Source organism: Clavelina lepadiformis, chromosome 4 (genome assembly GCF_947623445.1).
Source record: "Clavelina lepadiformis chromosome 4, kaClaLepa1.1, whole genome shotgun sequence".
Classification (NCBI taxonomy): Eukaryota; Metazoa; Chordata; class Ascidiacea; order Aplousobranchia; family Clavelinidae; genus Clavelina; species Clavelina lepadiformis.
Window position 1 is genome coordinate 7,841,799 of NC_135243.1, and position 71,628 is coordinate 7,913,426.

The 71,628-nt window shown below is 34.9% G+C and overlaps 6 protein-coding genes across 10 annotated transcripts in view; 5 read left to right on the forward strand and 1 right to left on the reverse strand.

The window, feature by feature from the left end:
• Window positions 1–595: 595 nt before the first annotated feature.
• LOC143452803 (deoxynucleoside triphosphate triphosphohydrolase SAMHD1-like) lies at window positions 596–12,286 on the forward strand. 4 transcript variants are annotated; one of them, XM_076953917.1, is made up of 15 exons: window positions 596–725; window positions 5,775–5,894; window positions 6,273–6,433; window positions 6,655–6,767; window positions 6,984–7,054; window positions 7,353–7,499; window positions 8,590–8,649; window positions 8,891–9,055; window positions 9,466–9,557; window positions 9,932–10,052; window positions 10,120–10,272; window positions 10,371–10,445; window positions 10,560–10,694; window positions 10,785–10,890; window positions 11,037–12,286. In XM_076953917.1, coding segments are annotated over exons 2-15 (1,476 nt in total). In that variant the 5' UTR covers window positions 596–725; window positions 5,775–5,819; the 3' UTR covers window positions 11,039–12,286. The 4 variants fall into 4 exon arrangements, with proteins under 4 accessions (XP_076810032.1, XP_076810030.1, XP_076810031.1 ...); XM_076953915.1 differs by having other exon boundaries at window positions 10,785–10,883; XM_076953916.1 differs by having other exon boundaries at window positions 8,602–8,649; window positions 10,785–10,883.
• A 4,157-nt stretch (window positions 12,287–16,443) lies between these two features.
• LOC143452136 (uncharacterized) lies at window positions 16,444–18,502 on the forward strand. Its single transcript, XM_076952998.1, has 2 exons — window positions 16,444–17,253; window positions 17,427–18,502. Exons 1-2 carry the CDS (start codon window positions 16,520–16,522, stop codon window positions 17,548–17,550), a joined length of 858 nt encoding a protein of 285 aa, XP_076809113.1. The 5' UTR covers window positions 16,444–16,519; the 3' UTR covers window positions 17,551–18,502.
• A 5,202-nt stretch (window positions 18,503–23,704) lies between these two features.
• LOC143452146 (deoxynucleoside triphosphate triphosphohydrolase SAMHD1-like) lies at window positions 23,705–30,231 on the forward strand. The gene is made up of 14 exons (XM_076953006.1): window positions 23,705–23,811; window positions 25,385–25,545; window positions 26,259–26,371; window positions 26,495–26,562; window positions 26,817–26,966; window positions 27,187–27,234; window positions 27,402–27,566; window positions 28,015–28,106; window positions 28,617–28,737; window positions 28,804–28,950; window positions 29,035–29,109; window positions 29,198–29,332; window positions 29,430–29,522; window positions 29,659–30,231. Exons 1-14 carry the CDS (start codon window positions 23,749–23,751, stop codon window positions 29,689–29,691), a joined length of 1,464 nt encoding a protein of 487 aa, XP_076809121.1. The 5' UTR covers window positions 23,705–23,748; the 3' UTR covers window positions 29,692–30,231.
• A 13,818-nt stretch (window positions 30,232–44,049) lies between these two features.
• LOC143453378 (uncharacterized) lies at window positions 44,050–53,217 on the reverse strand. The gene is made up of 9 exons (XM_076954707.1): window positions 51,396–53,217; window positions 51,104–51,217; window positions 50,862–50,981; window positions 50,218–50,353; window positions 49,750–49,891; window positions 49,541–49,676; window positions 49,251–49,385; window positions 48,949–49,108; window positions 44,050–45,915 (listed from the first exon to the last, which is right to left on the reverse strand). The coding sequence occupies exons 2-9, from the start codon at window positions 51,213–51,215 to the stop codon at window positions 45,618–45,620; spliced, it is 1,239 nt and encodes a 412-aa protein (XP_076810822.1). The 5' UTR covers window positions 51,216–51,217; window positions 51,396–53,217; the 3' UTR covers window positions 44,050–45,617.
• Window positions 53,218–60,936: 7,719 nt separating this feature from the next.
• LOC143452653 (cytochrome P450 3A31-like) lies at window positions 60,937–66,405 on the forward strand. The gene is made up of 15 exons (XM_076953700.1): window positions 60,937–61,501; window positions 61,625–61,736; window positions 61,943–61,992; window positions 62,081–62,177; window positions 62,412–62,485; window positions 62,543–62,677; window positions 63,553–63,619; window positions 63,713–63,809; window positions 63,940–64,070; window positions 64,217–64,289; window positions 64,435–64,595; window positions 65,014–65,102; window positions 65,512–65,649; window positions 65,829–65,985; window positions 66,164–66,405. The coding sequence occupies exons 1-15, from the start codon at window positions 61,431–61,433 to the stop codon at window positions 66,260–66,262; spliced, it is 1,551 nt and encodes a 516-aa protein (XP_076809815.1). The 5' UTR covers window positions 60,937–61,430; the 3' UTR covers window positions 66,263–66,405.
• Window positions 66,406–71,153: 4,748 nt separating this feature from the next.
• The window catches only part of LOC143453114 (uncharacterized), a 3,737-nt gene continuing 3,262 nt past the window's right edge, over window positions 71,154–71,628 (forward strand). For both annotated transcript variants that reach the window (XM_076954266.1, XM_076954267.1), the window contains exon 1: window positions 71,154–71,398. In XM_076954266.1, the coding sequence (XP_076810381.1) occupies window positions 71,231–71,398 (168 nt within the window). In that variant the 5' untranslated portion in view covers window positions 71,154–71,230. The remainder of the gene's footprint in view (window positions 71,399–71,628) is intronic.

Sequence of the window (71,628 nt, forward strand, 5' to 3'; positions counted from 1 at the left end):
ATAAACTTTTTGGATGCCAAAGATTTTAGCCTTTATAAATGGTTATTAGTCGGGTAAACTTTTGCAGTCCTCTTATACTATCGCATTTTAGGAGTTTACATAACCTTTCCTATCTATGGACGTTTTGTTGACGACGCCAGTGATGGCAGTAGAACTAGTTAAAACTTTTATAAGTTTATAATATCTTTTACATCAATTATAATTGACTTTTGTTTTTGAAAATATGAATGTTCTTTTTTGTCACAGCAGGCCAAATTCCTTTCCAGAACCAAAATGAATTCTATTTAGCTTTGCTAAACTAAACTAAAAACGCAAACCTGAAAATCGGGTAATGCAAATTTGTGTACTTAAAAATTTGCTAACTCGCTACTATGTTCAAGTGCAAACTACTGCCACTTTTTTGTAATAACTTGTACTGTTCTTCAGAAATTTTTGCCCATGTTTACGTTACATGATACGGTTTAAATTGTTGTGATTTTAATCCTAACATACACGCTACAACCTTGCACTACGTACACTGCAGTTGATAAGACTTTTTATAGCAGTCCAATACAATCCAACTCAGTTATACCTAAATGAGAGCCTCATTTGTTGCAGACTTGAGATTCTAGTTTTATGTTAGGGTAATCACCGATCAAGAAAGATTGCTTTGCCGGGAAGGCTGAAAGGTGACAACATACGAATCACGAGTGGTGCTGGACACGTCACCCGATAGTTTCTTTTTGGTAAAATTAACTTCGTTAAGATAAGTTGTTCTTTATGGTAGCTGTCTTCATATGGAAGGGATTTGTGTACTACTGCTATATTTCTGTGATCTGTCCGTATCAAGCGAAACTAAACTGACTGATTTATAAACTTAGTATATAGCCTACAATATCATCTGTTCGAAGTAACCTATTTACACTCACGATCAATAGATATTTATAAATGAAGTATTCATTATTTTCAAGTTGACTTGATTGTATTGTGCAGCAAAGTTTGTAGGTAGCTAATTTAATTCTTTTTGGTTTTGGATGGATAATTGCGAGCTTGACATGGTTTTGTCATTCACATGAAGATGGAAAAAGTATATCCACACATCCCGTTGTTTTAATAGAGCGGAATCCCACTTTATCATAAATTATATCGTAACATATCCTTGTAACATCCAAGAATGACCACCACAAAAACTAAAATAAAAAACAAAACACGTACACTTTCGCAACCGGTCATGTTTAACAGAAATACCCTAATGCAAAACTAACGTTGCTATTAGGGGAAATTCCCTAATATAGCGATACTGTAGTTTTGAAAACCTTTATTCAATGCGTCAAGTGAATATAAAATGACTTGTTTATTGCTTTGTAATTTATTATATCTAAAGTTTCAAAAGAAACCATACAAAATGTTATTGCGGTTCATGTTTGAGAGAAAACGACAAGCTACAACTAAACCATACAATTTGCATGGGGAGAAAAATTTGTATTTGCTATTAAGGTTTGTTTGTCGTTTTACAAATGAGTTCAGCCAATGGTTAAACAACAGCCAACTGTAAACAACTTGCCAACTTGTAAACACAATGACTACCTCAATCCCAATGAGTCGAAGAACCATTTCGCCCACTGATTCCGCTCATCTGTGACGTAAAACGCGAGTACGCACTCGCGAGCAACATGCATGTGAAAGCTTTTACAACCGACGACAGCTTGTAAAATAAAAGAAGAAGTCAGTCAAAGACACTCTTTTTAAGCATCAAGCATCAAACAGTACACAATGTAAACTATTTGTCGGTCAATTTAATCAATCAAAAATGCTTGTGCTTGCTGCTCAATAAAAGTCCATCCATTAAAGTACGTGAATCAAAATGAGAGCTTAACAAATACACTCCAGTTGTTGGCACATCAACTTCAAAAACAAGAGAGTTTTAATTGGTTTAAATGTCCGCCAAAATGCATTGTTCAAAACAAAGGTTGATGTGTTTTAAAAGCAGTGTATAAAAATATGAAATTTAGATTTCGAAGCGTTATACATATATACTGCAATATACAAGCGTCTTTTATCGGTTTGCCTTAAACGTAACAAGACAAAAAGCCTGTCTCATACTCACCCACGCGGTTTAAAAGGAAGCTATTATAACGTCATTATGTATGCGTATAGTGTGTAATAGCATTTCATAACGGAAATGATGTTTTACATGACGTACTGAATAATAACCTGTCAATAGTAATTTACCTAAACTCGATTTAGACTAAATTTTACATTGGTTTATGTCCAAAATCGATTTTCATTCCAACTTAGTTAAATTAAGAGCAGTTCAAACAGCCATGGCACATGCACCCACTGCAACACCAACTGCACCCCACTTGGCATGTCGATCAAGCAACTGCAACAAAAGCAAAAAAACGTCATCTTGAAAAGAATGTAGTTTTTACTACAGTATATTTTTACTACAGTTTTTACTATTTTTCTTAATTTCGAATTTTATACGTTGCACCAGTATGTTGCTGAGGCATCTTAACAACTTATAACTTCCGTATTCGAAAGCGTGCATAGCTCAGTATTAAGTATTAATTGCAGTATTAAGTGCAGACATCACATCACAATGGACCGGAATTGCGTAAAATTACCACCAACCCGGAAGTAAAGTTCAATTAAGCGAGAAAATATAAGCTATAATAAACCAAGCTGCAACAAGTCATTAATATATAAGATAAGACGTTAACTTCAATCGAGTAAGCATTATTTACAGTGGATAAAGTATACCGTTCCACGATAGATAAGTGCAAATCCGAACGTGAAATATAGATTAAAAAAAAAGTTTTTGTAACATCAGCATTATAAAGATGTAGAACTTTGAAAAACTGTTTTATGCAAATCTGTGATATTGCTAAATACTTGCGTAGGTACCATAGTTTTCATAATTCTTGCTTGTTGGCCTTACGCTGTTTAAGTAAGTTTGGAAGTGGTGTCATTGGGACTTTACTGTCTCTGGTAAATTTTATCCTGGTCGTCTTATTGCGTGACAGCCTATAGGTGTAATATAGGCTTGAGAGCTCTTTGATAAGGATACACCCTTTGTTGCTTGTTCTTCTGAAATGGAAACTTATTTATTTTCCATCACTATATTCTAGTATCGATACGACTGGAAAGCCATTAATATAGTATAATGTATGTCTTGGTGGTATTTAATGTTTTGGCCGAAATCTCAGTTCTGAAACGTGTATGTTTAACGATGTGTTTTTGTTTATTAAACGTTCTTAAAACAGTGTTAAGGCACGCTTAATAAGAAATAAATAAAAAAAAATGATCGTATAAGTTTCGGGGAAAACACAGAGTACTTCAAAATTCGGAATAAACACAAAGTATAACGACGAAATGCATTTCGTAATTTTGGCCTGGGCCACGTTACAAATCAGGAAGGAACATAGAGGTTACATTCTTAGTCTACAGTCGAATTAAGATCGTCGGGGTTTGGTTCGTATATACATTCGCATGTTCCGCACTGGAAAGGCTTAAGTCTGTTTTTAATATGTAGGACCGAAAATTTTGTACAATTACATCGTAAAATAACTGCTGTACAACCTGCACAGTAAATCGGATGTTTAAAGTCTGGGAGTGAATTTCCTGGGTCCTTGCTTTTTTTGATTCGGAGGAAGTTTCCGCAGGGGCACGCGAGGTCGCCCGATGTCTCGAGTGCCCAACTGGAAAAGTCGAATTTGCGGTTTCCGTTCCTATGTCGTCGTGCTTCAGTTTTTTCTTGGTCTTCGTTTGAGTCTCCGCTAATGTTCTTTCGTTTGTTTCCTCGGCTCTCGCTCTCCTCCCGTTCCGAGGGTCGTCCATCAGAGTCGGGCTCCGGGCTCTCTGATGGGGGCTCCATTTTTGCTCGGCTCCTCTCCACGCGCCATCCGCTCCTTTCTTTTGCTCGTCGAGGCTCATCTGTTTCTGCATGAGCAGAAACCTCTTTGTGATTTTCGCTGGGGGATGGTGATGATCCCTCCTCGTCCGATTCCAAATTTCGAGCAGTCGTCATCGGAAGATCTTGTCCAACCGGATTGTTGGTATTTTCCTGGAATCTCTTTGGGAATTCTTTAAATTTGTGTCCCTGTTCGGTGCAGTAAGAACATGTTGAGATTTGCCCGTTGTAGCTTACCGCACATCTTATTTTTCCTAGGTATAGATACGATGGGAGTTGGTGTCGTTCCATCGTCTTCTTGTTGACTTTGTATACCCTTCTACCGTCTTTTATGCCATATTTGTCGACACCAAGCTGGGCGGGGCCTTTGATGTCGAACTTCGCAAGGATTTCATCGAGGTGTCTCTGTGGGTAGTCGATCGGTACCCATCTGATCGTGAGGTCTATTCTCTCGTCTTTGTGAGCTATGGCCGACTTTACTTCCGGCCTCTTGCGGAGTAAGTCTGCAAGTCTTATAGCATTGTTTTTCCTGTCTACAGCAATATTTACCATGTTTCCAGGTTTCTGTATGATTCCTTCGATGTACTCTATCGGTGTCTTTTAGCAGCCTGTAAATGTCTTCCCTCTTGTTGTCATTGGTCAATTGGATGGTTACTTCGCGATGGTTGCTGTATTCTGCAGCCACGTCATTATTCCATTGTCTTTTGACTCTGTCTGCGTATGTGAAGGTCTCGGCCATCCTTCACCTATGCATTCCAGAGATCTAATCTTTGCTTTTTTTTGCACCTTTCTTCACTTTTCAGCAGTCATCAATCTACGCCTTTCCAAGACCTTTTCCTCCTTTACCACGTCCGGACGTGATCGATCGATGCTGAGTTTGTTTTTTTAAATATACGAAATGGCGTTAGATTTTAAAAGTGACAGAAGTGGCGGCTCGTTAGATTTTAAAATAAGAGTTACACTTTAGGGAGACACTCTCAAATTATATTATTGGTCCAGTTTCAACAAACGGTTTAAAAGTACTGACTAGATTTCACTGTTAGATCTTCAACAAAATTTTATATTGTGTTTGATGAATTTAACTGCAACGTACGGCAAAATTTAAGTACATACTCTACTATTCATGCTCTCACATGAAAAATGAGCGTATCGGCCTATCGCCTTTTCAAACAAGAGTTTGAGTGTAAGACTCCCACGAATATGTGTCATAATGATTGTTGTGACGTGTAAAAGTGTGGCAGCTTTGTGCTTTCAACACTGGCTGTAGTGGCGCTGTTGCTGCAGCGCACAACAAAAGGAAGGGATGAGTGCGTAAGCTTCTTCTTGCTGAGACATGGGCATAGCCCCTATTTAGTACCTCTTCGTGGTGAAACATAAAAAATGATCACCTAACGGCCAACAATGGTAAAATAATGCTATAATATGTTTGCCACCAGGTTTAATATCAATAACAAAAGGTGTTCAGCTGGTAAATTAATTCTTCTATGAACCAACGCTTCGCAAACACATGCGAGTGGGTTTTTTCAGGACAGATTACAATAAGTGAATAAAATATATTTTTGAAAACTACAAACATATAAAATTACCCAGATACGAGCAATAACTAAGAAACGATTATGACTATAGTTACTACAAACATATAAAATTACTTAGATACGAGCAATAACTAAGAAACGATTATGACTATAATTATAATTGAGCACTGGTTTATTTCGCTACTCCATCGAGCCGACACAATTGAGTTAAAAACGCAGCAGATACATAAAAACGTCATATAACAATTTAAAAAATAAATTACAGTACAACTTTTAGAACAGTAGGTTCGCAGCAATAAAATCTTAAGTGGAAATACTAAGAGAAATAACCAAATAATACTTTTCAGAAAGCAACTTTTGACCTTGTAGGGCAAGTTATAAATCTTTTAACAATGATGTCGGAAGAAAACGCTGCAATTAGTAGGTCTAGTTCTGGTGGCAGTGGAAGAACTGTTCTACCGAAAAAGGTAAGATATTTCGGTTATAAGTTTGTTGGGGACAATGAAAGCCACAGTATATATACTGTTTAATAAATAAATAATTTTTATAAATATTACTTGGTTTCAATTTATAACGTTATAGTGCTCCACAAAAATTTGTGACAATATAATCTTATGGCAATATAACCCTTAACTTTCAAACTAAACCCTTTCAAAAAATGTTTAATTATATCATTTTAATAAATTGCTGATATTCGATTACACTAGTCGGTGAGCGTATAGTCAATAATCACTCTAAACATTATCATATATCATATTTATCACGTATGATTTTATGCTTAAATCTGCCATCTCTGTGTTATTTAAGACATTAATTGTTTCTTATAAAACGTTTCTATTCATTAGTGTTTCCAAGATCCCGTCCATGGTCCCATAGAACTCCATCTTCTGTTGGTGAAGATAATCGACACACCACAGTTTCAAAGGCTCAGAAATATCAAACAACTTGGAACAACGTATTTAATTTACCCAGGAGCATCTCATAACAGATTCGAGCATTGCATAGGGTAACGAAGTTAATAAATGCAGAAATGTAGTGTAATTCATGTGTATAAGGTTACTCTTAAATTTTCATATTTCAGTTTGAAAAGTTAAACGTACTGTACATCTTGTGAATTCAACCTTTTAATTTTTCATTTCAACAATTCATTGAACATGGTGTTTCAAACAAACTTAATTATTAAATTATTACCATATAACCACTTTCATGTCTTAGTTGTATTGATAGAACGTCACATTTGGCTGGTGAACTTGCTCGTACCTTGCAAGACAAGCATCCTGACTTGGTTGATGATAATGATGTGCTTTGTGTCGAAATAGCAGGCTTATGTCATGATCTTGGTTAGTCTACCATACTAATTTATAGGGAAAATGTTATCATTACAGAGTACAGTAACTTAATAGCTGGCCAGTTTTACAACGAGATCTTAAAAAGCAGTTTAAAGTTTCACAAATAATTTCCCGGATTGACTTTCTGCATCCGGATTTTCATAATGCGAACATGCAAAAGAGTTTTAGAAAGTCGGCCTAAGAATAGTTTTCTACGTTTCCGTTTAGGTCACGGTCCATATTCACATGTCTTTGATGACAAATTTCTTCCCCAAGTCTGTCCCGATACTAATTGGAAAGTAAGCTGTGCATAATTGCTTTTAAGTTATAATTTCTGTTATTGCTTGTGATATAAAAAGAATGGAAAAAAAGTAGCTTATATTACGAATAATGTGACGTATGTTTCAAATATGGAACTATGAAGTTATAAGCAAGTAGTTACCAAGAAAATATAAAAAGCTCTACAATATTAAAATCTAACTTCTAATTTGCTTAAAGGTTACCATTATATTTTTATGCATTTCAAAAGCTCCAGGAAGAAAAAAACATATAGCATTGTTTGAATAACGCATAACGTTATGAAGTTTTTCACTTTAGCATGAAAAAGGATCGTGCGCAATGCTTGACCATTTGATGGAGCAGAATAACTTAAAAGATGCGTTGGAAGCTGCCGGATTGACAATGCCCAGAGATTTTCAATTTATAAAAGAAATGATTGCGGGACCTTTGAATCCGGAAAATCAGGTACTCAAAAAACTTTTGAGTTGGAATTTCTAAAAGTTTAGGCTTTTGGTTGTTTATTTTGTGCACAAAACTCAATGAAAGGGTGTTTTCACTTTTTAAACGCTGAACCCAAATGACGTTATTGTATTAAACGTGTTGAATATAGCTGCGTAATTATATGCTTATCATATTTAAAACTGTACAGAATTACAGAATATCTAAGTAAAACCAAAGAGAAAGCGTTTGACTTTTGATAGGCCAGATGCTATAGTGTCTGAACTTTTCCAAAAAGAAGGCAACAAGATCTTATCACGTGTTGTCTTGAAAAAAAAATTGAGTGAAACTTTTATCAAAATTAATAATAAATTAATACAAAATTACTACAAAAAAAAAAGCACGAAAAAGCTTTATCAATAATAAAGGATGCTTTTGAAATACGACCCTTTCACTTTAACCAACCTTTCTTTGACACATAAGGATGAGCCTCATCTATAAAGACTTTATTTTAAAAGAATTGTTATATTTACCGAATTCCTGGCACGTTTAGGATAGCTAAACGTTGACTCACTTTAAACGAAAAAACCCCTAATCATTGGTTGATTGATTTTCTACCGTACATCGGCATCTTCAAAGCGCAAAAATGCAAAAGAGTTTTTGAAAATTGGCTGACGAATAACCGCAACTATGTATGTTTCCGTTTAGCTCACGGTCCATATTCATATGTTTTTGATGACAAATTTCTTCCTAAAGTCCGTCCCAATATCAATTGAAATGTAAGCTGTAATGCAATGCATGTATGTATGCATAATTGCATAATTGCGTACTCTGTCTGGTGGCAAAAACCGTAGTTTTAAAGAGACGTTATACCGTTAAACATTTTTCAAACTTACAATTCCGGCATCAGTTTATAATATTAATAACTTCAATACTAGATTACTTACGGAGAGATATATTTCAATCAGATGTTTGTTGAAAATGAAAACAGAAATACATTTCTTAAATACAAAACAGCAACATATATCTCGTTGAATTGTACAATATGTTTCATAAATAAATTCCAAACATTAATGAAAATAAATGGACATTAAACAATTTGAATGTTTAACTCCAGTTGTCATTTAAGGATTGGCCGTATGAAGGAAGAACAAAAGCAAAAGGGTTCTTATACGAGGTAAATAAGCATAGATTGTCATAAACGAGTATCTTATATCATACATAATATTCGTATTTCAGTATTTTCAGTATTTTCAGTTCAGTATTTTCAGGATTTGTAATTTCCAGAGATCATTGCAATCTCTGGAATTATTTTGAAAATTAGAAGCATATAATCACAAAATTATGCAGCTTAAGAAACATACATGCTACGGAAATTGAACAAATCTCAAAACTTCAGTGTTTATTCTTATTTCCAGATTGTTTCAAATGATGTAAACAAAGTTGATGTTGACAAATGGGATTACTTTGCACGTGATTATTATCACCTGGGTATAAAGAACAGCTTCGATCATAAGCGCTTCATGCACTTCCTGAAGGTGCTGCAAGTTGGAGAGGATACTCACATATGCCAGCGTGACAAAGTAATGTTTCATGACAAAGGAAATAAAATTGGACTTTGCAATCATAAACAACGATATACAATTAAATTTTAACCTACCTTTACGTAATTAGTTTCACTGTAATTAGTTGACACTTATTATACATTTAACCTTTGTATTAACACTTACTGAAGTTATATCTTCAAAAATCAATATATTTATCGCTGACCTATAATTAAGTTGTTTACTATTTGTGACTCAACATTGTTTTGATCAGAAATACTTCAGCCTTTACGATATATTCAATGTCCTTATATAACATAATAGATATACATATATTATCATATAAGTATATACAACACTAAAGTATAACAAATGTTAAACTATTTATATATTTAAAATTGACCCAATTAAGTCATTTATTACTTGAGACTCAATATTGCTTTGTGCAGGAGTACTGGAATCTTTTAGAAATGTTCCATGTCCGTAGTTCGTTACATAGACGCGCTTGTAAGCATAGAGTGCGTTCAACCATAGATGCTATGTAAGTAAAAGTTATTTTATAAGTTATACATTTCAAAACGTTTATGGATTTATCACTGACAGAAAAGCAATAATAACACCCGTAACATAATTACCGAAATATTTTGGCTCACGTTAAAATAGGCAAGTATGTGTGTACTTTTTTCCACGCATCATTCGAAAAATATTTATTTAAGTCAAAAAGAAGTGTCATAAAACAAATGCCCACACTGGAATAATGTGACACAACTCCAAACCTGTAACTATATGACCATTTTCTGACTATCACAAACTTGACCTTCATCAAACATGAACATGAAGGTCAAAAACATGAAGGGCGTAATATTTTTTGCTGTTTACAGCAACTTTGTCTTAGCAATTACCTCTTTTGCGCAGGATTTGTGATGCCTTGGTTCTTGCAGATCAACATATCAAAATATCCGGTAAAGATGGAATCATGCGTTCAATTTCCAAGAGCATAGATGATATGGTTGCCTATGAAAAACTCACTGATAACGTAAGAACACTTCCTGTGAACAAAGTTTATAATATCTTTTCTCGTCATCAAGATGTGACATTTTTAGATTTTCTACCAAATATTGTATTCAACTGACCAACATGCTGACATGAATAAAGCTCGTGAAATCTTGAATCGCATACTTTGTCGTAACTTGTACAAGCATGTTGGCACCAAAAAGTTACCGTCAAGCAAGGAGAGGAGTAAAAACTCCTCCATGGTATTACATGCAATCGTTTGCTATGCTTTTGTTCGATAATGTTTTATTAAGCCATTTTAGAGTTAGTAAATTTGTTAAGTTATATTGCTTTTTTATAGCACTCCAAAATACCAGGTGAAATTGCAGAACTGGATGTGGATAAAGAATTACGCAAGGAAGATATAGTGGTCAACGTACGTATAATGTCGTTCATATAAATATTTTGTACTTGTGCAGTACTCACGCAGTGGCAATGCATATGTATAAAAATGTTTTATGTATAAAAATAACTGTCCAACATATTACAGGATTTCTACATCGATTATTGCATGGGAGCTAAAAACCCATGTGACCATTACTGGTTTTATTCTAAAGATGAGCCCAATACTCCACGCCGTATTAATAAAGACGAAATTTCTGACATGTTCCCAAAAACGTTTCAGGTAAAGTGAAATGTTTGAAATCACAGACATGGTTATGTTTTGGTCCTAGGTTCTGACGTTTGTTACACTGTATTTGGCATGGTTATCCAGGATTGGGGGATACAAGTTTTCTGCAAAGAACCTACAAAATTTAAAAAAGTCAAGCAATGCTTTCAGAAATGGTGTCAAAGCGAGGGTAATGCTAATCAGGTACACTGTAAGAAATAACATACTTCTACATCAGTACATTGAAGATTTGAAAATTTCAGATTAATTTTTATCGTTGAACAGATGTACATATGCCGTTTTATTCCGATGTTTTTGATTTTTAAAAGCATCTGACAAAACTTATTTTTTTCTTAGGAATCTGGTTCTGATCTGGATGAAGCATAATTCAGATTTTAATAAAACAATAATTGAAGTTTACTGAATAATACCCTACTGTGGTCTTTCTGGCATTGACTCCTTCAGCTACTATACTTACTTTCTTCCACGGTTAATGTTATTGAATGTAGATGACTAAAATTTATTGTATAGAAATTGGTGATTAACTTTTATTTCAAAGTCTGCTTGACTTTTATAAAATCAGCAAACCGATTGACAAGATTTGCGGTTTTATTTCACGCAGCATACATAAATAACACTTTCTGTTGCTCAGATAATAATCAATGAATATTTTTATATTCCCAACCGCCTAATTATTTACCGGCGTGAAATTGATTACTGGTCTCTTGGATAACCTACTCATTTAAATACTTATTCCAAAGGTGAACTTGTTTTTTTCGTTTAGTTTGTGGTATTAATTTTGTACTGTATCTGGTAAACAGTGTTACTATAAACTGCACTGTGCTCTTTGCTTGTATGGAGATATAAATATTTAGCTTACTTAACTGTGTTTTTACTAAACTATACTTCAGATTTTGGGTTATTTAGGGTTTACGTACCGTGCACTCATACACCTGCACTTTAATTTCACAAACTATAGGCTACTTATATATCAGTATTTGATTACTTTTTAACCAATAGAGTATTACTTTGTCATTGACATTTAAAAAGTAAGTGATTGCATTCACCAATGCTTGTTTCATTGCATGATGACACATTAGTAGCCTACTGTATTGTAAATTTTGTTTTCAATTTGCAACCGAACCCATATAGAGCGCTCAATATATTTGTTTAGTGTTGTAGCACCAATTTTATTCAATGCGAAGCATTGGTCATTTAATTTCGAAAACTTTTTGTTGAAAAATGTTTACTACACTAACCAATACAAAAGACTATATCGAATGACTGTCTTGCAGCAATTACGGAAAATTTACTTTTAAAAACATAAAAAAACAATTTGAAAAAGTATTGTTTGCTGTTTTGCTCTCTTTCCATTTACGTAGTTTTTCTTTTAAATCCATTTATTTTAACATTTTAGTTCAATACTTTATTAAGTAAATTTTTGTCTTTGTTAATATATGATGATAAAGTTTGAGCACTAAAAATTCACTTTCGTATCAATTGTGTGGTAAACTGTGGTAGAAACCAGGATGTTTAAGAAAAATATTGATTGTTAACAAAAATAAATTGTGCAAGTTTAAATAAACTTACCTATCATCTTCTGGTCATCAATGGCTTGCATTTAAGTTAGCTGTGCTGGAGTCTGCATTTTTAATCTGTTTGAAAAATATTCTCCGACAAATGTTGAAAATAAAGCACTTTAGAAATGCCTGCAAATGGCTAGATGTTAGATTTGTCAATGCTTTGTACACAAGAGCAGAAGAAATTTACTCACCAATATGCAAATACGTCTCATTTAAGTCATGCTGAATATTCTGCACACTTCCTGTTTCTTGAACACCGACAAACCATTGATTGTCAGTAATACACTTAAAGTTGACCAACATTAAAAAAATAACACAAGCAATCAGGAGAAGATTTTTATCGCAGCAATTGCATGCGCTGCAGTTCTATATTGTAACAGTGTAACGCTTGTTATATACAATGCTATTTTAACATAAACATTGTGGAAGCCTCACGAAGAAGTGCAGTTTTTCTGCGAATGGGCAGCGTCAGAAAGATCTTTTACCTTCATTAATTGTCGGCTCTCCGTTTATGATAACACTTATATTTTGATCATATCTATAGTTATATTAAGTAATTAGGCTTTATTTTATCATTTAATTTATCAACAATACAAACATTGGAATGCATCATACTCACCGTTGGATGACATTCGCATGTAAACTTTAGATACTGATACAATTTTTTTAGTTTATTAACGAATCGGTTGGTAAAGATATCTGCAAAGTCACAAGCTGCAACATCCATCGAATTGTATGCAGTAACCTTCGAAAAAGCTTGTGTATTCGGTCACAAGTGAACTGAAGTAACCCGACCTGGAGCAGCTCGAGGTTGATGCGTGCATTGTCTGTTACACACTCACAGTCACAACTTGTGTAAAATCAAGAAAAGGAAAGATAAATTGAACTGTACTAGAGACGCTTGGTATTCTATAACCATTTGTACAGTTTGAACGAAAGTCAGTCAAACACATAATAGCTACGGGTTTCAAAAAGAGCCCACATGTCACGTCACTCAATGCTACTTTATTAGCGATTCATAACTAGACGAAGAAACATTGAAATCTGGCAGTAAGGTTTCGACAAATATGAACTCCTAAATCATGTTGAGTTGATAAACATATTTCTTAGAGGCTGCCACTATTTCATAGGAATAATCGTACGGTGGAAGCTACTGTATATACCAGAAAACACTATTTTCTTGTTAATTTGACTTTTATGTTATAAAATAGTAACCAAAACCCAACCTAGATCTAAATTTTAATCTGAATCTAATTTCAATTACACCTGAAGTAATTAGAATCAACAATTTGCATACCTGTTCTCTAAACTTAATAGCATATCTTTAACACGTGATCTGCTTTTGGTGAAGTAATCGCTTTCTTTCTCAAAGCTATTCGAAGGCTACTTTAAGCACAGGCTACAGGCGGAATAAAGTCCACGGAATTTTTGAGTGAGTGTAATGCAAACGATATTTTGGAAAGATGAAAAAAATGGAACGAGTTTTTTACACGAGGTTACAAGTGCAACTAGTAGGAATATGAGCAGTGAGGTCGTAATGTAAAGTGTGTTAAAGAGCTTCCCAAATTTGGAGTCGCTGTCGCTACCCTGTAGAGTGTAGAGAGTCGCCCAACCAGTTTTTGGGGTCGCAAAGCGTACACTTACTTCATACAGATTACAGCAATCATTAAAGCTAAAGCAAGACATAAATCTACGTCAACACCACTATACAGTGCAATTTATCACGTGGTGTGTCCCTTTCCTACAGTGTGTCATCACTTCCTGCATAGTGTCACATATAGTTAAACGCGTTTTAGTGGTCTTGTACAAACGAAATTCATGACAAAGCAGACATCCGGAATTGAATTGAATCCTTGTGACGCAACTCGATGTGTTTCTTTGCGCTACAAAACTGAATGACTACATCGAGTCGGTCAATATATTACTTAAAGCACAGCTGAACTTAAAGTGAGGGTAGGCCCAAAATATGTTGACCTTAAAGAATAGTTGTCAGCAAGCATAGCGGGAAAAGAATGTTTCAATAGTATTTAGTGGTTAAGTTAAGCAGTTACGCTTGACTTAAATTACGCAAGACATTCTTATTACGCATGCTCAAGAAGGCTTTAACGAGTTTAACCATATACCTATTTCTTGTCGTCCACGCGAAACATTCTATCAAACATGATTCAAACAAAAGACTTCAGGTCGATTTAACTCAGGTGTACTAAACTCTGTGCGATATAATCAACACCTACGAGTTATATAATCTTGGGGTCTAATCGTACGTTAGTTGAGTTATTCTGGTTTTACTCGTCCTGGGTTGGATCGTCTCTGCCTCTATGGCTTGAATTGACCGACCACTCAACCAAAGCGTCAGGCACATAGTGACGTTTTACTTGCCGACCCTCATATCATAATTATATTGCAGATGTACGTTTTTTACGGTACGGTACAGTACGTTTTTTGGGTATTATTTTATAAAAAGATGTTAAATGTTTGTTATTAAACTACTAACTGTCATTGAAAAATATTTATCCGGTATACTGACGGGACTTACTTACGGTGTACTCGTACAACCAACTATTCTTTGATATAGAGTCAACTTATTTTTGGCCCTCATTTATTATGTTATTTTGTGTATTTGGTCCTCATTTTAAGCAGTGCGCAAGCTCAATATTGAGCTACTTATCACTTCCAAACACGAAGGGTTGCGAAAACTTTTAATAAATGTAAAGAAGACGTCAGCAAAAAAGTTTGGTAAGCCCTATTCAAAGGGTTGATTAAAACGAAATACTTCCGTGTGATGGAAGTAAGTTGTGACTTACAAAGCAAAGAGAGCAGTTTCCACCTTTGGCTATTTAAAATTGAAAAAAACATAGGTTGAGCCATTTTAAAAGAAAAAAATGGCTCAGAAAGTGCTGTAATAAATAAGATAAGAAATGTTGTAAAATATCAGAAGAGAATTTGATGCAAAATACATGCATTGAAGTCAACTTTAGATGACATTTGTTCATTTGCTCAATAATGTGTCATTCGTCTGTGTCAGTTACGCACAAAACAAGTTTGTTAGGTAAAATGTTTCAGTTTTATTTGTGGTTCGATTGGGTACATTATTGCAGCAAAAGAAATTAGTTACAAAGTGAAGTCTCAAAACTTCAGAGTAACAATACAGTATGTTTATGGTAGAAAAGATGCTTACAATGTTGGCAAAAGACTTGCAAATTAGCGTTCGTGGTTCCGGGCATAACATATAGGTAACAAATCATTAAATGAACTGTGCGCAATCGTTGCTTACCGACCAAATATTGATTTGTAGTCAATAATATTATAAATAACTTGCTTTTACAAGATTGAACTTTGTTCAACAAAACGAGTTTAAGAAGGTGTTTACTCGATGTGACAAAATAGGACAACTTCCTTTAAAATATGCGAGATGTACTGTCCGTTGCTACGAGTTAGGTAACATTCATTTGGCTGTGCTGCCCAATTTGCTTCTGGAAGTTACGTTACCCAATTTCAGACAACATTTGTAAATTCCCTTTCGTCATGTACAAAACATAGCCTAAATCTGTTTGACAGTGACAGTTTTGCTGTTTAAGAGGTAAAAAGGCAATAGTAAAAATTGAAATTAATGAATTACCAGAGCATCGTCGTATACTGTAGAAATTATGAAAGAATAAACTGGCCAATCGATCAGGTCTGGTTGCGGAAACGAAACAATATAAATTGGAAAGTGATTGTTGTAGGAAAAGTTTGAAAGTAGTTTATATACTATAGTTCTTGGTCGTCTTTCATAACTTACACAACCTTACTTACAACCTTGGCAGATCAATTTCATTGATCTACGATTCTTGAACTAAAACGTAAAATAAATCAGCAATAATTGATTATCTTGTTACATTTGGTTGTATCATCCACGTATATATGTCGTAAAGTTTGACTACGCTTCAAATAATTCCAAGTGAATAAATTGAATTATGTTGTAAGAGTGTACACCCCTTACAGTATGAAGAAATCAGTCAAAAAATTACAAAATTAGATGGAAAATCTCAGATGTAAATTATGTTAGTAAATAGTCTACTTTAGTCAAACTAGATTAAGTAACGTCAGATTCTAAAGCTTTATGATTATACAGAGAAATGATTTTGTAAACTCTTGGTGTCTATTAACTTGAAAACAATTACTAACTCATTGAGTTTTTACTTTTTGCAACAGAAATGAGTTTATAAATTACGTTTGTCAAACGAATTGTTACTGAGATTTTATTCGTGAAGAAGTATGCTGACTATAAACGAAATACTTAATCGCGTAAGAGATGAGTTACAAATTCCTGTTGAACCTATCAAAGTCTGTATCAAACCAGCGAAGGTGAGCGATAAGATGTTGACTGACAAGATACAATACCGTTTGGAAAAGAAAAAACAACGATATCCTCAAATTTCTTTTGACTTTTTTAATTTCATTGGAGGGTTCGAAATTGGAAGGTATACTGGAATCCAACTTTTGCACTTTATGCTGTCATTGCTTTGTGATGGGCATGTTCGCCGGAACGGAAACTGTGTACTGTTTAATGTTAATCAAGAGACGGCATTTGCAATTCTTGTATACGTTGATGATAAAACTCTAGAAATGGTTGTTTCGTCAGATAAGAGTAGCCCAATTGGACATTTGTTTCCTAAACTTTATGATGATAAAACATGTGAAAAATTTCCGAATGATCTCCAAGAAGCTAAAAGTTTACGCTCAGAACTGTCCCAAAAGTTCGAAAATTTTATGGGGAAAAAATTTTCAGAAACTCTACTTTGTCCGTTTTCATCAGCATTTTTAGGAGTTTTCCTGGACATATGCAGAGCTTATTTTTATGTTAATCCATATCATAACAAACAAAAAGAGCTTCTTCAGGCTCTTCTTCCTGCCTGTGTAAAACTTGCCATTGACAGTCAACAAAGCGGAAAACTTCAAGACGTTTTGCATTACCAAAATCTTGAAACTGCAAAAGACATTATACTTGGGTAAGTCGTTAACACTGCACTCCTTGAAAGTTCTAAACTTTTCCATGAACCAAATGTCTTGTTTTAGATTTGATTATTCACTAATTGGACATAAACCTGGTCATAAATATACCTTCAATTCCTTATTAAACTTGTTTTGACTTAATTGGTGTCGCATTATTGATATTTCCTAGATCCATTAAGCACGACGCAGATGATTCATTCGCGGAAATAGATATACAAAAGACAATTGAAGCATTGAAGTCATTTTATGAAATACCGTTCCCTTCTCAATTATCAGAGACATCTACATCTTGAGCGAATGAGAAACGCACCAACTTTATTTTATCTGCTTTCTTTTTTTGCTAGGAATGAAAACAAGAGGAATTTCAAAGATATAGTTATTTGCTTCAAATGTTTAAACACGATACCACCCACAAAATGATGAAAACCTTTTTTGGAACAGCTCCATTCTTTCATAAATTAAGGCAAACTTAATACAGCAAAACCTAACGTATAGGTTTCATAGCAGTATATTAGCTTGTAATTGACCTCCTTACTCAAATAATCTCGTAGCCTAAGTAATTTATTTTCAAATGGTCATAAGGCACACCTTTATTTAGCAAAGCAGCTATAACCCTTTAATGCAATTAAGAATGTAATGTTGAATTCAGTGAGTCGAAAAACATACGACGACAGTAGTGCACGAGTAGATAAGTAAAATATCTGTTTAAAGTCTAATTGTAATCTTGGTTTAATATTTGTCTAGTTATTTGTCAAAGACCTGTCAAAAATTAATTATACACGTTATGCTACATAAGAGATTATATTGATTTTTCAGCATCGTGTACACAAATCTAAACCGGAATAATTCTATTGCGTACGATATAAATATGCCATAAAAAAGATTAAAACGTCACTCAGTATAATTAGTTTACAAGGTTACGTTACACAGGCTACAAGGTTGATACATTAAGACGCTCGAGTTAAGGTAGTAATTTTGTGACAAGGTTGAAACTGCACGTAACTACTCTTACAGAAAAGTTTTAGCTCGAAAGTTACGGTTTAGATTGTAAAGTTTAAATAGCACAGTATAGAAGATAATATTTCTATGCGTACAATGAGTAACTGTACTTATCACTAACATACAAGTTTGACGACTGGCAGAGCTGCCTAAATAAAGAAAAATTTTTATTGCTGTTTGTGCAGTGCGTACCGTGTATCGATACCGTTTAAGCGAGCAAATAAAATAGTTGAATTCTTTCAAAATAACGAAGGTCATTTAACCGGTCGCGCGTATGTTGGTTGGGATCACGACATATGGCCGTGAACAAACTCACCGGCGACAACTGGTAGTGGACAACTGACCGGCAACAAATTGGCCGGCGATCAAATTAACCGTGACGTAAACTGGCCGGCGATAAAATTAACCGTCGATAAATTGGCCGGCGAACAAATTAACCGGCGACAAATTGGCCGTCAAAAGGTCAAAATTCTAATTCACTATCTAGTCACTATCCAGTATGTGTATTGCAGTCAAGGTTGCCACTCGTAGAGTTTTTTGGCCCCTTGTAGGGTGTAGGGTGACCCTACGGGTTTTTCACCTTTATTCATAGATTTGCTATTGTTACATACATTTTCCGGTCTAGACGAGTTGTTTGATGTTCGGGTGTTAAATGGAATGGACTTATTTGTCAAATAACAGTTTGTGTAAATTTTAGTGCCCTTATTATGTAGTGTCATATGTGTTTTGCAGTGAACGTCTTTTAATGTTGTTACTCGTATTTCTCGTATTTCCGGAAATATTTCTGTTAATTTCAATAAATGTTTCACTGTGTATTAAATTAAAAAAAATTTTTTGTTAAAAACAAAGGAAATAGTTACAAACAAATATTTACATATCATATACTACCATCAACTTAAACACAATAATTCAGCACTTGCACGGTCAATTTACCTCCCGGTCAATTTTCATTCCGGTAAGTCTGTTCCCGGTTAGTTTGTTCGCAGTCAATTTACATCACAGTCAGTTTGTTTGCGGTCAATTTACGTCACGTTCAGTTGTCCCCGGTGAGTTTGTTCGCGGTCATTTTCCCGCGGCCATATGTCGTGGAACCATGTTGGTTATAAATTATTACCACCAGTAGCAAAGTCATCAGAGACGGTAAAGCCCCAACAACAGGGAAAATAGTATCGTTTTGCTGCTATTTAAACCCCAGCAAATAAGAATTTCGACTATTTCAGAAGAGAAAAAGATAGAGATCTTGTTAGTTAGAGACTTTAACCAGCACTTATGATTGATTAAGGTTGTATTTGTAAATTTAAATTTAACTCATTTCACTGCTTCTCATTTAGTAATTTTAAACTTCTGATATAACGAATTGTGAATCATTACCAGTGTATATGTAAACTGTGAAACGTGTTGTGTTTAGATTTTTATTATAGCCTAATGTGCGCACATGTGTGGTTGCCTGATATAATTAACTCGCCTCTGTAACTTAGTGGACGTTTTTATACGTTGTGATGTATAAAGCAAACTCTGCACACTTTGCTGGTCGGGAATTGGAATTTGGGCCTTGCTGGTCTGAAGGACATCTCTTAGGTGATCAGTAGGGCAACCAAAAGTCAATATGGTCAATTTTTTTTAACCTGCCCAGAATGTTATCAAACAAGCACAAAACAAATTTCAGCTTTGTACGACGTGTGGTATAGAAGTTATTAGGTCAAATAAAGTCAAAATGTTACGTTAGGTCAAAATACGGTCAAATTGTTGCTTTAGGTCTTTTTTTTAGGTCAAAATCTATTAAACTTATAATTTTGTAACCATTTTGTAATATTATTCTTCCGTTTTTCTCTTTTCTTGTACCGCAAACAATTCCAGTGCCGCAAATTTTACTTAGAACCAAAGCCACAAAGAGAGGGAAGGCTTTTCAGCGCGTTTGGTGACGTCACGATGTGACGGCATTGCATTTGAAACTGCAAGTGGTCAATCTTAATACGCAGAAACGAAAAAAAGTCAACACTAGAAAAGCATTTTGTCATTTTTAAATGCAGCTTTAGATTAGAAAGTTGCTGTAGACAGTGTAGAGACTATCAGTATAGCGTTTTTCAAAATGAGGTCAAAATTTAAACGTTTTAGGTCAAAATAAGGTCAAAATTTGCAAATTTTAAGGTCAAAATTTAAACTTTTTAGGTCAAAAAACTGGTTGCCCTAGTGATCAGTATTTATAAATTTGTTAATTGCATCAAACCAAACTTAACTCGGTTCTGCAGACCCTTTTGGAGAGATCGCAGTAGAACAAGAGCGGCACCACGCGGTCATGGACATCTTAGGACAATTGGAAATAGTCCAAGTCTGGTAGTTTGCAATAAGATTTTATGGAGAAAGAAAATATTAGCCATTCGAACAACGCTTTGTATAAAAAAAGGAAACGATAGCTATTGCCATAATGCTTTGAAAGGATTATAGTGGTTCAAGTTTTAGCGAGAAACTATACTAATCCTTGCAAAGACAAAAGAACATTTGAAAGCTATACTTAAGAAACAAAACATTTCGCGTTTTGATGAAGGTCACCCAAGAACGTTAGGATTCAGTGCACTCCAAATGCATTCAATTCGAGTCAGTTGTGGCTTGTTTGTTTTCAGAATCTAGAGGAATGAAGCGAAGACAATTAGAGTAGTCTTTATGAAAAGAAAGGAACAACAGCTATTGCCAAAACGCTTTCAAAAGATTTTGTCGGTTCAAGCCAATGCTGAAACACAGCATGGGATAAAGTAATATTGGGCCAATGTCAAATCAGTGCAGAAAGCAAACAATAGAAAGCTGGTCTTTATATACAAGAAATTCCGAGCCTTTCCATATCAGGTTATGGCGAAGTGTGTTGATCGCAGAAATTGAAGTATAAGAAAGTTATAGTAAAATTAGACGACTCTTGTGGCACTTTACCGTAGTTAGAATCGTGATGAGCATTGTTTTAAACGTAAATTTGTCTTCTGTTAAAAACCATAGTGCGGGGTTGTTCAAATGGCGGATCGCGATCCGGATCCGGATCTTTTCAACTTTTTGTGTGGATCTTCAAATGTAGCCTTGAAAAAAAAACTTTTTACAGTATTTTCATGTGGATACTAATTGTCAGTGTTGAAATTAATTTTTTGAATTTATAATAGCATAATTTTGCTCCCTCTCAGCATTGAAGCGTATCGTTTTCGTTTACTCATTTACGCACCACTAACTCGACTAACTATTCTCTTGTCTTCTCTTCGCGCGGTCAGCTGGTTTTCTGCACAGCGGGGAGCTGCGGCTAAACAAGAAAAACTTCTAGAAATGTATCACTTGTAGAAATACTTAATTTACACTAAATGTTCTTTCTTTAGTTTTACAATTATGATATATACAGGAAGCCAGATGTTTTTGCTATTAACATGTAAAAATCCGATCAGTTTACGACGTATAGTTTTCAAGTAATTAACGATTGAAAATGTGTGTGCAGGGTCGGCCACAACCTAGTTAAAATAGTAAAGTCGCGAGCCCGGTTAGGATAGGGTTTGTGATGATATTATAAAATTGCTTGCAAATCGAATGCCGCATAGAATACTTGTTTACGGAAATCGGCAAAGCAAAGCATTGCGTTACGTAATCGATTCCTCTCTGCTTATCGTATTAAGTCGTGACAAAAATGTCGTGCATGCCTGCTTTGCGTGTGTTGTTATTCATAGTTGTTCAATGCGTGACAGTCTACGAAGTCAACCCTAGAAAGTGGTCGACTTTATTATGTAGCTGTCCCAATGTCTTATTTAATGTAATCGTTTAAACAAGAAACAATACAATCAGTTTATACAGTTGTCATGGTATACAATTGATTCTAAGATTAAGAGAAGCGAAACAACGACCTGAGACTCATTTATCATCGAGGACATTAAACAATTCTACAGACAAACTTTGTAATTGAAGTAGTCGTCCTTACAGGCTAAGGAACGATAAACCACCATTTCATTACAGGTTAACACGTGGCTGTCAATACGCAGACATTGTTTATTGGTCGATACGCAGACATTTGTTCAATTAGAAACAAAGGCAAGAAAGCATTGAATATTGAACAGAAAAAAAAGTTTTGAAAAACAGAAAATTTGGACACTGAGTTCTGTAACAGGTTCAAGGAATTTTATGAAATCAGTTCAGTTATAGAGCTAATCTCTCATCCACTGTCTGCTGATGTTGATGGCACTTGGAAAACCCAACTTTCCACTGAATATGCATTGCTGGTGTCTAAAATGCAGGTAGAACTGTGGAATCTTAAAGGAGATGAGATTTGTATCGCAGATCCAAATGTGTTTTGGTTATCACTTGTAACCTTGGAAAGGTACCCAGTTATAACCAGGCTGGCTAGAAGGATCCTTACTTGCTTCGCTTCTACGTACCTTTGTGAGTCGTTGTTTTCATCAATGAATTTTGTAAAAAAACAAGCATAAAACGAGACTCACAAATGCTCATATTCATGAGCTTATGAGGATATCAGTAAGTGACAGAAAGCCCCGATTCGATGCTATTGTGGGATCTAAACCAACTCATCATTTTTCTCACTGAAACAATCTTGCAGCTGTAGCACACTTCACTTTTGACTTTTACAAAGTTATTATTATGTTGTAGGGTACATTTTCATGAGTAAAGCACCATAAAAATTAAAGCATGTCCAATATATTTACTATTCGTATTTAGTGGATCATCATGTTGTCAGGTTTGGTTGTGGTGGATCATGGCAGAAATCATTTGAACACCCCATGAACACCATAGTGTAAGCGTGAATATGTCTTCTGCTAGAAAACAGAAAAGAACTGAAACCAATGAACCGCTTAATGACTCCTTCACCGATAAACGTCTTCACCGATAATAATCATAGCCACACCTGAAAATGAATACAAACGTGATAAAGTACAGTGTAACAGAAACCCTGAACGTTTGTCGCCAAGTAAAAGTACTGGATCGAACGGTCAAGTACGAATTTCACCGCTGTTTTAAATCAACATCAACATCTATATCATCTGACCGCTGAAATACCATCAACAAGTATAGAGGTGTTAGTAACTCGAATAAGGAAAAGACGATGCCAGCTAATTTTCGCAATTCCGTACGTGTCAACAGACAATGCCAAAATGTAAGCTATTTATATGTCTTGTTTATATTTCGTAAACTTGTGCAGCTTAAAGTGCTTGCCAGGATTATCAAAAAAGAGAGCAATCGCCGTTTATGGGTTGGTAAATGGTCTTATATAATTATAATTATAATTGAGCACTGGCTTATATCGCTACTCCATCGAGCCGACACAATTGAGTTAAAAACGCAGCAGATACATAAAAATGTAGTATAACAATTTAAAAAATAAATTACAGTAAAATTTTTGAACATTTGGTTCGCAGCAATAAAATCCTAAGTGGAAATACCAAGCGAAATAACTTAAGTATATTTTTCAGAAAGTAATTTTTGACGTTGTAGGGCAAGTTATAAATCTTTTAACAATAATGTCTGAAGAAAACGCTTCAAGTAGTTCTGGTGGAAGCGGAAGAAAAATTCTACCGAAAAAGGTAAGATATTTCGGTTATAAGTTTGTTGGATGAAAGCCACCGTGACGCGACACTTAATCAAAAGACAGTTTATCGAACGACACTTTATCGAACCGACAGTTGATCAAACCGACAGTTGAACGAATCGACTGTTGCTTCTCCCGCACACAGTCATAGCAAAACGTGGCGTACAGTTGCATTGTTTGCTGTAGAAAATTGAAATTTGGTGACTTTTCATAAACAATGTTCAGCTATCTGTCCATGTTTGTAATTTTTGAGATATTGTGATATTTATATAATTTTGCTCTCTCTCCGCATTGAAGCGTATTACTCATGTACGCACCAATAACTTGACTAACTATTCTATTTCGTTCTCTTCTCGCGGTCAACTGGTTTTCCGCACAGCGGGGGCGCGGCGTAACAATACCACAATTTTTTCAAACAGAGCTAACACTGCGGTTTGAAACTCAATAAGAAACGGCGGGCCGTATTCTTGTGATAACTTATTAATATGTTTCGGGCGGGACGATTTTGCATGGCGGGCAGGCCGCCATGCGAAATCGTCAACTTTATGATACAAATATAAAATATAGATATAAAATATAAATCGTCAACTTTATGATACAAATATAAAATATAGATATAAAATATAAATCGTCAACTTTATGATACAATTATAAAATATAGATAAAAAATATAAATCGTCAACTTTATGATATATACATCACAATTCATTAATGCACACCATTACAAAGACCGCATCTGTCGGTTCGATTAACTGTCGAACTGTTCGTTCGATCATCTGTCGGTTCGATTAACTGTCGTTCGATAAAGTGTCGTTCGATAAAGTGTCGTTCGATAAAGTGTCTTTCGATAAAGTGTCATAGTCCCGAAAGCCACAGTATATACTGTTTCATAAACAAATAATTTTTATAAATTTTATTTTATAATTGATTCCAATTTACATTGTGCTCTACAAAAATTGTTAATGTGCGTTTTTATCACATTATTATATTAAACATGGATTCAACAAAATTTAGGCTACAAAATAAAGTAATTTTTTTTTTATAAAGAAAACTATTTGCTCAAAATTTTTTTGTGTAGTTTTTCATACAGTATATAGCAAATTATCATTATTGATAATCAGATATTGCTATCCCGACACTACACAAAGGACACGTTATGACCTTCGTTAAGTTTAAGAAATAAGAAAAAATTCAAAAACGTCCATTTTGTACTGATCACTCTCTGCAACAAGAAAATATTTTTTTTCAACACTTCAGTCAACGATTGAAATGTTTGTAGTACCAACAATGTATAACCATTATATAAATGTACGACTGCTAAAGGTAATAATACGTTTAGTCGACCAACAGTTTACGAAAATAAGAGAAAAGCTATAGATAGAATTAATTAAAGGGTTAGGCAAAAACACATCACTAGTAGCATAAGAACCTGAGGCGAAATAATTTTGTGGAAGCTACATTGTGTCCAGAAGACCGTTGATATACCGTTCTTATAGCAATATAACCCGCAAGTTTCAAACTAAAATCTTTAAAAATTGTTTTTATTAACATTGTTTTAATGCATTTAGTGTTTCCAAGATCCCGTCCATGGTCCCATAGAACTCCATCCTCTGTTGGTGAAGATAATCGACACACCACAGTTTCAAAGGCTCAGAAATATCAAACAACTTGGAACAACTTACTTTGTTTATCCGGGAGCATCTCATAACAGATTCGAGCATTGCATTGGGTATAAACTGAACCTTTTAGTGGAGTTGATCTTTCATTTACCTTCTTCATTTAAATGTTTTAAACATTGCATAAAAATAGTTGATATTACATAAATCAAAACTGAAACCTTTCTTTAAAATGTGTTCAAAACACATTAAAAAGTGCTTAATAAAATCTTTTCAGGGCCAGAGAAATTTAGTTTTATTATACGCTGCATATTTATAAACAATCTCCAAAAATACGGTTTAAAATACGCAATTCTAGTAAGCACACCACTACAAAACAATAATTATTCTATTTTAAACAGTACATCTTGGCCCAGGTAAAAAGTCAATTAGTTTATGATGATATGACCAAACAGGTTTTATTTCAAAAAAATGAAATTATATTTAATTGATATCTGCTAACGAGGCAATTAACTAATTCTTAACGTTATCTATCTTCTACTAAATATTGCAAACTGATTTTACAACCGAATGCAGATTTATATAAAAAGTTTGCACCAACGTAGTTGGAGTGTATGAAACGACTTAATTATTATTGATGAATTCATTTAGCAAACAATTTCACATTCTTCAAAATGGTTTGACACTAGTATAAGCTGCACAAAAAAGTGCATATTTTCCAAAAAAATATATATCGAAAGAGAGATGCAGTAAGAAACAATAATTATCGAAGAAAATTCCATTTCAGTTTACTCTCCTGTTTTATATATTTATTTTGTTTTAATAGGACATGTCACTTGGCTGGTGAACTTACTCGTCACTTGCAAGCCCAGCATCCTGAATTAATTGACGACAAAGATATCCTTTGCGTGGAAATAGCTGGACTCTGTCATGATCTCGGTAATCATTTTTCATAAGATTAGCCAGAAAACGTTGTTTGTTCTACCAAGTTATGCACTTGGCGTATAATCTTTTGACTATAGAGAAAAAACTTCTTTTATTAAAGATGTGGTTTTATTGTAGGGCATGGACCGTTTTCGCACTTGTTCGATAATAAATTTCTTCCCAGAGTTGGAATAACTAAATTGAAAGTAAGTCATATACAACATATTATTCTATCTTTACTTAAGCAATTCTGACTAAAGTTTAAAATTGCTATCGCATGACAATGAATGCAACGTAGGTAGAATATTTGGTAATATGCAAAGAAGTAAAGTAAATGATTTTCCCGAATGGCCACTTATTCAAACATTTGAGCAGTCCACCAAGGAAGTTTTAAACGTAAAACAACAAATATAAAATTAATTTTGCAAAACACTCATAATTCTTCGGAATTTTACTTTAGCATGAAGAAGTATCTTGTAAGATGTTTGATCATTTGATGGAGATAAATCAGCACTTGGAAGGTCATTTTACAGATGCTGATTTGAACATGGATGAAGATTTAGATTTCATAAAAGAAATGATTACGGGCCCTTTAAATGATGAAAAATCGGTAACGAAATGAATGAATGTAAAAATGTTATATTCTCTCTAGTACGTAACGCAGTATGCCGATATGTTATAACACTACATAAACTCACTCGCTTACTTACCATACATTGCCATTAGAAAATCTTCATAAGATTAAAGCGGTGGTTTCCTTGCTACTTTTGAGTCATCATCATCTGTAAGGTAACATATTTATATTTAAATATTTTATTTGCCTGATATAGAGCTGGAATTACAGAGGGAGACCCCGGGAAAAAGGTTTCTTATATGAGGTATAATAAGTACAGAGCGCTTGTAAAAATCATTAATGCATAGTAGTATATAAACATATACTGTAATACCCAACATACACATGCACGATGTGAACGTCACTATAGCTGAATTAATTCACTATGCTTTTTCTTCGTTTTGTATTTATTATGAGCATTGTAAATTCTAGATTGTTTCAAATGGTCCATATAAAGTTGATGTTGACAAATGGGATTACTTTGCACGTGACTGTCATCACTTGGGCATAAAGAACAGCTTCGATCATAAGCGCTTCATGAAGTTTCTAAAGGTCCTGAAAGTAGGAGAAGATACTCACATATGCCAACGTGACAAAGTAAGATTTCAAATAGCGACAAATAGATTTTTAAAAGCAAAATAAAATTATGATTTTGCAATAATAACCCTAATAGAATCTCATATAACTCACATAATTTGAGAATACAGCGGAGCACTTAGTACCTAAGTAGCTATGTTTTACACCTTTACACTATGTTTTACGACAATAGTAACCGTTTAATCCAGAGTTGATTTAAGCTTTAATAAAAATACGAATTAGTTTGACTTATTTATGATCTCCCTTGCGTTATTTTGATTTTGCAGACAATTAAAAAATAAACAACCGTTAACATTCAACTTGATCTAAAAGGCTACAGCGTACATTTAAAGCAGGATGTCGAACGGCAGTTGATTCTTTTGTTTAAGTTCCCCTTAAGTTTAAAGGCTGTACAGTACATGGAGTTAGTTGTATGACTACTTAAATTTATGCAATACTATACATGCAGGAATACTTGAACCTTTATGAAATGTTTCATGCTCGAAGTTCATTGCATAGACGGGCTTACCAGCACAGGGTGTGTTCAGCTATAAATGCGATGTAAGTAAAGCATGATTTATATGAAGGCTCACAGAAAGGGTATATTACTTATGTTAGATAGTAAAATGGTGTGCAATACTACATCCCACATAAACTATAATTAGAGTTATTATCTCGGTTGAATAAACAAATTTAATATATCATATTTCGTTTCTCAGAAATTTAACTTATATCACTTCAGGTTATCGATTGAATGTTAAAACTTGCATTTTAATTCCAAAGTAATATATTTCATATTTCATACAATATTGCGTCTGGTCTACTTGCGTTTAAGCTTTCCAGCAAATGTGTTTAGAAAACTATTTTTTTACTTCTAAGTTGTTGTTGTTATACAGTAATAGAAAACTTAGTTTTGTCTACTTTAATTTATGCACGCTAGTTTGAGAGTTTAAATTAGAATTAAAAGATTTATGACATCAAAGTTCATTCTTCTTATGGGTATGCATGAGCGAATTAATCTATCACAAGAATGCAATTTTCTTACAAATAATGAAACTTTATAATTTACAGGATTTGTGATGCATTGGTTGTTGCAAACAAGCATATTTGTTTTCCTGGCAAAGATGGAAAAATGTTGATGATTTCTGAGACCATCACGGATATGGTTGCTTTTGAAAAGCTGACTGATAATGTGAGGATGCTTCTTAAAATGTTTCTCGGAATATTTTTCTTTTATAAAAATCTTTACCTCTTTCAGGTTTTTCTTCAGATATTGCATGCAGACAATCGATGCGATTTCATGGTTGAAGCACAAAATATTTTAAATCGAATACTTCGGCGTGATCTCTATGACTATGTTGGTCATAGCAAGCTAAGGGCCATAGCAAGCGAGGATATTCCTAAAGTATTAGATTATTTATTTTACGTTTGTGTCGTGAATTTTTCTTTATATCACATTTTATCCTTGATTTTGTTATCTGTTTTTCAGTGTTTTGAAGCTGAAGCTGAAATCGCAGGGTTAGACCAGAATAAGGAATTAAAGAAAGATGATATAGTAGTCAACGTATGTATGGGCTTATAATACCGTTTTGGTACAATATTTTCGATCTTTGTCGTTTTTTTGACAGGCTTATATTAATATTGTAAACCAGGTGCGTTCTTTTGACTTTTGCATGGGAAAAGAAAACCCATTGGATCATTTCATGTTTTATAACAAAGATAAACCCGACACTGCTTTCCAAATTCCTACAGATGAAATTTCTGACATGCTTCCACAAACTTTTCAGGCTAGTTAACAAGTAGGATTAAGTTTAAAGTTTTTCTTTCGCTTAAAACATTGCAACGTTTTATACTTACAACATTTTTGAAAACGATCATTAATAGGATCATGAAATACAAGTTTTCTCAAAAGATCCCAAAAAAAGTGAAAAAATTAAGGAGTGCTTCCAGAGATGGTGTCGTCATAAGGGATATCCTGTAAGAATTAACATAGTTGTATATCATTAAGACAAAAAGGAATCTTTAATTAAGTCAACTTTTTTGCATTTTCCGGCAAACAACCATTATATATAACCATTTTATAACATAACCATTATATCTGTTATACTTATAGGGACCACTGAAGAGAAGAAATCTTGCACATTGACCAATAACCATAAAATTTCATGAATTATTAAGATTATCGAAATGTAATTCTTTGCATCGGTAGTTGTTTTGTCATTTAATTCTTATTATAATTACTAATTAGATTATTATTAATTATTATTATTATTATATTGAAGTAATTTAATATATTTTGTTTTAAAAATTTTGTTGTCTATAACCAGGTACTACTTTGTTCTTGTAATTATTACATCCTTAAATTTAATTGCATTGCTGTAATTATATATACTCATTTATAAAGAAAACGATTTTGGTTGCTGTTAATTTTCCACGGACAAACGCATAAAATACATTATCAACAATGCATTTTTGAAAAGTTTTAACTAACTACCGTGACAAATTCGTGAAGTATTGTTGTAAAACAAGTATAAATTAATGTGGTAAATCTGTATTAAATCATTATAAACTTCATTTCGTTCCTTTCATTATATGGGTGAGTTTGATTGTTTCGTTGTATATATATTCTATAATTTTCTTATGTAACAGGTGTCTTACCGGGATAAATAAACTCAATTAAAGACTTCCATAGAATTAAGATTCTAAAATCCATAACTATAACGGATTGAAAATCAACGCGATTTGTAATGTTAGTCAGTTTTAAAATATGCCAAACACTTACTTCTACAACTATAGGGCATAGAGGCTACAATAGATCAAACTAATCGTAATTACTTCTTAAAGTAATTATTTACATATAGAATCATGTTATATCACTTCTTGCATAAGCTTTAAGTACATAAAAAATATGATTTTGAGGATCATGATTTCGCAGACAACTAAATATAGGCAAGCAGGATGATTTGAAAGTTTATCTCACAAGTTAAAATTTTGAAATCTTAGAAAATGAGACTAAAACACCATAAAGCTATAAAACACCATAAGCTTTAAGATCATTGCACCCAAAATTACAACCAGAAAGATCATAAATTAATGCTTCAACTTCAAAAGTACACTTTGTGGTGAAACTTAACGGTCTATCAGGAACTTATTTTTAATTTCTGGAGCAGGAAAGCTGCATAAAAACCATAAAATTGTTCTTGAAAAATGCATTTTCAGGACTAAGTGGACTTCATCGGAAAGACATGAGAACGTTTATCAACAACAACCATGGGACACAAAAATATTTGATCTTCTGTTGCGTGCTGTTTGCTATTTCTAAGGGCAAGTGCTTTAATGCAAAGCAATTCAATAATCTGGTCGTTCAATGCCACCATCATCTCTAGCTTAAAACTGTGATATTTAACGTTGTGAAACCAGAAAATGACTTTACTGCTTGCATTAGAGCACTTGGCATTGTTTAGAGTTGTACTCAACCATTTCTTAAAAAAATGAACGTTGACCGTTGGTAATTACAGTTATTCACGTGATAATTAAAATGTTGTCAAGATGAGTATAAACTAATTAAGCCGTGTTAATTGTTGTGTTGCTATTGCCAACACTTGGCCTATAAAGTATTTTTCTTATTCTGACAGGTGCCATAATAAGTGTTCGAATGATAGTGTGCAGGCGTGGTATGCAAACAAACATGCTTCAAATAGCCAATATGTCCTGTCGATGAAAATCAACAACTCGTTTCGTTACAACGGTTTATCGAAATGCATTTAGACGAATTAAACTATTAATTGACAACTTTATTTTAATTTTATCTGAATAACCAATTATAACCACCAGTCATATAATCAAGTTCGTCACACTTCAACGTTCTATGTAACATTTAAGTTTTGTTATTGTAATACAGTTATAACACAAATATGTTATAGGTTCTATGTAACAACAAAATTAAACTGTTTTATTGTTATTGAGAATTTATCGTTTCTTTGAAACTCATTCGCTCTCAGACATAGTATTGCGAAATAGGAAAGCAAGTTTACAGGTAAGTGTGTCCTTTAGTCAGTTTTAGTGCATGCCCTTCCAAAACAGTGACACAATTAAATCGATTAATTTAAAGTGGTTGTCATATAATTTTGAACTATGTGATTGCCTACATTATTTAAAAGTTTATATTTACTTAACTTGCAGACTATATCTTCTCTACCAGCTTTCCATTTTCGCTTTTTATTAATAGCTGTAAATCTCTAATTTAATAGAAAGGATTGACAATACGATAAGCGGCTCCATTTTGACTAGGACTAACCTGTACCTATGCGATTATTCAATTGATTTGTGTTCAATTTGTGCAAATGTTTATAAAAGGAGAATTTGATTAGTTTCACCAACAGACACGGTTGCGCCTTAATCTTTCTTCGCCTTAGTTTCAAATTTACCTTCAAATACTAGTTATTGGTTATACCACAAGTCAGAGTCAGATTAAGACTGTGATGGGCGTGGGGCTAAAAGATATCAAGGGGCTTGCATGGAATTTTTTCTCTACCATTTGACACAAAACAAAATGCAGACAGAATATTTACAAACAGTATTTCCTCAAACGTGTATTATTTAAATATTTTACCAACACATTCTCTATAAATCACATTTAGAATCTTCGATTGTTTAATTTCGCTTGAGGACAACACGTTATTACAATGCTTCGGGCTTTTGATGTCCTTAACGAAGTACAGTTGGAAGAAAGGTTTTACGCTTGATATGTCATTCCGCAGTCTTGTCTGCCTCCGGGCGGAAGCGCTTGTCGATTTGGCTGCGCCTTTTCTGTTGCTACAACGAGTGATGATGACATTCTACCGAGACCAGTACTGCTGTGTAGACGTGCCTAGTTTTGACCATTTTTGAAATACAATCGTGTAGTTAGCTGCAGGTATCTTCGAACCAGCACTAAAATAAGGCAGGTAAGATTGTCGTCTTACCTATTTTCCTCAAAAAGAGAAAAAAGCATTTTCATTAGCCTCTATGGAAGAAACCTTACTTGTACTGCTAGATGACACCGTTGCCAGGAAAGGCGACTTTGATGATCTCGTTTATCTTATCGAGCTCACGGTGGATAGGCAAAGGGCTGTGTTTAGAACGCGAAGATCCTTTTTTCGCACATGTCATCCAGATCATGAATTTGCTTGCGACCTTGTTTTAAAAGTGAAGACTTTGGACAAACGAGCTTATCCTGCTGGCGATGATGAGCAGGTCCTCAGTGACCTGATGTTTCTTTGCGTGGTGAAGGGCATACGTGACCGGCAGCAAGTCATGCAACTTCCCGAAAGAGTTTTCGACGAAAAAGATTTTCACGCCCTTTGCAAATTATTAATAATCCCCCAAGCAGCGTTCTAAAAGACAACCACGCCTGACTCTGAATTGACTACAACTACACAAATTAACGACGAAGATATTACAACTGAGAAAGCCGACATACTTCTTGCTAAACAAGAACTGAACCTTGCGATGATGTATCCAGATTCAGCGCTCTTGATTTCTAACCCCGGATTGCCGGACAACGTACACCAAGTTCACGAAAACAACGTTACGAACTGGGAAGTGTTAGTAGCCAATCTCACTTTCGGCAGAATGAAACCATTTGCTCACTACGGATTTCATCTACCGTTGATGGTTTCGTTGATATTCATCAATCATTGAGCACTTGTTGTTACCTGTTCACTGTACTTCACCTGAGTGGGACGACGTTGAGAGACTTATCTTGGGATGTTGGGTGAATATTGCCCAAGTGGGCGAATATATAAGGTGGGGGGAGTGTAACGAAAATATGTCACATGTTATTTGTAGTATCTTACTGATGGTGTCGCGGTTCACCGTGAATGTGGGAAAACAGCCTGGCACCGGAAGACAAGAAATTTCACTACCTAACAAACCTGTTAATCTGTATTGCGTTGGTTCACCACAAAGTCATATTTGAAGTGCATATAAGCTGATAGTCATGCCTAAATTACCTTAACTTGAAACAAATCGTTCGAGTAAAAGCAGCTAGTATAGAAAATAACGTTATCAAAGATAAGAATATAGTTATAAAATTATTCGAATATATGGACAATTGCAAAATCTAAACATGGTAGTTAAGGCCTTACCTGACAAAACTTATTTATAATACATCAAACCATTTGAATTGTAAACCTGCCTTGTCTAAGTACTTAGTAGACTTTTCAGAACCGAGCATATCTATCACCTACATACCTATATGCGGGAATAATTTTGAATGACAAGGGATACCATTATAAAGTTTAAAACGTTATCTTAGCATTAGTGACAAAGTTTCATTAGTTTTAGGAAAACTTAATCTGAATTCAAAAATTTAAATTTCAAGAAATGAATAGGCCTGTACATGATTGAAATTATTCGGACGTTTGAATCAAGGTAAATATTCTGCTACAAGTTTGAAGTCCGTATGACACCATTCATACAACACAATTCGGCTCCACAGTTACGTATTAGGTTGCAAACTTTAGGCAATGAAGAAGAGATGGAACTAATTGCATAAACGTACATAAAATGGTTATAATTGTCGGTAGCACAAACACATGTAAATAATAATATTATAAAAATCTTTAAAAAAACACGTTTCACAACTGGAATTTCGGCCGAAACTTCAAATACCATCAAGTAATATTCTGATATTATCAAGTAATATATTATTAATATCAAGTAATATATAATATTCTCACTAATATTCTGTGAATGACGTTCCAGTCGTATCGATACTGGAAAAAATTGATTGGAAATAAATAAATTTGCCCTTTGAAAAGAACAAACAACAGAGTGTAAGTTCTCGAGAGCGTGTTCTACATCCATTTATTTACGCAATATGACGAACAGGAACAAATTCAACCGAGAAGGTAAAGCCCCGGTGACAGAGAAAACAGTTACGCTTTGTTGCTATTTAGTGCCCAAGAAATCGGTGTTTCAGGAGAACAAACTGCATAGAGATCATACTGGAACATGAAGGTTATCACTTGTGCAAAAATGAGAAAGAAATTTATCGATAAGCTGGTTCGGGTAGAAACGGCAAACGAAATTAGTAGCTGGCTAGTCAACTTCGATACGAAACGAAATCTTAACGCAGATGTTTTAGAGGTGATAAATCTTCCAGCCACGTCCAGCTTCAATACGCAGATGGACGTAGCAGAAAAGCGCTTAAGATAATTGCAACTTCGGAGAATGATCCTACACAAACTAAGGTTTAAGTCCAGCAAGTTTCAAGCATTTTGCCTGACCTTTGTAGGATCTAATAAGGTTTATATGGGTTCTAGTAAAATCAGTTAAATAAACGCAGTTTTTTTATAGTTATAGTTATTCGACGTCACAATGAACCCACATGAAGGCTTTAGTGTAACTCTTAAATCTTTTGTTTGCAGTTTTAGCTAAATAAACAAAACATGGCTGCTGAAAACTGCAACTGCAGCAAAACTGACAGTAAATTCGAACTCTTAAATCATATAAGCAAACATATACTATTTTCCAAAACCTTGCGAACAGTCACTATAAAGCTTTCAGTTAAGGCCAGTCAGTTCTTTTGTAAGGATACACTAAAAAGGACACGTCCACGGTTAAACATGTACGCCTATTACGCAATATTAAGTCAAGCAGCACTTTACTTGAGATAGCTTACATCCTCCATTACAGGAAAAATGTTTCAGTTTATTGTTATATGGAGCCGACAAAACAAATTTGTTAAGTATTTTAGAATAAAGAAAAGTTATAAATGACGAATTACTGTAAAATGTGTTTAATAAAACTTTATTTTGGCAGGAGATCCTAAATAAAACTATATTTTTGCAATTAATTGAAAATTACTTGACTACATCTGTAAGCTATACCGATATTTTTTGGCCATACAATATTTTACTCAACTTAATGACGAGTTTAACACGTACCAAGAAACTATCATGTAATTAGCAAGTATGGCACTTAGTCTCAAATACAACTTTCTTTGCTTTGTTCTATCTACTGAAAAGTGAATTTAAAACCTATAGCTTGGGATTGTCCGTCTGCGAAAGTGAGTTGCGGATTCGAAACATTGCTTATAGCGATAAAAACCGATTTTTATTGACAATTCTATATGCTTTATGTAACTTTCAAGATCCCCTCGATTGTTTAAACAAATTTTCAAAACGTCAAGCAAAGTAGCTTAAGGCCTATACTGGTCTACCGAAACCAATAGGAATCAATGAAAAAAGGTTCGATTTGCTTAAAAAGCTCTTACTTGAAAATTAATGAAAACTTTGCCGCCTACCTCGGTGAAGGCGGCCGGTAAAATAAGTGTCTACTTCACCGGGCGCCGTTTGCAGAAGTAAGAAAATACCACTTGCGTAACCGGCTATAGCCGTAAACCGAAGTAGCTTTTTCCAAATTCGGTAACCGGCAGTCGGTGAAATAGACGTTGCCAATAGTAAAGGTATAATAAAAGCAGCCTTAAATGTATCACAACAGCATTTTGCGTTAAATAATCCTAAACTAAAGTAAATAACCGTTGAGTTAATTGTACTAATAAAAGTAGATGGTAACCTACGATGGTAGGTGGATGGTAGGTGGTAGATGGTACCTATGAAGACGTATTCCATTCAAAACGCGTCAGCTAGCCTATATCACTACTGCAGTGTTGGTGTAATACATAGAGTACCCCACTCATACTAAATATTCTTTTTACATTGTGTCGTCAGAATGAATTTCATCTTAGTCGCAATCGAAGACTAAATTTGCAATATATTTGTGACAAAAACTGCTTCAGCACAAAATGTTATTAAAAATCCTTTGACCAGTACCAGTAATCCAGTAAATTTTAGTGGCATGCTCAGCCAAAATTTAGGGTTTTCTTTGTTTTTTGTTTATTAAACGTTCTTAAGCAAGTAAGGCACGCTTAATAAAATGAAATAAAAAAAAGATCGTATAAATTTCGGAGAAGAAATAACAATTTCAAGTACTTCACAATTCGGGCTCTTAATTGACAGTGGAATTAAGATTATCGGGGTTTGGTTCGTATGTATATTTGCATGTTCCGCATTGGAACGGCTTAAGTCTGTCCTTTAAAAATATGATCGAAAATTTGGTACAGTTGCATCGAACAAAGACTGCTGTACAGCCTGCACAATAGCTCGGGTGTTTAAAGTCTGGAATTGAATTTCGTGAGTCCTTGTTTCTTTTGATTCGGAGGGCGTCTCCACAGGAGCATCCGAGGAGGCCCGCTGTTCCGGGTACCCAACTGGAAAAATCGTATTTGCGGTTCCCTTCTCGCCGTACTTTCGTTTTTTCTTTATCTTCGTTTGAGTCTCCACTAATGTTCTTTCGCTTGTTTCCTCTGCTCTCACTCTCCTCCCGCTCCGAGGGTTGCTCATCTGAGTCGGGCTCCTGGCTCTCCTCTGATGACAGCTCCGTTTTTGCTCGGTTCTTCCTTGCCGCCCGTCTGCTCTTTCCTCCTCGTCGTGGCTCTTCTTTTTCTGCATGATCAGAAACCTCTTTATGGTTTTCGTTGGGGGAAGGTGATCTCCTCATCCGATTTCAAATTTCGAGCAGTCGTCATCGGGACATCTTGTCCAACCGGGTTGTTCGTATTTTCCTGGAATCTCTTCGGGCATTCTTTAAATTTATGTCCCTGTTCTGTGCAATAAGAGCAGGTTTGGATTTGTCCGTTATAGCTTACCGCACATCTCATTTTGCCCAGGTACAGGTACGATGGGAGTTGGTGTCGTTCCATCGTTTCCTTGTTCACTTTATAGATCCTCCTTCCATCTTTGATGCCGTATTTATCGACGCCCAAATGTGCTGGACCTTGAATCTCAAATTCTGCGAGGATTGCATCGATGTGTTTCTGTGGGTAGTGGATAGGTACCCATCGGATCGTGAGGTCTACTCTCTCATCTCCGTGTGCGATGGCAGACTTTACATCCGGCCTCTTACGTAGTAGGTCTGCAAGTTTTATTGCATTGTTCTTTCTATCTACAGTAATATTTACCGTGTTCCCGGGTTTCTGTATTATGCCTTCGATGTATTGAATCGGCATCTTGATTTCTTTCAGCAGCCTGTAGATATCTTCTCGTTTGGTGTCATTAACCAATTGGATTGTTACTTCTCGGTGGTCGCAGTAGTCAGCAGCCACGTCATTATTCCATTGTCTTTCAATCTCTCTGCAGAGGTTAGGGTCCCAGCCATTTTTCACCTTCTCTGTCGAGATTCTTTTCTTCTTCACTTCTTCACTTCTTCTCTTCTTTACTTCTTCATTTCTTTCCAAGACCTTTTCCTCCTTTACCACGTCCGGACATACTCAAGTTTTTGTATTGCTTTGAAAGATACGAAATGTGTTAAAAAATTTAGGGTTTTCCAACTTTTAAAACTCGAAGTAATATTTTCGGTAGTCTTCAAATTCGAGGTAAAGAGCATCCACTGATATTGCACTATACAGAAAAAATATTTATGCATATACACAACTGATGCATAACGATTATTAGCAGTTGTAGGATAGAAAGTTTTTTTAAAAATAATCCGAATGATATATCAAGTTTTTCTACAAGTTTTTTACTGTATTTGGTCTAGAACGTATTACAAAAAAAAAAATTTAATTTTGTTGTAAATTTCTTCAATGTATTTTGTAGACTTGAAATAATCTGTTATACAAAGATAAAAAAAACTAACCGTAATGCTCAGTGCAGAAAGGGTGCTTAAACTGCTGGCAAATGAATTGCAAATTAATCCTCGGGGTTGTGGTGTCCCTAACGAAGTACAGTTGGAAGAAGGCGAGTTGTTAAACAAAATTCGCATGCGTTTAGGAAACGCCAAACAGAAACATGCAGTCAACTTCGAACATTTCAAATGTTTTGGTGGCTTTGAAGTCGGAGATTACAATGGCTGTCAACTCCTTCACTTGTTTGTTTCTCTTGTCAATGATCCAAGAATTCTTCAAAACGGAAATTGTGTTGTATTTTCAATTCGAGGTGAATACAGATTTGCTTTATTGGTTTTTAAGCCAAACTGGATAGAAATAATAACAATGCCTGCCGAAGACTCTAACCATAGATATTTCTACAAGAAGCTCTTTGACGACTATTCGGTGAATTTTCAACAATACGACTTCGAGCAAGTGCAACAACTTCGATCAATTTTGCCCGAAAAACTTCAAGAATTTATGAAACAACCACTTGCTGATAAAGTTTCGTGCAGATACACGGCAGCTTTTTTAGGAGTTTTAATTAACATTGCTCGAAGATACTGTGAAGACGAACATGTTCAAAGCGAAGACCGGTTGTTCAAGCGAGGGATCATTCCGGTTTGTCTTAAATTGGCAGTTGATTCTGCACAGTCAGGCAAACTCGAAGGGTGTACCGACAGTTAATCACGCGACACTTAATCACGCGACGCTTAATCACCGACACATAATCACTAGGACATTTAATCACGCGACACATAATCACTAGGACATTTAATCACGCGACACATAATCACTAGGACATTTAATCACGCGACTTGGATACTTATTCACGCGACATTTAATCACGCGACACATAATCACTTGGATGTCGGAAAAGCGTGAGGAAAATTCAGTAATTCAAGCTCATGTGCATCTCTCTGTGGGGATGACGATGTGGATTGCTTTTAAGGTTGGCCTAAAGCCAAAGGCTATTAGTCTTTCTTTTAGAACTCCCCGACAATTGTCTTTGACTCCGTTGCGCCGGCTTTCTCTATAATGTTTCTTTAAAACAACACCAGCTTCATAAAGTCAAATTGTTATATTGTCCGAAGTAAGTTGTATCACATTAGAAACATTTTTATCATCTTTTCACATTTAAACAAAACTATAACTCCAATTCAGTAATGAACAGTCCAGAAGGTAAAACTGATATTATGTGTAGAGACAAGAAGGGGAGATTTTAACCAAACCTTAGTTTTTATAGAAACACATTAGCCAATCAGGAAATAACATGTCATTTTGCATTGCTACGTATAACCTATGTAATATGTAACATTATTCTATTGTCACCGAAGCTCTTGATCAAAGTACCATCAAAACGGTTCTGACGTGAAGAAAAAACTTTTTACCTATTACCTTTCTTAAAACAAAGTTTTGCAAAAGCGAAGTACACCACATATACGCATAGATGGGTATCGCGACAATTCTAATGATTATTTAAATTAAACCGTCAAATTCAGAAAACATTGGTTTAAAGTTGACTTCCACCAGCTAGAAACTCTTTGATATTTAGCCAGAAATATCACCAACACGATGACAGTCATCGTGTTGACAGTTGACACAGTTGACCGTTATCTGTCAAGCGAGATTTTAGTTGTCTTCGTGCAGTTGCTTACATTACCCATGCATGACATTGTTACCTAGTGTGTACGGTAGCCGATACTGTAAATGTGTGATTAAATGTCGCGTGATTAAATGTCCTAGTGATTAGGTGTCGCGTGATTAAATGTCCTAGTGATTATGTGTCGCGTGATTAAGAGTCGCGTGATTAAATGTCCTAGTGATTATGTGTCGGTGATTAAGCGTCGCGTGATTAAGTGTCGCGTGATTAAGTGTCACCAAACCAACTCGAAGAAGTCATGCATTATAGACATTTAAACTTTAATAGTGTGAAGGAGGATTTTGTTTCAAACTTCCGTGAAAGAAATGGAAGGCAACCTTGTTCAGAGGAAATTAAACTCAATTTTCGAGCAAAGACAGCAGAAATCGAGACGGCGGTGGCGATAGATATACTATCCCAGTAAGTCGCCATTTTGATAGATGTTACCCATTGAAAGATTTGTATTGCTCACTGCTAGGGACTTTTTTGCATAAATATTAAAAGTATCTTTTTTTCAGTTCTGAAATGCCCCATGACGGAGAAGGACTTTACAATGAGATCAGTGTTGAAGAAATGAAGTCGGAGCTAAAGGCGTTTTATGAAATTTAGTTTACAACATACGGTATTTGTTAGCACTTGTATTGTATTAATTAATGCTTTTTCGTTCAACTAACCCTAGTTTTGAACTTTTTTAAGTTTGTAATAAAGATGTTATACCTTTGTGTAGATTTATAATAGCTTTGTCACCAAATTTCACGTACTAATTCGTTGTATAATAACAGGCGTGTTATAGCTTAACACCGCACTATTGTTTTATGTCACTATTGATTTGCTTTTAGATGTGTTTTCAGATATATATTTAAAGGTATTTCACCCACGTTGCGTGAATTCGTACTGGTTAGTATGAATGTTTTGTGCCATTTCTGATTCTATTTATTACTTTCTTAGTAAGTTGTAGATACACGTAGTTTACACGTTTTACGTCCTTTCCCATACAACTCCTGCCCAATGTTCCCATCTGAGAAAAATTTACGCTGAGCAAATGTTTGTTTTAGCAAGCATAAATATTTTAAGGCTGAGCTAGCAGAGTTTAAATGAATTACCAACTTTGTGAGTTATTAAAATGAGTATAAAATCATATCCATATACAAACAAAGTACACATTTGATTCAAAGAAATTTTCCTTGATTTTGTGCTTTTCCAATGTTTGTATGCTTTGTCCAGGTTTATTGCTGAGCTTTGATAGATATAGCTGATTCATTATATTATCAATAGACTCTTTCCGAATTGCGGTCTGGGTGGCAAGATATTTTCGATCGCTCATACTTTAGAATAAAAAATATAGACCCACTTTCATTCTTTTAAATTACAAGCGTTTTGGGCCCCCGCTGTAAGAGTGGGAAGTTTTCTGAACTGGAGAATTTAGCGTGACAGCTTTATTTCAAAAATTGTAGTTTTATCTTCAATTAAATGGCAATATTTAATTTAATTGAATGGCAAAAATAATTTTTATAGTCTCAATATAATAACTCAATACAACTGCTTTAAAATAAGTTTTTATACAGTTGCCAGGAGAAAAGTTTGATTAATTTAGGCTTTTAAAATTTTGTCGACAAAATGTACTTTGTAGATAGTTATTCGAGGTCGAATGCGCAAGACGAAAGTAGATTTTACCTTGCACCAAGTTTCTGTGATCACAAAGAATTACACTACAGTAGATAATATTCCTTAGTTTTTCATGTAAAGTACTTGGAAGCGCGTTGATTACATAGGCATGCTTTGACTAGAAATGTGTTACGAGAATATAGCATTATGCTCAGTGCATAATTGGAATCACAATTTGTTAGTTTAAAAATACTTTTAGCTTTTACGCTTAATATTTTCAAATTACTCCTTACCCACTTCCCTCAATATCTCAATGTTATACTAAATCATGAATGCTTGACAATCACGACACGGAAACATCTGAAAACATAACTCACATTTTAAATGCACAATTTTAAAGTATTTTATTGATTATCACATATTTATGAAATTGTGCATAAAATTAGAACTATTGAAACTTAGCTACCAGCAACCATTAACGTAATTTTCATGTGCAAACACTTGCTGGAGCAGAAATGTCACAAAAAACTATAATGACGCCTTTTAAAATGCAGCTTTTGAACTATTAGTAGACTTTTTGGGATAAATATGTGAACGTCTATTAACAACAAGCACGTGAAACATAAATATTTGGCCTTGTGCTGTGTGCTGCCGGCCATTTTTCAGAACATGTTGCCTGTCATTGGTAATTAAAGTGTAGTAAAGATTAATTAAAACTTTTTTTATGTTATATTATAGTTATTATAGTATTATTTTAATAGTTAGTTAGTTAGTTAGCTAGATAGTTGTTAGTATTATGACTTAGTTAAATTTCAAGTCAGATTGCAGTAATTCAGTGCATTAATTCATGCAAAAGTGACAACATATCACATAAGACAAAAAATCTGCTCTTTCTAATACTTCTTCATAACGCAGATTTTCGTGGGTTACATTTACTGTGGTTGTGTTTTAACTGCGGTGCAGTAAAAGTCGAGCTTGAACTTAATATTCTCACAGCACCTTGTACTGTGAATACTATAGCTGGTATCTGCAAGATGGTATATGGCTTCATGTTTAACACGAAATTAGGCCGATTAGAATGTAGAATTGCTATCGCCATACACTCGGCCTAGAAAGTTTTACTTTCATAAGTAAACTAGTTTTGTCTGGCATTAAAGTGGGCGCCTGATAGTGGTGAAACATGCAAATAAACACTCAAGCTTTTAATAACAAATCTGTCCTGCTAATAATTAAATGAACAATTTGTTATGTCAGAACAACTTATCGAAACGTAGTTTGCTGAAATAGATTATATTAATTGGCAATTTGAGTTACTGTTACATAAATATAGCCAAGTATAACCAACAAGGGCAGCCAAATACTTTCGCTTTCACATTCCTTTGTGATATTTAAGTTTTATTATTCTAACATTAATAGAGTAGTTAACGAATATAATTTCTCGCCTCTAATTATAACAACAAAGTGAGGCTGTTTTCATTGTTAAGTGAAAGACTTTTTTGTAAGGAATGTTGACCCTAGTTTATCTTAAACATGAAACTAGATCATCATTTCTTACCAAAGTCAATAGATGCTTAAGTAATATTTTTTTGGGGTTCGCCATTGTTAGTATTTGTGTTCGCCCGAATCTTCCGCACAGACGATATTCGTTGAATCCATTCGGATTTCGGTTCGTATTGACGCAGCTCTATTTAGCAATGAGTAATAGGAAAACAAGTTTAGAGGTGAACGTGTCCTTTATTATTTGTCCTTACAAACAGATGACGCACTTAAACTGAGTGCTTTGAAGGGACTGTCACAAAAGGTTTCGAAATATGTGATTGTCTACATTGTTTAAAAGTTCATATTTGCTTAACTTGTACTGCCAGCTTTCAGCTGTCGCGTTTGTTTATTTAGCTGTAGATCTCTGAGTAAATAGCAAGGAGGGACGTTATAACAAGCGGTCTCATTTTGACCTGGAATAACCTGTACTTATATGCGTTAATTCAACTGAGTTCAATTTGTGTAAATAATAATTACAAATGGAGCATTTAATTAGTTTCACCGACAGACACGGTTGCGCTTTAATCTTTTCTCCTTTTTACTAGAATTTTACCTCGATATATTAATTAGGCTTTTCACTTTTCCCAAAAATAATTTATGTTTTAGTTTCTACCTCATGAAACGAGCAAAACAATAAAAAACAATATTTGTTGTATATAACACAACATTTATCTCTTGTGTCTGTGATGCTTATTTATTGATATAGGGGAAAGCGGGGAAACGAGGGACGTTAGCAAACATAAGGTCACAATCAGCTTATTTGATATAAATTTTATGAGATTTTTGTGTCCCTCTTTGCCCCGCTGTTGGAACAGTCTGGGATAGTGTCCCTTCATACCGCGCCTGCCTGTTTTATTTTTACTGTTTTTGTTTTGAAATGTTGCAGTACTTTTCTCTATAGTTATGCAACATAAATCTTTAAAATGTTTTTGTTAATCGGAGTAGTAACGATGTTCTTAGTTATCGATTAAAGACGACGTCGAACCAAATTTTGTGACTTTTATATTGAAAAGAATCAGGCACAAAACCCGGACTATGAAACAGACCACATCATAACTGCGGGATAAAAACAGAATTTGTAGCCTTAAACTGATAAATGAAATCAGTAAAACAGAAAAATACGCAATAAAACCAAGTCAGTTTCACATCAAAATAAGCTTGTCAATGGATAAAAAACTTTAATGAAAAAACTGTTGCTAAAACATTTTATAAAAAATCACATACAAATTCTCCTTTGCCATTGTAGCCTAAACATATTTCATGATACCATTGTTTGCATGCACTGCATTCAATCCAGTCCTCAGTAGGTGGTTCCTGGTACAGATCAGAGCAAAACGTACATTTGAAAGCTTTCTGGTTGTACAGTTTCGTTTTGCTCTACTTTGTTGGTTGCTTTGTTTTAACGGTTTTTTTTTCTTTTTGTCTTGCTTGCAGATGACATTAACTGCTTCTAGAATGGTGATGAAGTTAAAGCTTCTGTTTTGTTTGCTTTTCTTTTCCGGCACGAGAGTTTAGCATGTCTGGTCATTATACGGCAAAAGTTTGGTTCTAACAGTATCACCAGAAGAAGAGGTTCCTATATATCGGAGGTAAACAAACAAGCATGGCTGGTAGAGTTAAGTGCTGTAGTTTCAACAACTGCTGATGAAGTTGACGCATCAATATACTTGTTTCAGCAATACATTGACTATCAACATGACTAGCCGAAGAGTTGTTGATGCTGTCTTTTTTCAGTTATACATAAATTTTCCCGTTATAATGACCAACGGTGTGATTACTTGGGTATATTTTTAGTTTAGCTTGTAGTGTATGTTACTCTATGTTACACTACAAAAACTTTTAGAAACTTTAGAAGAACAGAAACTTTATAGTTGTGTCAGTTGTTATGTCAGTTGTTCGTTTGTCTAGCACTCTAGTTAATAAACTCATAATAAAAGCATATTCGTCTGCATTTCCCACTCCCACTCCCATTCACTTTCTCAAGTAAATAGGACGCCCATTTACAACATGATAGTGCTGACAGACACAGATCATAACCGCATAAAATACCTACAGTTAATGGAAAATCATAGAAAACGGAAATCATTGTATCTTGAAAACGATTGATGATAGAAAAAAACTGATAGCATTTTTGGAATCAGCGCTTGAAAATCATACAGACACACTTAATAAATGTAGCCAAACAAAAAATTTTTTAAATTTTGTTACGTAGTGATTATTAGTGAAAAATTTGAACAAATTCTTCTTAAATTGACTTTTGTAGCACAAATAAATTGTTCTAGTCTCGTTTTAGATAATAAAATATTAATTACATTTAAAATACAACGATGTTTTCTCTTTCATGACTCATTTTTGAACAAAACAGATATATGTACAATTGTACCTTACAACTACATTGAATGAGTTGAGTACTAACATAAATGAGTTTAACAATATGAACAAAAGCAATTGCAGCTACAATTTAATTGTTGAATAAATAAAAACAAAAAAGTTTTAACTGATTACATCTCATGCAAATAAACTTACATTGAAATTAAAACTGCTATTATTAACAAAACTAACACTAATTTGGCAAAAATTACATTAAAAAACATTATTTTTGCAGCACACTTACATCGCCATCATCATCAAGTGTGGCATTATGATCGTCTGAATCTGAAGAGCTATGCTCTCTAAATTTAGATTGTGTTTTAACAACATTTTCACCACTAACTAAACTCTCTTCTGAATCCATGTCACTGTCAACATCTTCAGATGAATCACGATCATACCGACTTAAAGTTTCGTCAAGAAGTCTGTGCACTTCTTGCATAAATGCAGAAACACTTTTTTGATTTGCCTTCGTCACTCTGTACATGATATGACACAGCCACATGTCTCCGCTTTTCGAGCTGCAACGTATAAAAACAAACAATCAGGATCAGGTGTAAGCATTTTTGACCCTTGTTGATCTGCTTCCAACCAAATAATAAATAACTTATTACAAAAACTTTTTAAAGAGTTAAATTTGATCCATTGTGTTTCGATCAGACAAAAACCACACTGTGTGTCCTAAAGTGGTGACTCAACTACTTCACGGCATCGTTTTTCAAGACATTTGGCATACACTTTACCATAAAAACTAAGCAGAGAAATGCCCCATTAATTAAAACACTCCCCCTTCCCCCTCAATATCCTCCAAATTCTGAACTATAAAAAAACCAAATTTACCCAGAATGCTTTCCTAAACACAATACTGCATCCCTGAGGACAAGTGGCTGAGACTAACATCGAAGAAATATGCTGTATTAGATGGTTGCTAATAATTACTGAATGTGGTTTAAACATAAACATTTCATAAATGCTTTACGCAATTTATAACACCGTGTAACACGATTTTTGTTCCCGGGTTCTAATTGATATTTCCTGATCTCTCTCACCTAGAAACTTCCAAAAATCAGTATAGTTCATTCCAAACATTGATTTTGTGGTTAGGAGAGTAATTTTTTGAATTTGCTGGTATGTGCAATATTGTGCATGGTTATACCGATTTACCCTATAGGAAATGGATATTTACCAAACTGTCTTTGATCGCTGTAAGTCCATTTTTAATCGCTTGGCATCGACTAAGAAGTTATATTCTATCAATGTATTTACTAAATATTCTGACGCGTTAGTCGTAGGCTATCGATTGCTTTTTCGCAAAGCAAATTACAGCCAACTTTTGGCTATTTTTCTGTCTGGCAAAGGGTTAATTCTGAGTTTGCATAATAACAGGCAGCGAATTAGAATTTTTGTTATTAAAATCAAAGCACATGCATTTGGTACATGGAAATTTGCACATAAATGTATTAACTGTATCCGAATCAATACCATCATTAAATGTTAAATGCAAAACTAAATAAATATTTCAGGCTAAAACAGTTCAAGTATAAAATCAGTTAAAAATGGGATGTTTTGCGGGATTTTCTTTTGTACTCTACATCACTTTCCCGCATCAAGGCCCAGACATAATCTCCCATCATGCTTTCATTATATTGCCCTTGGTATCTCCTTTCAAAATCTTTTATGTCTTGATGGAATCGCTCCCCTTGTTCTTCTGAATTATTATATCAAGGGTAGCTCATATTGCCTGTTTTGTTTTTTTGTGCAGTCTATCACCGTTCAAACGAACACAAACTTTAAAGAAATTGTACAATGTACATTGAATTAATGGCTACTGAAAAGTTACAATCAATATCGTACTCTTGCTGTACTCTCTATTGAGAGCTTATCTTGAGGAACTCAATCATATGCTTTTTCGAGAGGTGGTGTAAACATCTTTTGCCGATCACCAAGACTTTTCAAAAACTTGCTAAAGAGTTAAATTTGATCCATTGTGTTTCGATCAGACAAAAACCACACTGTGTGTCCTAAAGTGGTGACTCAACTACTTCACGGCATCGTTTTTCAAGACATTTGGCATACACTTTACCATATAAACTAAGCAGAGAAATGCCCCATTAATTAAAACACTCCCCCTTCCCCCTCAATGTCCACCAAATTCTCAACTATAAGAAACTAATGCAAACCCAAATTTACCCAGAATGGTTCCCTAAACACAATACTGCATCCCTGAGGACAAGTGGCTGAGACTAACATCGAAGTAATATGCTGTATTAGATGGCTGCTAAGAATTACTGGATGTGGTTTAAACACATCCAGACAAGGGAGATTTACAAGGGATTTATAAACAAGGGAGATTTACAACTAAATTAACAAGTGAATACTCCACCGTCTATACCAGTGGTTCTCAACTTTTTTGTCAGACCCTGTTTGATTTCATCAATAAGGAAAATTACTTTTCAGATTTAAAAATTGTTTGTCAGATTTTCACAAAGCAAAGAAAACAGCAATTAACACAATATCTGATCAAGTAAAAAAACACTTATTATTTAAATTGAATTGAATTTGAATTAATTTTAAAAAAAATTTAATAGTTAAGTGTGTGTTTATTGCCAGAAATAGGCCCATGTTGCAAATTTAACTGTCAGTCTGATACATGCAATTGAGATTGTGGCGCCATAGAGGAAAATCACGTTGTATACTTACTTGGCACTTGCAATGGTGTGTAAGAATGTGAAAATTAGATTTTTCAGCGTAAATATCAGTTGGCAACTGCTCTATGCAGTTGCTTAGAAAAACTGTTTCTTTGGACCCCTAAAATGCTCCAGGGACCCCAGTTGAAAACTATTGGTCGGTACAGTATCTTGGGCTAATGCATGTTTACTGAGATGCATTTGGTAGACAACAAAGACATTAATATAAGCTCTGTTTTATGATTAAATGCAGTAGTTAGCACAAAACCAAGTAGGCAAAAAGAAAATTAGAAATCCTGCTAGGTTGAAATGTTTTTTGGTCACAGTTTACCAAACTGCTCTAAATAATGGCAAAATGCACAATTATCTTCCTGACAATAAACCTTACTACATCACTTGTTTTTCTCTAATTCATCTGCCTGTTCTTTTTCCCCATTTTCTTTAGTAGTGTAGATTTTTCCCTTATTTCTCTTTCAGAGAAGAATATGCAGTTGAGGTCTAGAACAGCTTTTTGCCCCTCGGCCCGGCCTTTGGTCGGCCCTGGTGGGTTTATCAACTCCAAACTTTAAACAGTTCTTGCCTGTTTCATACAGAAACTATCCTAAACATTTAGAGAACTTCAGACATTACTTTTTGAATAATGTCATTAAAATAAAAACAAAAAACCGTCACAAATGCATAACCTCCTTGATTAAGGTAATAACTTGCAGCAGGTTAATAGAAATTTTATTGCTAAAACAGACCAGCCACATGCTGATTGCAACTGTTTTTGACACCATCAGCATTACACAGATGAAGTTTTTACCATATATCATAAATTAAACTTTTGATTTTTAATGTTTTAGAAGTGAAAGATATACTACTTACAATTCTTCTGTTAAAGTTATGCTTTTACAGGCAAAGGTCTTTATAGTTGCATAATGCTGGTGGAGCTTTTTCCAGTAAAGTACGAGCCAAGCGAGTGCAGGACAGCTCCCTTTGAGAAAAGTTTCTACTGCTCTTGCTAATAACTCGTTTCCATCTGAAACTAAAATAACACATATAAGATACCAGGAGTGACATAATAAAAAACAATCTTTTAATTTTTAATGCTTTAAAAAACATAAATAATTATGTATAAGCAAACATATGATACAAACAAGTAAATACATAAGTAATACACAGACTACCAGAATGTATAGCAGTCACAAAACAGCCAAGACACTCTGCAGAAGCATTCTTCGAAGTTACTTCCAAAAACTTTGTGTATATCTCTAGAATCTGGTGTTTTTTCTTTGAATATTTTTCGATTTGTTTTAGTTCACCTAAAAATACCATAAATAATTGATTTATTCATTATGATGTCCTAGAAAATCAAGAATACAACAACTAGATTTCCCGAAAAAAGTATTATCTCGTATTATTATTTGCAAGTGACATTATCCTAAAAGTAGTATATTATAGGCCTACATATCCTTACGATTTGTAAGGTGTTTGTGAGATTCAAGAGTTTTTGCTATGTTTATGCATTGATCAGTGGTTAGCGTTGAAATAAACATGTCCTTTAAACCTCCTAAAGGTTGTTGTTTCTTTGATTTGGATTGTAAAGTGTCAACCTGAAAATATAACAAAATCAATGTGTAATTTTATTCATAGAATCATTCAACACATGACATAATTATTCAATACCTTTTCTACTGAAGATGAATGCAAGTTTTTTTGTAGCTGTGTAACTATAAATTCAACAGTTTTACTATCTTCATCAGAAATTGCTACATAATGGACCAAAGCCAATCTTTTTTTGAAACTACTGTTTTTTGTACCTGGAAAACTAACAAAATGTGGTAAATTTACAGCTATTCAAATGCAAAATAAACTTAAACTCATTAGCTTATAGTTCAGATAGCTTTCTAAATACAAAATATTTTGGCAGACAATACAGATGCCCATTTTAGTAACATAACTCTTCAAAAATTTCTTGCATATATAATATTCTGAAAAAAAAACATGTTTTCAGAAAAATAGTCACCATAAGTCTGGTTTAAGTGGTAAGCTTAAAATAGACCTTAACTGTATTCATAAGTGGTGAATAGCACATTTCAAACTGTAATACAGAGATGCTGTGAATGCAGTGAAATACAATGTCTGCAAACTCACTTTTCAATAATAAATTCGATGCCACAAAAAACATTTCTGGACGCCTTCAAATGCTCAAAATGACTAATAATCCAGCTGAGTGACTGCTTTTCTGAACAAAAGAACTCTTCAATGACATCTCGGAGGACTGGTTTACCTATGGCGAAGGTTGCGCTTGTAGGTTGTTGCGTTGCTGTCACGATGCTGCGTTGTTGATCTGTTGCTGACTCCTGTTTCAGAAGGTTGCTACTCAGTTGTCTGTTACCTTCGCTCATATATTAAAAGGAAAAACAAGTACGACCTTCTTACTTCAAGTCTTTAATCGAACTGATGTCCTGCGCGCAGGCAGTGCAAAAACGAAAGAGGCAGTAAAACGAACAAACAGTCCTTAAATAAACATGTGCTGGGAGCACCGCGAGGGCGCCAGCCAGCGACAAACAAACAAAACACCCAACGGCCGCTACATACCTACAAACAGAAAAATATGTTGCCTGACACATTGTTAATACTAAAATTAACTAGCAAAGCTAGTTAATTCTAAGGTTTCTCCCACATTACTTGAAATAGTTTCCTCTAAAGTGTATCTTTGATAATGTCTAGCTCTTACATCAAGAAAAAATTATCAAAACACTTGGCTTTATAACACAAAGTGGATCACAACTTACCCAGGTTTTTAATAGCCTCTAGAAAATACTTTGTCCAATGTTTCACATCTGTCTTTTGCAGTGCATTCACCAATATTTTAATAGCACTTTGCTGAGATTTGTTTATATTTTTAAATATATCTGTAAAAAAATTACTAAATTAAGTCCATACCATGCACAATTGTACATACCGTGCACACTTATGAAATAAGTTCGTAAAACATATAAGCACAAAACAATATGCATCAAAGTTAAATTATCACTTTTAAAACATCTTTTTTGTTGCAACTCTTTAGCTAGAGACTTCACATCTTGCTCAGAGAGAGCTTCTTGTAATAATGAAATCAGCTGCAGCAACTTCTGTTTGTTGCTCATACCTGTAAATGAAACAACTAACTAAAAAGTGTAATAAAATAATAATAACTTAATTTGTGAGTTAAGATCCACACAGCTTAACTAAAAGTCAAAATATACACTGTAATAAAAATTTTCTTGTAAAAAACGTTAATAAAATAAAACTTGTTTAAACCACTGGTTTACAATATACATACTTACTGCAGATAAAAGGAAAGAACCTTTCCTAGTTTATTTCCTAGGAAACCTTTCCTAGTTTATGTTTGGGTTGCCGTTGTTATGATATAACTACGCACTTACTCTAAAATTTAAAACAATATCTAAATAGAAACACTTGGCAGTTGAAGTAAACATTAGATTTTATGTAAAGCCAAACAAAAGAAAGAGAACTGTTTATCAGTCCACTGAATATCTTGTGTTAAAATTACTAAGGTTACACATAAATTAACATTAAAGCCTTTGTATGACTTAAACTAAGCAGTTGCAATCAAATCCAATTGAAGAATACGTTTTTAATCAACTTGATATATGTTATATTGGTTTCTAGTGTTTTCTTTATTTATCTAACTTTCACACTGTTTGAATAAATCCATGCTTTTATAACAAAACTGATGCTGAGAAGTCCATTGAGCTGTAAATGCAACTATTAATTAATTATCAAACCATGTTGTTAAGCCTACATAGTAGTTGCACCTTCATCAAACAAGTTGGTACTACACATCCCTGAGCACAGTCTTTTGCCTTTGCGCCATCCCCATACCTTTCAGCACATTCTTTCTTAATCAATAGCACATTGTTAAAGTATGTTCTGACTAAGTAGCAGAGTCAGAACATAATGTCGTCGTTCAATGCGTGTCTAGCAAGCACAAGCACTTAGCAAACAATAACCTTAACCATTAAAGCTGAATGGGATTCATCACATAGCTAGGGCTGTAAACAATTATACTAATTCAACAGTCAAATCTGTCGCAAGTGTGCACAAAATCGATTGCAAAGGAATGCGTTCATGCAGAGATTTCCAACCATTTTTATTTCTTGCATCCTTAAAAAAATTTGACGAGTTGTCGCACCTGTTGCTTTTATGAAATGCAGATTTCACACCCCTTAAAAGGTTAGTTGCAAATACTCCTGTTTGGGAACCTCTGCGTTTAATGAATAAAAGTTTTCAGCTAATTGACTCCAAATTTGCAGCAAGGTTATTGAGAAGTTAATTACCCGGATGTGATGTCTGACTCCAATTAGTAACCTTTTGAATTCAAGCTTATATAACCGCCTCCTGGCTAACGCACAATGTCAAGCGCTGAGAAGTATTATATTGAAGACTTGGCTAGAGTATTTCAAAGCGTATTTTTCAAAATTCAACAAACATATTGCTATCCAGACTCAAACTGTCTTAGACTTTACACAAATAAAACTAGTTTCTCTTCGTGCGCAAACAAAATTAAATTTAAAGAGGTAACAACTTTTATGGCTTTATTTTGCCAATTTCTGTTTAACTTTGTGGGGCTCACTTGGCTTTTGTAAAGCCAGCAAACATTGCTGCAAGTCTTAATGTAAAATTTACAATGAAACCTTTTGACGTTGGAACATAGGTTTATCTGTAAAATCAGAAAATCATCGACTGGAAATAAAATTGGTGATGAATTTGTCAACTAATACACCATATTGTTCTGGTTATCAGCTATTAATTATCATTGTAATAAAAAAAAACTAAGAAACACTAATGCTTAAATCCAGATTGCCAAGCTATCGGAACGCATTTCCTCGATGAATAAATTTATTTTTGATTTTTGTTTTGTGATATTTCTTAAAATTGTTAAGTTTGTATTTAACAGGACCACAAAACAAGAGCTGTGTAAGGTCATTATAATGCATTGTCTAGAAGCATTTCTTCTTTTGCAGGTAATTGAGCCTGCAGAAAAAGACATTAATGCTAACTTTACTGAGGTACTTGACTCCCAAGTGTTACATTAAACGTAACGTAATCTTTCATTTATATAATGTTGTGATAAAATGCTTATGTTTTATAGTTTTTTTTTCTTTTAACTAGGTTTACTTAACACATTTAATTTTGTTTAGGTCTTAACCATCCAAAATCCAATAAAATTTCACCCATGAAAGCAAATATATTTTCCTCTGTGGCCCTTGTCAGAATTAAGTTGGACCACCCTGGATTAGGGTACACATTATGTTGCATTCCTTACTATGTTGCTTGTGAAATGGTGTGTAGTATGAGGCGTCAAACACTTCTTTTAAAATGTTGAAATGGTATGGAATTAAAACCAAAATGCTGCTCTAGTATGTACAAATGACGTTTGTAATTATGCACTAGCCTCAAAAGTACTGTTATGCTCTGGTTAATGTTAATGTCTAGTTAATAATTTAACTGCTTTAATCGAAGCAGCTAAATAAGTTTGTTCTTTACCACCGACATGACTCTGGCCTAAAACCATAACGTTTAGCGTGGTGAAAACAAAAGTGATTCTACTTAATAGTGAGCATGAAATTGTTAAAATAGACAACAAGATATTGTTGTTTCCAGCGAAGAACTTTTCCTGGATTACAGTTTTGACGTAGGTGATTACCCAAAACCAATACATTAAAACGATTTGAAACAAATTGTTATTTGTCACAGTGGGAACAATATATTCTGTCTTATTTTTGATGCATTCTACATAAGAGTATTTGATTTCGAAATTCATGACGTATTATCTAGAGCTGTCACTATTTTACGGGAAATATGCTGTTTTGGTATCATTCGACGTTTCTTATAACTTGGCTGACCGTAATTTCCAAGTCATATACTGTATTGGGAAAACAACTTTAGCAACGATGCAAATCGTTCGTATCCTATTTTTATGCTGTCGTACCGAATATTTTACGTTTTAATCATTAACTATCGTCCTTGGCGACGGACCTCAGAAATAAGTTAAACTTTAACTGTGTAGAAGCGCATAACACGCTTTATTTGATATGGAACAAATAAATGAATAAACTGATCAAATAATTTTTAAAAATCAATGTTTGTAAGTTATCTCCAAAATTATGTTGCGAATTTGACGTTTATTGTAACATGTTCGACGGAAAGTGTATGAAAATGTCGATATTTACGCATTAATTATTCTTCTTTCTTTATCGTCTTCTCATTTTGCGTGTTTGGTGCAGTAACTGGTGTAAATAACATCAGACGTTCTTTAAATTTGGTATGTGGTTGGGTTTAATAAAATCTTGATCAAGTGCGTATATGAACGTGATAACGTGACTACTTTTTTGGGAAATCCCCGAAAACTTCCAAACTTTGGCACTTTTTGATGTTTAAAATCTCTTTTATCTTTTGGCGCCTTGCTTTCAGACTTAACTGCTTTAAAACTACTTGGTCTTTCAAAACAACACCTTAATGACGATCGCATCCAGTCACGTGAAAAATAGATATTGAGCAATTTACGAGGGGTGTTTTGCTTCGTCAAAAATTTCACGTTTTCTTGCATAACTTTTTGTGGCGTCAAGAAATTTCTTCAAACTTCGTGGAAGTAATTATACTCGTCATAGAATGTGGAGAAAAAGAAAAACTTATTTGGTCACGTGACCATAACTACAGAAAATCGCCTACATTCCCGGTTTTTACTTTAACGTTGCTCGAAAAGTATTTATGAAAAGACCTGGCTGGGAAGATATATCATTTGTAGAACATCCGCGTTAATATTTCTGTCCATATTGAAGTTGGTTGGCCAACTACTAGAATAATATTGTGTTTAAAATAATAACCACATTCATTGAAATGTAGAGGCATGGTCTCAGATTTCTCAATGATAGTAAGGTAGGCTACTTAGTTTCTGTTACTTGTTATTTGGGTTGCATTTAATAATATCTTTAATGTTTGCAAACATGCTTTGTACAGTAGGCTATATACGTTTCCCTTTAGACTACAGTTTTCCGCTATTTTGTTATTTTTAAAATTTTTATGTTTATTTTGTTTTTTTATCAATTGCTTAATAATTAAACTTAAAGAAATTATTTACTTATATTGACTCCACCTATTTTCTGGGCTCGGTGGCCATGCTAACCTATCCATTTAACAAGTTATTCAGCAATTTAAGCAATTTTCCAGATTTAATGTCAAATGCCAAGTTGAACCTAGTTGAACTAACATGCCGCGGGTTGGTTATTATAACCAAATATGTACGGTCCGTCCGTTATATGCGTGTGCATATAGAATGTGCGACCATACGACCATGCGACCTGTCACACATACCCGCATCTATTTGGACGTATTATTTGCATGCACAGTGCGCACGCATAAAGTAGAGCAGGATAATCTAATACAAAGGTGGGCAAACTGCGGCTCGCCTACATGTTTTTTTGTGGCTCTACTAGCTGAATAGTAATATCCATTACACTGGGCAACATTTTTCAACTTTTTTTTTATTCCTTGCTCGTTTCAAGTTTATCTAGACTAATGTGGCCATGCTGAATCCAAATCTGGCCTTAGATTTTTTCTAACACATCACGTTTTTGAGATATGATATATGCACACGACAACCCTTAATTGTCATTTCAGCTAATTTTGGCTGTGCAGAGCAAAACATTAGATGTAATCAACGCAGTAATTCCTAGTGAAAATAACAGCATTATCATATTGCACAGTTTAACACAACCCAGGATGATTAAACCAAACCAAAATAGCATTGTATCCCCTCAAAAGTGCTTTATACACTTGCTATTTCGAGCATGTTCAGTGTCAGTTTCACGCTGGCGAAACCAGCAATAGTCTCCCATCATGTTAGGGTTAAATCGACCTTTATACTGCGATTCCATCAAAGACATGTCTTGGTGAAATCTTTCACCATGCTCGTCGCTCACATCACCCAGGTTTGGTGGGAAAAAGTCCAAGTGTAAACGAAGAAAATGCAGTGTAAGTGACATTCTGCAGCCCATTTCGCGATATGATTCCAGCAAATTGTCAACTAGATCCAAGTAATTTTCTGCCCTATAGTTCCCAAGAAAACTTTGTACAATCTGTACAAATGCATTCCAGGCTTCCAATTCAATTGAATTAAACTTGTATGGAAATACTGGGTCACGGATCAAATCACGTATCTGGGGGCCAACAAATATTCCAGCTCTCAGTTTAGCATCACTTAGTATAGCACCAAACTTTTCTTTTATATGTAGGAATCCATCTCCATTGACATCCATTGCCTTCACAAATTGTTTGATCAGGCCGAGTTTAATATGAAGTGGTGGCAAAAACACTTTGCTGGGATGAATTAGGGGTTGACTCTTAACATTAAATCTTCCAACAATGTAGTTAGTTCTCATTGGCCATTCGGTTGTGTTATAGTGGTTTGCATCGTCTCGACTGTCTCACAAACAGAGAAAACACATATGCTTGGTGTAACCCAACTGCAATCCGAGTAAAAGTGACACAACTTTAAGGTCTCCACATATAACCCCTCCCTCCACATAACCCCTCCCTATGGCCATGGCCAAGTGCGTATAGTCATCACCAAGAACACTCAAGAATGCATTAATTATCATGTAGAACATTACATTTACAAAATAATGTCAATATTAACCGTACACAATATGCATTGAAGACCAACGATCCGCTGGGAAAGAAAATTGCACAATACCTTATACTGTACTACCTTATAATATAGTGCGAATCAATGCAAAATCCGAATTTCGTGAATTTTCATATTTTTAAATCCTGACGTGATAGACCAATTCTGATTTCAGATTTGGAATCAGCATCCCAAAGTTAGTCTAGGTAACATATTTTCATTTGAGGAACAATTTTGATGTTGCCCAGTGTTATTGTTCATTAATTATCTATGCATTGTTTACCGTATTTGTATTGACACTACTGATTTTGCGGCTCGCTACTGTTTGTACTTTTCCGCAAGTGACTCTTTCATTGAACAAGTTTGCCCACCCCTGATCTAATACTTTTTGAACGGCGGGCCGCAAAACCCAAGTGTTCAGGGGTGAAGGGCCGCAAAGCCTTAAGTTTGAGAGACGGTTAGCCGCACCCAATTAAACAACGCTACATTATGACGTCATATAACTCATATGGCATACAGTAATTATATTATTTTTCCTCATTTGTAGCTCAAAAGTGGGATCACGTCAATTGACCGTGAACAAATTCACCGGCGACAATTGGGCGTGGTCAACTGACCGGCGACACAAATCAACCGCTACGCATTTTATTTTTATTTTTTACGCAAATTAGCATTGTTGTTTATTCAAATTATATGATTTAAGTGATAATACTATTTAAGGTCAGTTGGTTCTAGGTAAATTTATGTCACGATCAGTTGTCCCCCGGTTAGTTGTCCCCGGTTAGTTGTCCCCGGTGAGTTTGTTCGCGGTCAATTTCCCACGGTTAATTGTCGTGGAACCCTCAAAAGTATTCTATCAGCTCATATTCATTGATACGTATCTGCAAACTTCCTTTCATTTTCTGATCTTCTGAATCTTCATCAAAATTTCTGTTTTTCTAGCATTCTTGCTCTAAATCTGTCCAAGTTATTTGCAGGCAACACATCAAAGATTCCATGACATAAAACGTTTATAGTGAGCTAGTATAAATTGAATAAAAATCATAATAAAATTGACTTAGGTCTTTAATAATGCCAAGTTAGCAGTATCGCTAGCCGCCTTGTAATGGTAATAATTCAAAACGGCACCCGCATAAATTCGTTTGGCATGACGCATTTTGCAAGGTTCACAAGTCGAAGAACCGAAAGAAGTGCTTGCTGATCCAAACCGTAAGGGATTTAGAAAGCGATCAATCTTTTATAGTAGTCTATAATGAGTTGGCACAAACGCAAACTTTGCATTTGCAGTATTTAGTCGTATAGGGCAAGCTTTTTTTTCGAGTTTATCACTTACTTATCTGCTAATTACATCAAATAACTAAAATAATACAACACTTTCTCCCAATCCAACTAACAAAGTACCCATTTTTGTTTCAGCTATATTGGTACTGATATTATAGCTTGTTTTCATTAACTTAAATTGCTGTTAGAAATAAAACTATGTTTTATCTAGGTTATCAGTGTTTCTGTGCTGCTTCCAGAGTTACTTTCCTCGAGAAAAGGACTTGACTCAAGTACTAATTTATCTTTACTCAAATGCCGGGTACTTGTTACTTGCTGGCAGGTCTCGCCAGGTACTCGTACTTGTACTGCAATATTTTGATGAACTAAGTACTTGTAACTAAAATGCAAAAAATAACAACAAAAAAAAATTAATTAATTAAGTAACAAAAATTGTAGGCTGGAAGATCTGCAACGAAACTTAGTCACTGATGTAAAAGCACAACGATTTAAATTCTTAATTCGTGCAAAATTTTTCAAAATTTGTTGCAGATTAATTATTATTGAATCTCAAGGAAAAGTTTATGTTGTTCATTCAATGCCGAACAATCTATGCTAATAAAGTACCAGCCAGTTGACATTACTAAAGTTCAACCACAATGTTTGAAATATTTCTTGAACACAATGTTTTCAAGCATTCATAGCTGCATTAATATCAGATTACAAACTAATGATAACAAGTAGTACTGAACATTGAGCCAACCAATATATCCTAAACCTTGCTGCGATACCTGTTCCTGTGGCAAACTTAACACGAATGTTTGCTACAGCTAAGCTAACTTTGTCTGCCTGGCTTCTCGTGTGGTATGTGTTAGCGAACTCTGAAACGGCAGTGCCTGGCGAAATTATTCTTTCGTCTAAGGGTTTTCAGTTTTCACCGCTTTGGTGATTTTGTTTTCGTCATAATGTGTTCGAGTTTCACTTCCTGAAATCACAGTTCTGGTGCACTGAATTGAAAATTGATACCCTTCAATGGTTTTGTAAATGCCCTCCTTTTGTCAGGTTCGGTTTACAGCTCTTGCCAGAGCGTTTGTCAAATTTTCATAAATGGAAAGAATATTGTGAAAACAAACTTTCCATTTATAAACCAGTCAAATGCTTAATATTTATTCATCAACAAATACGTACAACAGGAGGTCCATGTAGGCCAGTTTCTAAGTATGCATACGTAAGCAATGATAAGTGTATACAAAATAAACCTGTTTACTCGGCAAAAAATATCACAAGTCATTTAACAAAAGGTGGTAAAAAAATTTATCTTCAAATACTGCCCAATACAATCCTCACACCTAAGTTTCATGAAAGCACTATTATTGCCAACTTAACTTACTCTTCTTAAGCGAACGGCCATGAAACTAGTGATAATTTCATAAGCGATTGATGAATCCATGATTTGTGAGTATTACGTCTTCGACCCTTAGGACTTGGGCAAATCCTATGTAGCTTGTATATATTGCGTAATTAGTGGCAAAAAAAAGTAAAGTAAAGGACAAATTCAAAAATAAATTTGCATTAAATGAAAGAAAAGTAATCAGTAAATATACTGGAGAATGGGTTTGTACTAATATGAAGTGGTTATTATGGTCACTCACCATCCGCAGAGTTTGTCACTCCTCATTTGTACATCGCTGAGCGGAAACTCCCGACACCGGTTTGCAGGCGACTAAGCCGTACCCAGGCCATCCTAGACAGCGATAGTCCGGTGGGATGGGAATCGGCATCGGTGAAAAAGCTGTCAGCTCTGACGTCGGAATTTTCGGCTTGTTCTTGTAGTTACAGTACAGCTGGTATGAATATGCGTTTGGAATTTGGTCGTTGGGCCGGCTTGTTTGCTTTGGCACAAAGATTCGAGTGGAGCAAATTTACTGGCTCCGTTGCCTGCCAAGCAAGAGAAAGAGTGGCTCTTTCGAGGTAAAGCCCGGCAGGTTGGATCACCGCGAGAATGGAAAGATCGTCCAATGTTGTGAGACGCAGATATCCAGTCACATTACGCAGGACGCCATGTATGGCAGTGTCGATTTGGTGAGTGTGTGCTGCTACACCAGACAGGTGCACCTTGCGCAGTACATAAAATGAAGCAATTTTAGGAACCATTAGAAAATGTGAATGCAGTAGCTCTTGTAAGATGTTTGCTATGAACGGTTTAATAACTGCTGGCTTCATACATGACAGGTTCAATGATATTAGAGTTAACGTTGTTTCGTTTTGTGAAACAAAGTCTTAAAACATCATATGGCAAAGAGCAAATATCGACTGTAATTATTTCAATTTTAATGACAAACACAGAACATAGTGGTCAGCGTGCGCATCAGCCCACGTGCGTATAAACAAAACACGATTAACATCTAACAATTCTAACTAATAGGTTATCGAATGCCATAAAAATTACGCAATACTTATATTGATAACCAGTGCAGTAACTTGCATTGTTAAAGAAAAAACTCTGTTTGTTGTTTCTGCTTCTGCGACGCAGACATTTCGCTTCATGTGCTGCAAATTTTAACACCTGACAAGAAATTTATGCTATTTGTACATTACTATACCTTTTTGGAAGAATGGAAAGGATAACAAGGCTGGCACTGCTGCTAGTCCTCAGCTAACGGCACTTGTGTATTTTGCGCTTCCTTTGCAATTTGTATCAAGGGTGATATAGACTTGTGGCGTTAGTGAGTACTACAAACCCACACTTAACAGAAAAATTTTACAACGTGATCTCAGACATATGTAAAACTACGACACACATTCTGTTCAAAAGAAGTGGTGTGGTGCAAAGAAGTTTTTGTTATTCATATTATAGTTCATTTCATTATTAGAAATCTTTAGTTAAGTATTCTGCCACAATTCCCGTTTTCAACATATAAAATGCTGGAACATTGAAAATTACCAGAATTTGTATAAGATGTTTGTGAGAATTACGTGATAAAAGTAGTGAATGAAACACGAAATTTACAAGCGATTGCGTCAGCAGTCACCGTCCGGTCACGAGTCGGTTGGCGCTGCAAAAATAATCACGTGCGAAATCTTCGCTTGGGGCGACGGTTGGCAAACAAGCGCACGTGATTAGACTTTGTACGATTTAAAAAACTTTGCCACTGGCCCAGATAATTCAGTTGAAGTCGAAGTAATTTAAGACACCGATTGGTAGAAGAGTAAACTCAGTAACTCAGTACTGCTTGAAGAGTAAGCTTAGTCGAAAGCTAAATTGTATATACAAGCCAATTAATATCGAATAGAAAGACCTACATTTCTACCAGGATCAGCATAAACTTTATCGGATGTTTCACTTTACTAACAAGTTAAAGTTGCATTTAGCTCATTTTAAAATATAGATATCCATTAATAAGCTTAAACCATGATTTCTCCGTTGGATGTCTTGTCCATTGAAACATGGATGCTCTTGGTAACGGCCTTACTCTTGCTCAAGTGAGTTTAATATGCCTTCTCGTGTTGCTTAGCTTGTAAGATAATGAAATGAAAACCTGTACATGAAATTCAAACAAGTTAATCGTAGCATCAGTCGTAAAATAAAGCTTATAACGTTTGCAGGTTTTATATTTACCGAAAGTGGCAAGTTTTAAAGAATCTCAATATTCCCCATGAACCACCGTCAATCTTGGGCTTGGGAAACCTAGCTTCAATGTTCGATAATGTTGATGGCGTAAGTGATAATAATGCCGATATATCAGAACGATCCGTCAACTATTTCTTTTACCTATCAATGTGAAATACGCTTTCCCAAGTTATAAAGCATTAAATGTCGCGTTAACGAATTCGAATTTCTTGACGTTAACGCAATGTAAAATCGAAATATTGTCTAGTAGTGTAATTTTTGGGAAAGTTTTAAGCTTGGGCACTTTATTATAGATATTCAATCAAGATATTATTAGAAAAAAGCAATATGGCAACGTTTACGGGTAAGTTTTTACGTGAAATTTTGTGTATCTTTAAAAGGATATTCTCCAAAAGGGTTGCTGAAGATTGCTTACAAACCTCTTTCTACAGTTCTTATACCGGACTACAAGCACGAATCGTTGTTTGTGATCCGGAAATTATTAAACAGATTTACATAAAAGAATTTTCTAACTTTAGAGACCGGCAGGTGAATGGAGTATAGAAAAAGTTCTTTAATAACATTACATAATTATAACGTAATCATAATACACAGCCCAATCAACATTATTTAAAAATCAAAATTAAATTACAATAGTGACGGTCTTTTTCTGTAACCTTTCACTAAGTAATTACGAGCTGAAAATTGATAATAATAGACCTAAACTACATATTTTCATTAAGAAAAGTTTTGGCACACTAATATGCTTTGTATATTTTGTAGATAACGTTTTCAAAAGTAAAATACATAAACGCAGCGCTTACGGCGTCGAGAGGAGACCATTGGAAACGCATGAGGTAAGTTAAGTGACATCACTCCGACGTCGAGGGAGTAAACGTAAACGCTTTGTTTAGGAACTCTTTAACACCAGCTTTTTCTGCGTCGAAGCTCAAAGAAATGGTTAGAATAGTGGAGCAATGTGTACATCACATGACTTCTGCTCTGCACAAGAGTGTGCAAAACGATGACGGAAGATTTGACGTCAAAGAGTAAGGCATAAATTTACATAAAATGATTTCACTCGTAACGTTACCATAGCACTTGAATGACGCGTGTATTTCGATTTATATGTGCAGTATAACTGAGATCACTTTCCAAAGTATGTGAAAGTTACTACAGTCTGCTGGATATAGCGCTGCTTGGCTTGCAATAATGTGCCCCGAGTTCGATACCCAGCGGCGCTACCGTTGTATAATGGCCCTGGGCAAGGCATTGACAACACTTCATTTGCTTCTGTCCAGTAGATTTGGTGAACAGTTTTAAAATAGGGCAATATATACAAGCAGTATGACAGTATGTATTTGTCTTGCACAAAAACCGCGGCACCCGGTAACTGATAAAGGTAATCGTTAACCGCGGTTTGAACTATAAGGAATCATAGCTGTGTTCAGGTCGTGCAAATACTTCTCTCAGTCCAAGCATAAAGGTTATGATACTAAATACTGAACTTCTAATATTGGTATCACACAGAGTTGTAAACGAGCCTTATATTGTTAACCAGAAACCGAAAATATAAGCCCGAACCGGATAATTTATTGGATTTAACCGAATTAACCCGAATTAGGACCGAAAGGTAATTTTACTAAATGAATCAAAATCATTTTTCGATTTTATACTTTTCTGACTTGAATGTTCCGCTCTGCGGGTGGTCTGTAGCACTGTGCGCGCATGCACATTTGTGTGAAGAAAGCAAAGCTGTCGTGGCTGTGGCTGAGTGTGAGTATACATTCGGGCCCAAATCTGGGTCGACTTTTTTCAAACATAAGCCTGAACCCGACCCGAAAAGCCCTGCCCAACTTTAAACTTTGGTATCACAATATTCTGATGATGCAAAATTTCTAATATTGCAAAATTTTCTTCGTAGAACGTTTGGAGAACTGTCATTAGATGCTGTATGTTCGGCGGCTTTTAGTGTAAATGTTCATTCCAATGTAAGTAATGTTAACCTTTGATTTCATTATCACGTATATATTAATGACATTATCTCAAAGACCAGCAGTCTCATACAAAAATACATTTGACAGAGTCCTGGTGCAGCGGCAACGGGCAGAAAGGTAGTTGAAATGTCCAAAGAGATATTTAATTTTGAAATTTTCAAGAATCCTCTTATCTTGATTTTTAGTAAGTATAGTGCTTTATACTTTGTAGCTCATAATTATGATATGTATTGATTTCTGAATATTTTAGAAAGACGATACAAGCCAACAACATTAGAGTTTATGTCTCTTTGTAACGTAACGTTTTGTTTTAGTGTTGTTCCCATGGACAGAAAACATTGCTGAGAAATTAAATTATTCGATCTTCCCTAAAAAACCGATCACGTTCTTTCACCGTTTGACTCTCTCGCTCATTGATAGACTATCACACTCCTCAGATCAAAAGGTTGGTGCAAGATATGACTTTAGTTTGCCGAGTTTCTCCATTTTATCTAGTTAAATAACAGTTACACCTGCGTTTCCTGTTTCTGCCCATTTATTGTGCAAGTGTAGATGTGAAGCAGTAAGTTTTTAACGATGTTTAATATGCAGAGAGTTGACATTATGCAGTCAATGTTGGAGGCCGAAATTTCTGAAGATGAAGCTAAAAACGGAAAAGCAAAAGGTAACGTGTTCAGTAAAAATGGAAATATTATAAAATTAAATGTATGAAAATATTAATTGTATGAAAAAATATGCTAATTAAGATCCGTTCTGCTGAAACACAATTCGACATAATCTAATTTGTCAAAGATTTTTCACATGTTAAGGTTTGACCAAACAGGAAATAACTGCAAATGCAATTCTTATGTTGATTGCGGGATTTGAAACAACGGCAAACGCCTTAACTTACCTCACTTATAATCTGGCAACTCACAAACATGTGCAAGAGAAATTGACCGAAGAAATTGAAGAGACACTAAAAGAATACGTAAGTTTAATAGTTATAGTTATAGTTATAGTTTAATAGTTATAGTTATAGTTATATCCGACGCACTTGTAACACTGGCATAATTGCTCCTCACTTATACGCATAGTGTCGGTGTTGTTGTTTCATAAAGGGTTCCCCAAAAATATACAGTTTCTCTTTGACCGCTTCTTTTGGATTGCTTTGAGCGTATCGAAAACTTGCATTGTACGTGCAAATGAAAAATTTCCATAAGCCAATCAATGAACGTTGTCTATAGCTGTTGCGATTAAAACGATTTAGGCGACCAAGCTAACCTTGCAGTCTTTGCGATAATATCGATGGTCCAAGGCCCAAGCGATCCAAGTGAAAATTTATATCTGGAGTTGTATCCATTTACACGAGCTCTTACCTTTTAACAAAACTTTTTTGTATTTAAAAGGGTGAATTGAGCTACGAAGCCCTAAACTCTATGAAGTACTTGACGATGTGCTTAAATGAATCGCTTCGACTTTATCCTGTTATAGCAAGGTTGGGTCATTGTTTTATTATGTGGTTGCCGCCAAGCCCCAAACTAATTTTCGGTACCAGGCGAGGCAAAGAGCTTTCTATATAGAGTATAGCCTTTTAAATTACACTAAATATGCATATTTTAAAAATAGCGTTTCTCCGGTGAAAGACTCACAACGTGTTTTCTTCTTTCGTTGTGTTAACGAAAAACTAACATTCTGGATTGGACTTAATTTTTTTAACAGTCTTCTTCATTGTAACCACCACAGCGGGAAGCTGAAAACTAAATATAACAACTATAATTTCATCAGCAGTTTTGTCATTAATGTAAAGAATTGCACCGCTATAAATTGCTGGTAACTTTTGGATTTCACACAGTATATGACGCCATTACGATATTTTCATGCATATAACCAAAACATTTTTGTAGAAATTCCCGCTACTGCGAAAACGATATAACTATAAACGGGGTTCAGATTCCAAAAGGTGTACATGTTGATATACCTACCTATGGTTTAAGCCATGACGAAGAATACTGGGACGAACCATTCAAATTTCATCCCGAAAGGTAAATACAATACATCATTTAAAATACTGTAGTATAGTTATAGTAAATTACTTTATGATTAACCATATTTCAGGTAAGTTTTTTTTTAGTTTTATGAATATCAATTTTATATATTATGTACAAAATGAATTCCTTTATAGTTTTAAACTTAACGTTTTTGATAATCGCTGTTTCAACAGGATGGAAGATATGAGTAAGATTGATCCCATGGTTTTCCAGCCATTTGGAGGAGGACCCCGTAACTGCATCGGGATGAGATTTGCAATTATGGAGATAAAGATGGCGATCTGTAAGACCCTTAAGGAATTCGAACTTGACGTCTGTGAAGACACGCCGGTAACGCAGTTATTTTCATTTCCAAGTTCAGCATATGTTTTTTTTATACTCGTACTTTCATGTTGATGCGGTAACAACAATGCATCTTCTACCCTATACTACTGAAAAACGTCAAACGATAAATAAACAAGAACCACAGAATCAATACTACTTTTACAACTACTTTTGCCTCTTTTAGATCCCTCCACTTCAGCAAACGTTCAAATCCAGCCTGATCCCCAAAGAAAGGGTTTTCCTCAAGGTGGTCCCTCGTGAAGGCATTGTAAATACGGAGTAAACCCTCACAATTTTTCGTACTTAAAAACTATAAATTGTATTGCAGTAGTGTATGGCAGTATTAGTTGTTAAATATTGTGAAATTGCTTATGCTCATTACTTGTATATTTGTGCAATGCTGTGTATTAAACAGGCTAGCAGTCATATTGGCAAAATATGGTACAATTTATATCAGTCGGTCAAGTGTTTCAAGTATAGACATTTGTATTGTATCGAACGTTTATTTGATTTAAATTTTCCTGGTCATCTTGATTTTTCTTTTCGACAACGCCTTCCTGAGAAATCTGGAATTGCTTTTGAGTCAGCAGGTGACGTAACTGTTGCGAAGCTTTCTGATCTGGTTTCTTCCGTTTTTTGACTACATGTTTTTTTTTTTTTGTAAACGAATGAAATTTCGAGATAAAGGTTGAAGGCAGGTTCTTCATAACCGTCTGCAATTTTAAGGATCAATTTATGCTTAACCTAACATTCTCAAATTATCAATCTATAAAGAAAGTAAGTAAGTAATCTATAAGTAAGTAAAAGAATGTACAATGTAATGCAAGAATATCAAAATCACCACCGAAAGGGATGTGAAAACAATTGGCATACAGATATATGTCATTGCATAGCCTACCTATAAGTGCGCATGTAAATAATCACGGCTGGCAAGTGCACTTACAGCGTATACCTATTTTTCACGAATCATCAGTTTAGGTCTACTTGTAAAAGAAATAAATGTAAAGCATATAACTTACAGTGTTTTATTATGACGGGTTTGCAACAATAAAGTATTTGATGCGTTTGGTTTACTCCTGCTCAATGGTCCTGGCGAAAAGTTCTAAATTCATTCAATACGATAGAAAAGAATCAAAAAACAATTAAAACTTGTGTGTGTATCAGAATTTACAAAAAGGCTAACCGGGCATTGAAGCAATGAAACCGGGTTTAATTTGTGCAATTACTTTCCTCAGTCTGAGGATAAAGATTAACTTATTATCATACCATACAAATGATGTAAGCATTGCATCAGTATTGGACATATTGGCCGACGCCCCCTTTTGTCAGCTGTTTCCTTGGTATAATTTAGACCTACGTTGTGGCATAGCCAATAGCAGGACAACGCGCTGATCAAATGACCTCTGCTTTATGCATGAAAACACCATTGGGTTTGACAATAGAAGAAACGGAAAATGTTGAATTTAACGTCAGAGAGTAAAAGACAACGATTTTTTTACTTTCTAAGATAGAAGTGCACGATGGTGTTTTGGCGACGCTATGCAAAGCAGCGATACAACACAGATTAGTTTACTTTATTTATGAACTGAAAAAAGGTCAACAGAAAACAAGAGCCTTCATACATCCAACAAACGGTGCTACAAAAAGAAAAGTTTTATTGTAAATTAGTGTGATTAACTATACCTCTCTTTTTAGTTTTTTATTGCGTATTGTTCACATTATTTTTGTAATAAAGGCATACGTCACTGCTATTGAAAACTGCGAAATATCATATCATGCTTGGGTATGTTATTATTGTGTTTTTTGTTTAATTTTGAATTTTTACCAGAAAGTGGCGTGAAGAAACGCCAAAAGTACATACGCGAAGAGACGGGGTCGTAACCAAACGAGCTGCTGCTACAGGCTGCTGTTTTTCAATAGCGTTCTGCTGTTGCTTGTTGCTCGGTGACTGACAGGCTGCTGTTCGTGACGTAATCAATAGCAGCCTAGACTTGCAGCAAAGTAAGCAGCTAATGTGGATTTTTCAAAGAAAAGTGTACAAAGATTTAAAAAAAATTTATTTAAAGATTGGTTATATTGGAAAGGATTGCCTAAGTTGTATATACGTCTTGAACAACTTTGAAATAAACAAACAGTAAGCTGTCCAGTTTGCAGCAGCAACCAACAGCAGAGTGCTACTCCAGCAATCACAGTCTGCTGTTAATTACGTCACCAACCACAGCTTGGTGTACGTTGCCATCAGTAGGCTGTGGTCAGTTACAAAACAGCAACCAATTGCATGGAGCCAATCGAAAAATCACGGCCTGCTGTTCATTTCGTCATGAACTGCGGCCTCGCGTTACACATTACCAAAAGCAGCCTGTCAATTACTGATCATTATACAATAACATGGTGCTATTTGAAAACAGCAAGCTTCTGTACAACAATAACAGCCGTTCTTCTGATTACCACGTCACTAAGTGTCTTTACAGGTGATATGTTTGTGTTTATGAGCATTGTTTTGCCGTTGTAATTTTTTTGCTTTTTTGTAATTCTTTGGGCTTTGCTGCTTTTTCCCGCTCATTATATGTTGATTTTGATAGTGAAATCTAGTATGAATAGTGCAAAAAATTAAAACTTGTGAATCTCTTTGCTTGGTAAAAGTTGTACTCCTAAAATATCCGTATAATAGTGTTTCGTTGCTGTGTCAGCGGTTTGTGATAGCTAGCCAAATAGTTTGATCGGTTTTAAACAATGGATCTTGGTTGGTAGAAGTACTTTTGCAGTTTGAATTGTTCATAAGCCGGCATTAAACCGATTTTCGATTTCGATCCGAAAAATTTTTCATTTTCAAACTGATTTGCTCCGGCCATGTTTTTCAACCGCTCAGTGTGTGTGTATTTTTTTTAGTTCATATGTTACTGTAACACTTCGCTTTATTGTCTTGTGTAGGACATCTGAGGCGTGTAAATTCACAATATCTCATTTGTGACAGGTGTAATTCAATAAGTTTATTGCACCACAGAGCTCTACTATCGTGCCCTCTCCTTGGCCACGAAAACGGGATTTCAATTCTTTTTGTATGGATTTTCTTTTCACCATCCAGCTACACTAATCTTAGCCAACTTATTGTTTGTTGTTGTTACCATGGTATTGAAGCGTATTTCTACTATCAGCTTTTGATTACCACGTTGGATCAGTCTCCAAGTTTAACTAAAGCACGTATTTTTTTCGTTTGTTTTATAGTTATTTGCTTGTTGGATTTAGTGACAGTGCTAACCACGTGTTAACATCGTTCTTGCACGTTTTAAACCCTTGGGCTTTGCTACTTTTCCCGTCGTTGTCTGCTACCTGAATTGTGATTTTTATCTACGTTGTAACAGTTAGCATTTTATTTTTCGTTTTCCCACTGACGTTAACGAAAAATAAACAATAGAATACGAAATAGCGCCCATCGTCTACGCCACAGTTTCCTGGTAGAATTGTTAATTGTTTTTTTATCGTGCTGTATTGTTTAGCATTTTGTTTTTCGTTCCCCACAGGCAATGACGAAAAATAAACAAAACAATACAATACTAACCTGCCTCTCTAAATCACTAATCAGCAACTACGAGACGTCACCAATTGCATGATCTTACTCAAAAACAGCAGGCTGCCATTGGTGACGTAACAAGAAAATTTTAACATGTGTTCAGTTAAAACTGCTATTGTACTGCATGTGGCTCATAAAACTAACGTGATATTGGCGAGCACAAACGGTTATCTTTAGTATCGTAGATCGTACCTTCGTATGGTTGTAGGCTTGTAGCATTGGTCAATGTAGTTTTATCCAAGGCGCGCCTAATGTCCATTCCTGAACCATCACCATGATATTTCAAGAAGGTATATGGCAGAGTTAGAGTATAAAGGTAGGGTATGATCTAATTTTGGGTCTAGTGCAGAAGTGCACAACCATGCAGAAGACGTCACAATTTGAGTGGCTGGGGTCTAGTATACAAATGCATCCTGTAGTTGTGCACTTCTGCACTAGACGCCTACTTTTTATCCTCGGACTGAGGAAAAGTCCACCAAACTGACGATAAATTGGGCTTATCGCTTGTGCCCAGGTTAGTGAGCTAATCCAGATGGTCAGACTGCCGAGTATGAACGTTTTCAGCAAGATCTTGGGAGCAACAAACAATCAAAAATGACAAGTGCGGTACGCAAAAAATACTCAGATGCAATGGAAGTGCACTCTTAGGAGTGCAATTACACAGTACAATGTACAAAGTTTAACTTATTCAATCTTTAAATCAATTGAAAATGGAGTCCACAGAAGTTCTGTCCAAGTCAAGAATAAGTCATTAAGTGCAAAATAACGCACTAAATTAGCAAACTTTTACCCCAAATTTTTTCCTACATGTATTCTTTTGGCTAATAGCTAACAAAATCTTTGTCACTAAGAACTTTTAACCGCTAGTGTCTATTAGCTAAATTAACTAAATTCTCCCTACTCGGTAGTCGAGTGGTCTGATCATTGGCGTCACAATAAATGCGGCTCATCATCTATGTTTGATACCCAGTGGCGCTATATCATTGTTATGCCCTTGAGCAAGGGATTGATGACACTTGCTTTTGTTCAGTGGCCATGGTGGACAGTTCTAAATTCGGACAATACTATATAAAAACTCTTACCCATTTTACATTGCATGGTTGCTCTAGAAATTAACCTTAGGTCCAGCAGCGTTTTGCGAGCTTGGTCTGAATATCTTGCGCTGGTCAATCTGCAAAACGTTTTCCTCTATGCCACAAAAAAACACTTAAAACGCCTTGAAATGAATAGTATTCGCAAATTCATTCGAACAGCAGCTGACAATTTATGGCGGAGGATTTTAAAATGCCGCATACAACAATTTTGTAACGACAGTAACGCCAATTATTTTATGTTTTGCAAAGATCCGCTAAATTTTTGGTAATGAAGCTGGTGTATATTGTTTCGTTCCTGTATTCATTTCAGTGTTACATTTTGCTACCTATTACATGTATTCTAATAGGTGAAAGCCAAAAGGTTGTTGCATGCAATTATGTAACAAGACCTATGGCCCCAAAAAATTTGGTTCATGGTCCAGTGGGCCCTTTATTCGCTGGTGGTTTTCATGATAGTACCGCAAAAATACACAAGAAAAAACAATAACGCACTTATAATTTTCAGGCTTTCACACTAGAGTAGCTATAGTTTAGTCACTAGTAGGCATGGAGAAAATTACAAATTAACCTCTGAAATCTGTACACTATGATTCGTCATCGGACTGTTACTAAGGATACGAGTGATGTGAAAGACGTCACTATTACACCTGCAGAGAAACAACATCTATCAGAAATTCAATCTCTGATACAAGACAGCATGAGGGAAACATTTGCTTTCAATGTTAAATATTCTGTTAAAACTGCCCATTTTCAGGTATTTTAAATTATTCTATATAATTGATTTCAAATATAAATCATTTCTACATATCTATTGCCATAGGCGCCTACTTTTGATGATATATGCGGGGGACAAAATGTTAACATTATCAAGTTAGAGACTAGGTTTAAAGTAAATTCTTTTACAAATATAAGTGAATAGCAAGAATTTCAAGGTTTTAAACTGTCAATCTGCACACCACAACACGCTCTTAAATTAAGCATAGC

Bases quoted from the DNA above. Each gene is read 5' to 3' on its own strand.
- LOC143452136 (XM_076952998.1), top strand. From the start codon at position 16,520: ATGCTGACTATAAACGAAATACTTAATCGCGTAAGAGATGAGTTACAA. The intron at 17,254-17,426 runs GTAAGTCGTTAA...GATATTTCCTAG, and splicing joins GCAAAAGACATTATACTTGG to ATCCATTAAGCACGACGCAG.
- LOC143452146 (XM_076953006.1), top strand. From the start codon at position 23,749: ATGTCTGAAGAAAACGCTTCAAGTAGTTCTGGTGGAAGCGGAAGAAAA. The intron at 26,372-26,494 runs GTAATCATTTTT...GTTTTATTGTAG, and splicing joins TGGACTCTGTCATGATCTCG to GGCATGGACCGTTTTCGCAC. The intron at 26,967-27,186 runs GTAACGAAATGA...TGCCTGATATAG, and splicing joins CTTTAAATGATGAAAAATCG to AGCTGGAATTACAGAGGGAG.
- LOC143452803 (XM_076953915.1), top strand. From the start codon at position 5,820: ATGATGTCGGAAGAAAACGCTGCAATTAGTAGGTCTAGTTCTGGTGGC. The intron at 5,895-6,272 runs GTAAGATATTTC...TCTATTCATTAG, and splicing joins GAACTGTTCTACCGAAAAAG to TGTTTCCAAGATCCCGTCCA. The intron at 9,056-9,465 runs GTAATGTTTCAT...TGCTTTGTGCAG, and splicing joins ACATATGCCAGCGTGACAAA to GAGTACTGGAATCTTTTAGA.
- LOC143453378 (XM_076954707.1), bottom strand. From the start codon at position 51,215: ATGAGCAACAAACAGAAGTTGCTGCAGCTGATTTCATTATTACAAGAA. The intron at 49,677-49,749 runs GTATTGAATAAT...TTATATTTTCAG, and splicing joins ATTCATCTTCAGTAGAAAAG to GTTGACACTTTACAATCCAA. The intron at 49,386-49,540 runs GTAAGGATATGT...TGGTATTTTTAG, and splicing joins TCACAAACACCTTACAAATC to GTGAACTAAAACAAATCGAA.
- LOC143452653 (XM_076953700.1), top strand. From the start codon at position 61,431: ATGATTTCTCCGTTGGATGTCTTGTCCATTGAAACATGGATGCTCTTG. The intron at 61,993-62,080 runs GTAAGTTTTTAC...CTCTTTCTACAG, and splicing joins CAATATGGCAACGTTTACGG to TTCTTATACCGGACTACAAG. The intron at 65,986-66,163 runs GTAACGCAGTTA...TGCCTCTTTTAG, and splicing joins ACGTCTGTGAAGACACGCCG to ATCCCTCCACTTCAGCAAAC.